The following is a 68,715-nucleotide window of genomic DNA, read 5'->3' on the forward strand; positions in this document are numbered from 1 at the left end:
AATCCCCCTGCTTCTCAGTCTTCTGAGTGATGGAATCACAGGTATGATCCATCGTAGATATGCTTCTGACTAAATCTGCATCTGCCTGTGTTTCAGACCCTATATGTATCATTTATAACTGTTTCCTCACAACTCTATGTTGAAGGACCAAGAGGAAATGCAGAGGTCTCCAAAAGGAACTGCCTACCTAATTAAAGGGGAAATGTTTCCTGTTGGTCCCTGGATGATGTTGGTGCTTTGATTCCATGATGTGGGGACTGAATGTGCAACCTGAGACCTTTGCACAGACAGTGGCTGGGACTCAGAGCTTTAGAAGATTAACTTGGCGAATGGGTCCATAAGGTAGAACAATAAACGGTGTAGACCAACCAAGAAGAAAGCAGATGTTCACTGAGCTCTCCAATCGAGTCCCTGAGCCAGGAACTGTGTGCGCTAAATCCCCACAATCCTGCGAGGCAGGTGAAATTGTCTCCATTTTATAGATGATGACATTGAGGTTCAGTTGGTTAAACAGCATGCCAAAGTCACTCAACCAATGGACTGTGGAGCTGAGATGTGACCTCCAGAAGGAAAATTTGGAGCTTAGGGTGTTAGCCAAATTTTAGGAAAAGGTTAAGAACGGATATTCAAAAACAATATGTACACCTTAGTGCCATCTTGGACGTCAGGTGGTTAGAATCAATTCCCAGTTCCCTCCTGTCCGCACTTGGGGGTCTAGGAACAGGTGTTGGCCACTGTGGGGTGAGTTGCCCACAATGGAACAACTGCTTCAAAGGTTTGAGACCAGCCTTCACGGGATTTTAGTGGAAGCCACGGAAAGGAGGTGTCACAATGGGGTGATGGATGGGAACAGGGAAAAGACGAACCACTGGCTAAGACTGGAACTTGGGCACTTCACAGGTGGACAGAAGAAAAATGGCCGGTGCCGGAGGCAGGAGGCTCAGCCAGAGCTATCCAGAGAACCAGCGGGTGGGCATCCTGAAAGCCCAAGTCTCCTTTCCAGCCAGTGCTACTCTTTCTAATCATGGGAGGGGCCTGCAGAGGCAGGGGAGAGAGGGAGGCTGGTACCCACAGGGCTGAGTACTCCACCGCTCATCCTCACCCTTTTTGCCCTTTAGGACAAAACCAGATGAGAGTCAGTAAAGGAGTGTGCGTTCCAGCTGTGGCCACGCCTGCCAGGGCTGAGACCCACAGCTGCAAACCTAGAGCAGGGGCGGGAGAGGGGGTGAGACTTGGCGCTGAGCCAAGAAGGTCTGGCTTCTGGGGAGCAACGGTGACTACATTAGGCTTCCATGAGCCCCACCCCTCAGTCCTTCTTCGCCCTCCCCCTCAGCAACGGAAAGCAGCGAGAAACGTGTTTTTATAAATAGCTCCAGCCCCAGCTGATTTGTAAATTCAGTGGGTTTTTTTGTGTCAATGACATCACCCTCCTCCCCATGGCAACCCCCGACGATATCAAAATTGCCAGGCAACGTTGGAGCTGCTCGCGCCCTAAAGGAGCAGGTCGCTGCCTGAGGATCTAATGGAGAAATCCCAAAGTGAGCTGGGGTGCACGGTGGAGGAGGGGCGCTCCGCGGCCGGGGCTACGGGGCCCTGATCAATCGGCCAGAGGAAGGCGGGAGAGGCTGCTGCTTGCTCCATAGCCAGGACACGCTGGAGGCTCCACGCCAGCTCCTCCTGAAAGCAGCGGCGGACCACAGCAGGTGGGGGGAGGGCACTGCTCTGTTCCTGACGTACCGGGAGCAGCAAGCAGCCATCCAGGTGACTAAGCCGGCCCACCGTCACTGAGTCACCCACCCGCCTTGGCTTTTCTTCCTTCCCCCTTTGCATCTGATTATTTGGGGAGCTGAAAACTTGGAGGTGTACCTGAGGCCCGCCCCTTCTCTAACTCTCCCCTCCCTGCCTCGGCTTGGAGGAAGATGGAACTCGCTGGGAAGCTGCCACTACCCCCTAAGGACATGGAAGGCACGGAGGGAGCCAGAGGTGCCCAAGGAGAGACCGCAGCTGGCAGAGTACAATAGCAGACATGGTGATCAGGCTGCCCCTGTGTCCTCTGAAGGTGCTAGAAGAGAAGGGGAGTCTGGTCCACACCGACTGGAGTCCTCCTGTGCTAGCTTTGAGCTCACCTCTCAAGGGGATCTTCCTGTAAGTGTGTGGCTTCCAGGACCATTGGTATTTGGAAAGCAAGGCTGGATTGGCATAGGCAGGCCTGTGCAGGTAGGTGGCTCTGTACTGGGTGTGGACCCACGTGTGTGAGATGGTGAGGGTGTGTCAGAGTGTATGTGCCCAGCCAGATCTGAGAACAGCGGCTGGTCAGCTGAGAGCTGGGGATGGGGGGCTTGATGGCATTGATCCTGCCTGATGCTGGGCGGGTCTAGTCTTGAATGCTTGCTGGGGAGAAGGGATTGCTCAGCAAACACATGGCCTGAGCCCACTAAAGGACAACTGCCTGCTCAGGCCAATCCTTCCTGGGTCCACAAGACAGAGACATGGCCAGATGCAAGGTAGGAAGTGGTCCGGAGGCCTGGCCAAGCGTGGGAACTAAACTCAGAAGGCTTGGGGGTTGCAGGCCCATCGCTCCATCTTCCTGACATCCCTGGCACTCGGGGAATACCTTCCTAGCAAGCTCTTGTCACTCTCCTGTGCAGAGCTGGTCGTATGTCCCCTGCTAAGCTCATAAACACATTTAGCAAGCAGGCTACTCTCCAGGTCTCAGTTGGAGGTCACTCTGAAGTCCTGGGGTCCTCTTACAGGCATGCCCCAGTGTGTGTCAGGCAGAGGGGTGTGGGCCCCCTGCCTCCCCCACACAACTGGCAGGCTTTCAGGCACACCGGTGAGTAAGCTGCCACAGGGAGGGAGGTTGTGCCCACAGAGACAAGATGACACCAACCAGGAACCTTCCGGAGAAAAGAGGCTGACAGAGACAATCGCTGAGGTTTTTCTTTTTCTTTCTTTTTTTTTTTTTCTTTTTTGCCTAAAGGTAGAGCAGCTTTCGGGCTTCAGACAATCACCAGTCTGCGGTGGGAGAGGCTGAGGCCCAGTTGCCCGGAAGGAGTGCCAAGGTAAGGTTCCCACTGTGGCAGCAGGCTCTGGATTCTTGAGTTGGGGACAGGGGGTCCATATATTGAGGTTGCTCCTCACCTAGAATAGAGATGCTAACTCCGTGTTCACAAAAGAAGCTGTGAGGTCCTGGACTAAAGATTCCCAAGGCGGCTTCCGGCTTGCCTCCACTCTTCAGGTAGATTTTGAAACAGCTCTGTGGGAACTGACTTCAGCCTCTGGGCTTGTTTCTGCAGTCCCTGAATTTGCTTCCTGTTTTCTCTGGACTGAGCTGGGGGCTACCAGGACTCCTTCCAAGGAGCCCTTCTCACTTGCCCCTCGTGGAGTCACTCCACAAATATTTATGGTGCGCGCGTCCTCTGCCTACTGGATTCCTGCTCCCTATTGGTGCCCTTTCCCTGAACTTAACCTGGCAGATTGACTCTGAAAGTCAGCAGAAGGCCAGGGCTAGGGGCCTGCCTGTGTGTGTGTGTGTGTGTGTGTGTGTGTGTGTGTGTGCTAGTGCTCCCCTTAGTCTTGTCTGGGCTCCCAGCCTCTGCTCAGGGTTCTTGGCTGGTAGGCTCCACCAGGCCCCAGGACCTCTCAGGCTCCTAAGACCCAGGCAGCACAGCCTCTGGTGTGGAATACCAAGGTCAGAGAATCCTGCATTTCTGCTGGGGTTCTGGTGGGGGTCTTGCCCTAAATTCGTTCTGATGGAAACTGAGTTCCCAGGGTGGGCTTGGGAGCTCATCTAGTTAAGACTGACGATTAGCCTTTGGGCCAAGAAGAGTCTCCCTCTGTGGGCAGCTGTACACACATTTTTTTTTTTTCTGGCGGTTAAGTCCAGGAACTCTAATGACAAGGACACCAGCGCAGTTGGCACAAAGAGCAAGCCCTTCTCGAAGTATTAGATATGGGTGGAAACTCTGAGCCCATGCAGGGCATAGAGGAACTACATAATCTTTCCGGTGACCCCTCCCCCCACATTACATATTGAGTACGTTTGGGATTTGGCAAGCATAGGGAAGGCACAGGCCAGTGGGATTCCAGGGTGCTCTGTGTATCATTCTGCAGGATGACCAACACTGTCCCCTGTCCTGGGAGACCGTAGTGTGTTCTACACCTGGCTCCAGGACGAGGAAAATGAGCTGGTTCTGGAAGTGCTTCTCGCTTCCTCCCAAAAGGTGACTCTTAACTGTGGGGTCCTTCTGGTCTGCAGAGCTGAGCAGAAGCCAGTGCCCAGCTGCGGGCAGAGTGGCAGATGCTGGCAAGAGTACCCAAGTGAGCAGTGGGCCCTCAGGGAGGCTTGGCCAGAGGTAAACCTGGGGCAGAAGCCAGGCCATGGGCAGATGGGAAGGCTGCTGGGGGTTTCAGAGGTTTAGTAAAGGCTCTGGACTGGATTCTGGTCATACTTGTCTCTATGGGAGTTTTTCTGCACAGAGGACTGGCAAAGCCAGCCAAGAGATAGGCCAAGATCCTAGAAAATGGTCCTCCTTACCCACGTGACCCAGAGAGTCCTCCAATGAACTGAGTCTCCCTTGCAGAGGCAGAAAGGGTTCCTGGGAAACCTGTGGCTGGAAGCAGAGGGCTCTTCCTAGCTGCTGCCATCCAGACTCTCAGGGGAAAGAACCAGCAGTACAGTCGGTGGTCAGATCTGGGCAGTACTAGGGTCCTGCAAACCTTATTATCAAGCATTTTGTAGACAGCCTTGAAAAAGAGCTCATTTCTGTGAGTCTTCTGGCATAAAGGAGCTAGCTTGTAGCTTGGGGCAGAGCATAGGAAATGGAAAACACCTTAGCTAAGGTTGACCTTCCTGTGTGTGTAAGCTATGTACATGACCTGGGAGGGACCCCTCCCCTGCCCCCTCCCCACTCCACTTCCATCATGAGTTAGACCCTGGGTACAGGAAGGGATAAGCAGAGAATTAGTACCAAGGAGATGAAGGAGACCTTGTCTTTTCTGCCGTTCTGTCTGTTATCACAACACAATACATACAGCTAAGTAATTGGCACATGATGGAACTTTATTGGAACTACAGTTCTGGAAACTGGGAAGTAAGTCCACAGTCAAAGGGCTGACATTTAGCAAAAGCCTTGTGCTGAATGTGTCATCGCGTGGCAGAAGGCAGAAGGGCTACACACACGTCTACAGTACACCGTGACGAAGGTATTAATCCACTCACGAGGCTGGCACCCTGGTGACCCAAACACCTCTCAACCCTGTTGCATCAGGGGTGGCCAGAGGACTGTGGCCTCTGGCAGGCTGTGGGGTGCAGTCAGTTCTTGTTCCTGCTCACTGGCTTGCATCTAGTGATTGCCTGGCTACTAAGTACCAAATCCAGATGGCTGGAAGAGGGAGTGGAAAAGAGAGAAACAGGGCCTGGGGGAGTTTGCAGGCAGTAGAAGGATAAAGAGGGAAGTTTGGGGTCAAGGCCACGAGGAACCAGCTGAGCCACAGAACCAGGTTGCAGCTGGGTGGTTTTGTCCTCTGCTGGGCCCTGGTCTCATCCCTGAAGTTGTCACCCATGAGTCACCCATTCCAAATACTTTATGAACTCGAGCCACTCCTGAACTAGAACTTCATAAAGTACCTCCTACTAAAACAAACAAACAAACAATAAAACAACCCTATGTTATGAGTGAACACTATCAGAGGAGGCAACCCTTACCTCCAGGTCCAGGCAAAGAGTGCTCAGGAATAAGTCAGTCAGACCTCGGATGGTGTCACTCTGCAGTGAGGAGCGCGTACCAGGCCTGCATTGCTGCTTCTGGTAACTTGGGTGAATTATTTCACATCTCTTCTCCATTTCAGCTTCCTCTCCTGACCACAGAGATAATTAGCACCTGTGGGCTAGGGCTGTTGAGTGGGTAACCATGATGGTTCTGCCGAGACCATCAGAGGGGCAAGGTGCTGGCAGGAAGAGACCCACCTTATTTAGGGGACCCGAGAGAGGGTTGCTGGGTGGCTGTGGAAAACGCTCCCCTGAGAGAAGCCGAGGCATCACAACGCTGATGGACCCAGGGCCAAGAGAGCTGGGGAGAATAGCAATACCAGATCCATTCGCCCCTGGAGCTGATTGTGTGCTCAGGCCCTTTAAGGATCCCCAGGTGACTGGTAACAGTCCCTTCTGAGGTACAGGGTTGAGTGTCCTGAGGATTTGGAGTGGGTTGTGCCCATGGAAGGGATGGAGAGGCGAAGTGGCCAAGTTCCACTCCTCTCTGGGCCTGACATCTTTTCTCATAGTGGCGGCTGCTGTTTTTTTAAGAGCTGTGTACTCACCAGCCCTGCCTGAAGCGCAAAGCTTGAAGCATGCAGAGAGGACCACTCTGACAAGTGATGAGATGCTCAATCCCAAAGACTTTTTAAACCTTTCTTACCAAATGGTAATTCGTCATAGTAATTTAGAAAATGTAGCACCCTGTTCTGATTTCACCCAGACCACGATAGGTTTTTGTAGGCTGGGAGAAGTCATGTTAAGTGCCCTCTCTGGACAAGAGGCCGAAGGACCTCAATCACAGCAAAGGAACTCTCATATGGGTCAGTAATATCTACCAAAGCTCGTTATGGCATTGTTGCAGTGCAGAGACCCAAGAATTTACAGAGGGATGCTGATGACCATTTTTGGACAATTGGGACTTTCCTGGGGCATGGATTTCTGCTAAAGTCCTATTTGATCAGCAAATCAGACATTGCTGTCCCGGGATGTAGCTCTGGCTAAGGAGGAAGCATTGTGGCTGGGTCTTACCTCCTGACTTCAGGCTGCCCAGAGCTTGGAAAGGCTTCCCTGAGCACTCAGGAAGAGGAAGAGCAGAAACCTCAAGTCAGCTATGATTGCTCTGGCCTCTGATCCTCCAGTGCAGCAGGAGCCCAGCCCACACTCCCCTAGGGCAAATAGCAGCAAACCGGTCACCTTGCTCAAGGCTGCCTGCTTGGCACAGGGACTCCCAAAAATCAAGGCAACAGCAGAGTTAAAACCGGGAGGACTGGTTCTGGAGTTTGGTTTCCTGGCCTGGAGCATCTCCAGCTCCATTTGTTTTCTTTCAGCTTCAAATGAGGCATCCTTTGAAACTGTGCAAGAAAGAACTGAGGTAGAAGGAGCTAGGGGACCAGTTATACCACAGCCATGCGGCCAGGCCAGAGTACGCATTGCCCAGGAGAGGAAGGGACCACCCATAAATGAGTCGGCCCTCTTCGATGCTGCCACACCTTCAAGAAAAAGGAGGTTCTCTCACAGGGCTTAGTTCTATTCTCATTGATTTATAGGTGAAAGCAAGCTCAGAGAGAAAAAGTGGGTCCTGAGGTCACCCAGCTAACTAGAAACCCCACCTCCCTTGACCAGCAGCAGGCAAGAATGGCCCGTAGCTTGATGATTTCGGGAGAGGTGGCTCAGCTGGACAGTGTGAGGCTGCGCAGGTCCCTATGCCTCCTCTGGGCATGAGGGTCTCACAGGGGCCTGTGCTCTGCCATCTGCATTCTGCTCAGTGTGGAGCTTCAGTCTGACCTGTGCTTATGAACCAAGTCTTCCCCAAGGACAGACATCATTCCTGGCACTAGGCCACTGACCAACAAACAGATCTAACTAATCTGTAAATGGATTGATTCAAGTTCTGTGTGTCCCAGGTAGTATCACAGGCTGAGAATACCTTAGGCCACGAAGGGGGCAGTGATGGGTGGATCTGGAAGTGAGAGAGTTTGGGCAGAGGGAAGAGAAGGCGTATGGAGAGATGTATCTCAGATCGCCTTTTCACCAGTATGTATTCTCCTTTCCAGCAAGGAGAGTGTGTGTGTGTGTGTGTGTGTGTGTGTGTGTGTGTACCCATGAGGAGGCCAGAGGTTGACAGTAGTGTCTTCCTCAATTACTTCTCTACTTGATTTTTATAGAGATTTAATTTTATATGTATGTGTCTGTGTATGGGGATGCCATGTGTGCGTACATGCCAATGGAGGCAAGAAGAGAGGGGTGGATCCTCTGGAGCTGGACTTACAGGCAGTGCTGAGCCACATGATGCGGGTTCTGGAAACTGAACTTGGGTCTTCTGGACCCTGGAGCTCACTATTTCACCTGGCCAGAGAGCCCTGGCGGTCTGTCTCCTGTTCACCCCAAGAGCTGGAGATGTACTCTGTGCTTGCCTTAGCTAGCTGGCTTTTTGATGTGGTTTCTGGTGGGGGAGAAAGTATGGATTCAGGTTCTCATACTTACACGGCATGGACTTTGCCTACTGAGCCATTTCTTTAGACCTGAGGAAGGAATGCAAGTGTGTAGCTGTCACCCTTAGAGGTCAGTTCCCAGGAGGAGGAGGAGGGTGGTCCCATGTCAGCAGATCCGAGACAGGCAAGAAGACTTTAGGGTAGAACTTCTTGGAAGGACATGTCCAATGTCCATAAAGGAGGGGTGGGGCAGAAGTGTTAGCCCATGTGAGAGGTGGAGCCAGACTCACAGAAGTGGAGCAGGAAAAGCAGATATTCAGGACTCTATGGAAGCATGTAAGAGAAATGTGGTGGGCACCGCCTGGCTATCCACCAGCTAAACAGGGGCCCAGGAATGGGTGTGGTGATGGTGTGATCAGGACCCACCCTGTCATTGTTCACAGGAATATCCCAGTAAGCAAGCAGGAGCTTTGCCCACTGGAAAAGGAAATACCCAGAGAACAGGTAAGGACAGACCTGCCAAGTGGCAGTTAAGCAAACCATGTCTTCAAATATCAACCCAGTGGCCAGAGTGCCCTAGAACCCACACCGCGCAGACCCTGTGGTGTGCATGCAATTACACCTACGTATGGTCTTCTCTTCCAATAGTTGGGGTGGTACTTGATTGGGGGGGGGCAACATCATACTCCCTCAGAAGCTTTGGTCCTCATCTGGCCAGGCACAGGTCTCCCCCACCCCCATACCATTGCCATCTGTCCCTCCCTGAAAGTCAGACCCAAGGATGCCACAGTCGTAACCCTGCCCCAACCTCAGACCTGGGGCAACAGAGGGAAAGAGGATAATGGAGGGGGTCTATTCAAGGGGGCTTCCAGCTGTTAGTTCAGCCAGTAGCAGTGGTAGTCAGAGAGCTGAAGTGACAGCCAAAGGCATTGGATGGAACTTTGGGGGCCATTACAAGTAGAGCCCGCAAAGCAATTGTGGCAAGAAGATATTAAATGAATCTATCATGCCTCTACGGCGAGAGTCCTTGCTGTAGAGACAGCTTTGCTCCCAAGCCTTCCCAGGCTGGCTCAGCTCATCATCCATGTACCCGGGAAGAGTGCCATGGTCTACAGAGAGGCCTGTGTTCCTGCACGGCTCATCTTGGGATATCAGACCCCCTTGGGAATGTCTGGCTAGCTGAACCCCCTCCCCATGCCAGTTTTTATTTGGGAGACACTCTAGAAAGGGTCAGAATTTGAGAAAAAGCAGCCAGAAAGAGACTGTTGTGGATGAGGCTGTCTCCTTCTGCTGAGGCCAGCATACACCTGAGCTCTTATTCCATCATCAGATGGATGAGTGGTCCCATCAGGTGGGCACCCATGGACTCTCCCAACCCCAACTAGACCACAGGTAGGGCCAGGGTTCTTTTTCTGGGCAATGACATAGATAGATCTGTTGAATCATTTGAGTATCAGCAGGCAGTAACTTTATCTTCTGGAAGAATCCTGGGATTCTGCTCTGCAGCAAACCACAATGGACTTGACTGCTCTTTATGGAAGGTGTGTGGATACACTGTGTGTGTGTGTGGTGTGTTTAGCCTCCTTGCCTCTTTATCAACTGTGTTCCCTCAGTTTGGAGGTACCACTCCTAAGGACCCCTTTACCCTAATGCTCATCACTTTACCTTCCCAAGGGAAGAGAGCAAAGTTTCCCCATCAAGAAACCAAAACTGAGTTTGTGATAAACATCTATAAAGTCCAAGGGGCTCTAGTCCTGCAGGAATCCATGGTTTCTACAGCTAGACCCTGTCTGCCTCCTCCTGCAGGCGGGCCCAAGGTTCTCCTCCAACTCATGCTGCCAGGCCCTTGGAGATATGCCCTGGGCTCTTGCCCCATCAGCAAATGAGTATTGTCTGCCACAGAGAGGCTTTTTCCAGGACCAACCCCAGAGCAGAAAGAGACAGGTGTGGAACATCCTAGAAGCGAGGAATGAAAGCAGAAATCCTCCAAAGAGTGCCCGCTCCTGGGGCAGGGAATTGCAGGAGCTCCTCCTTCCCCTGCCTGGAGTGTTGGCTGCCTGCCTCCCCAGCAGCCTCTGAATGTGAGACTCAGGTTGTCAGGCCCCTTTTGGTCTGTGATGGACAGACAGCTTGAGGAGGCTCTGCAGGCAGGGTGCTGACTCATGACCATTGAAACCTAGTACTTGGTTCCTCACAGGGGATTCCGTGACCACCTTAGCCTTGCATATACAGTAGTCCTCACGCCCTAACTCAGATCTGGAGTGGAAATATTCCAGGTACCAGACTCACCCTTCCTGCAGAGTGGTGTAAGCTGGCCTCTTCCCACTGCCAACTGTTCAGACTGCCCTTGGCCTCAGGGACTTCTGAACTTGAGGTTAAGAGAACTCACCGGGAGTCATATGAGTGTGACTCCTCCACTCAGTAACCGGCTTAGGCCACAGGCTGCTGTGCAGGACACCACAGCTATGCGCCTAATATGCAATGCTGGTTCTCATGGTTCTGGAAGCTCAGAAGTCCAAGGTTAGGATGCCGGGAAATCTGGTGTTTAGTGAAGGCCCATGTCCTGGTTTATGAGTGGTTGTCTTTTCACAATACCATCTAGATACTGGGGCTAACTCTGGTGCTGCTTGTGTAGAACACTAATCCCATTCATGAGGTTTATGGTTTTTTTGTTTGTTTTGTTTTGTTTGTTTGTTTGTTTTTAGAGTACAAAGCCCATGCTCTGGCAGCTCCAACAAGCTAAGCTCAGTCACCTCGCTGGTAATGCCAATTAAAGAAAGAAGTAGTGGGGATTGGGAGTGGGGCAAAAAAATATCTATTCAATATGGTCACATAGGGAAGAGGAACAAAAGAAGGGATTCAGTGACACCCCCTACCCCCGCCCCCCCCTCCGGCAAGTCCATCTTCAGGAGCGCAAACAGGTTTAGCTTTAAATAGAGGACAGGAAGTCTGTATAACTCCCTAGTCCTAGGCAAGGTGTGGTTCTACCATTAGGTGCCCATCTTTGTCTCACCATATCCTGCGAGGTGGGTGGATAGGCTGTCAGAAGTCTGTGAAGTCCCTTCCTGGGAGGCAAGTTCTGGCTGGCACCGGAGCTTCAGCTTATCCCTTCCCTTAGAAAGGAATTCAAGCAGAAAATCATGATTCTTTGCGGTTCGCTATCTCATAGATTGCATACCTTGAAGGGAGGGGCGCAAGTGTTTCTCATTTTAGAATATTTCCCTGCTAACCTGGAGAGATATTTTGTCCTTGGTGGGTGCTTGTTTGTTTCTGGAGACAGTTTCTCTGTGTAGCCCTGGCTGTCCTGGAACTCTCTCTGTAGACCAGGCTGGCCTGGAACTCACAGAGATTCGCCTGCCTCTCCTGGGGGGGGGGGCGGGCTGGAGTTAACTACCACGGTAGTTACAACGGGCCTTAAGGTGCTAACCACCTCTGACACCTTGTCTCCTAATAACCTTCTTATATTGGTGATTAGATAGATCTCAACATGGGATGGGTAAGCGTGTGCGTGGGTGTGGGGGACCCATGCATTTGCGTTACAGCAGGAATTAGTCCTTTCTTAGCCACCCTGTACCTCAGTTTCAATCACCTGTAAAGTAATAATAATGCTATGTTAATAACTTCCACCAGGGTTGTTTTGCAGACAGAGTGAGGCAGGCAGCATAAGCTCTTAGCTTACACCTCAGGGCTCCACCCACAGGAAGCGTTCAGAAACTGGAGGTGTGATTACTCCTGATAGGGGAGAAGGGGCGTCCACAGATAGGAAACTACACTGAGTAAGGGAGCTTGTTAGCAAGCTCCTGGTTCCCAGGAAGCTTTTCAAGTCCTGAAGAGAAAGGTGCAGAGACGGATAATGTGTTTGTATTTCTAAACCACAAGTTGATCTATATCTTTTCTCTTTGGCCCTAACCTGGGCGCCCAGCCCTGGCGGTACCAGTCAGATGTTACAACAGGCCCGACAGCCACTGGCTGAGATTGAATTGGGAAGTACTCACCCCACCCTCTGTGCCACCCTGAGGCCCTTGAAGACTGCGCTGGCTGGCTGGCTGGCCAGTACTCCAAGAGTCTGTGTTTTTCTCCAAGGCCTGATGTGTGGATGGCAGTACATGAACTCCCTTGGCAACAGACCTATGCCAGAGACCAAGTCTCCTCAAGGGAGCGCAGCGCCTGGCGTCCCATATCCTTGGCTCCACAGTGGAGGAAACAGGCCTAGAGCAAGGTGTGTGCACACTGGAGGCAACGCTGTCCTTCCGACTGTTGCTAGGACTTTCCTGCTCTCTCCTCCGAGGCAGGGTTGAGCTGGACACGGATCAGTGTAGCCCAGAGAAGAGGGAAAGGCACAAGCCAGAGTCAGCCACTCAGTCTGTCCTGCATATCCCAGTCATCTCGACCGACAGGGCATCATCCAACCCAGTGAGCTGAACCTTGGGTAGAAGCAGCGGAAAAAGGAAAATATAGAAACAGGACTTGATGTGATGAGCAGTCCCCTAGTGTAGCCGTGTACTGAGATGGAAAGTTTTTCTCTAGGAAAGCTTACTGATAATCTGGTTTGGTTAGCTTCATCGATGGAGGAGTCATTACCTGCTTGGTCCATCTTGTTTGGGAGGCCCTGCCTTTCTTGAGGCCTCAGGCCCCAATTCAGCTTCCACGGGTGGAGGAGAGACCCGGTGTTTTCTAAATCTATTCCCTGTAAGAAAAGGATGAAACTTGGTTAATATCTACTCTGGGATGTGTCGACCTTGGTTCAAACCAAATTAGGTACTAGTTGATTCCTGGTAATATGCTAATGTTTATATTTTATTGTAGTTTAACAATTCAAATTAATGCTTAGAGCTATGGTTTGGGCATAAAAACATATTTTACTAAAAGATGGTAATTCACATGTACACTTGTGGATCAGTAAAAAGTAATTTAGGGTGTTGATTCTAGATTCAATGCTACATTTCCTTCCAACTTTGGTTTGCAGTTCATTTCAAATCCACAGCAACCAATCTTCCCCCTCTCTCTACACAGCACAACCTCCTTCTCATAGCCAATGTCAGGCAAGTACCTAGGCCCCGGGGTGACTGATCTATGGGGAAGCCATATTGTGTCACTTCAAGGAACTCAGGAAGCTTCCTGGCTGGCCAAGAGGGAAGGGCTTTGCTCATAATGTCCAGAGAAAAGAGAATCACTTAGGAAAGACTGAGAGAGGAGGAAGGGAAGACAGAGCAAGGAGCGAACAGACATGGAATGTACAGATGTGTGGGTCTGGGAGAACCCGTGATCAGCTGCTGAAGCTTCCGCGCCCCCTTCCACAGCACACAAGGCTGGCACCATTGCCTTCTCCAGTACAATGAGGGTATGGAGATCTGAGGTGCAACCACGATAGGTTTAGAGTTTTGTGGGGCTGTCGAGTTCCCATAGATCATCTTTATTCAGGTTGGTGGGAGCCCTAGAGTAAACTCCAGGGGAGCAACCAAGCCCACAGTGCGGTGACTTATGCAGAGACAGCACCAATACGGCTAAAGGAGCCCTAAAATAAACTCCAGGGAAGCAACCGAGCCCACACTGCAGGCGACTTATCCAGAAACAGCACCCACATGGCTAAAGAATCAGTGAACAAAAATGTGTGGCGAACATGATGTCAATGAAAAATCAAATTTGAGATACCCAGCAATGGTGGCAAAAGAAACAGTCCTGTACTGCTCGGTGTCTTGTGTCCCCTGTCTGTGACTGACACCAGCAGTCACCTAGCCCGTATATGAAGCAGCCATTTGGGTTCCAGATGTCAGCATTTCTAAGCTAGAATCCCCTCAGCCCTCAGAGAGTAAAGTTCTCTCCAAGGGTCCAAGTGAAAGACAGCAAAGGTCTTTCTTTTCCTTGTTTGGGGAGGAGACAGACAGGTGGCTACTGCCCCTCCCTCAAACCAGGTAAAGGGCTCTGTCCCGCTGGGACTTCATCGTCCAGTTTCTGGGTGCCACGCTGCTGGAAGCGATCTCTACCCCCTCAAAATCCCTTTTCTGTGATCTTAAAACCACAGAAAGTTCTCAGGAGTAAGTCAGGGTGACAAGGAAATATCGGAATTCCTTTATATCCTGCTCTCTTGCCTGCACAAGGAAAGGACCCGGGAAATCGCGGGGCGGGGGAACTTGTCCAGACTTGGCAAGCCAGTCAAGGTGCCCGGTTTCAGGACTCCGGATCGGGCCCTGAGAGATGTGCGAATGGACACAGGTTTTACAGAGTGGGCTCAGGATCCCAAAGTAGGCGTCTGCGAGCAAAGGCGCGAGCTGATTGCTCAACAGCCGCTCAGAAGATAATTCAGACCCTGGCTTTGGGGCCGCGGGGAGGTCGCGGCAGGCAGGCCGTGGTCGGCGGGGCTGGAGGAAGGCGGTGGGCACGCTGTCGGTCGTCGGTCCTTAGGCCGATCCTGGAGTCCTTGCGCCTCCAGCGATCTCTCCGGAGCTCCCGCGCTCTGGGCGTCCCACCTGAAGCCACACCCTGCAGTCCAACTCCGCGCCAGGTGAAGCGGGCGCCGCACCGACGTGCCGCGGCCCCTCCTTGCCGTGCCCGCGCCGAGGTCCCTCCCGCGGAGGGCGGGCCCGGCTCCCGCGGCCTCTCGGGGCTCTCCGCGGCTTCCCGCTTGGCAGGTGAGTGTCCCGGGCGCCGCGATGGGTCAGGGATCCCGGGACCGGAGCGGGGATCAGGACTCCCCAGGGGACTGGCTGGACTGCCCGTGCCCCGAGTTCTCAGTCCCCGAAGTTTGGGGTTGACCCGCCGCGGGACCTAGGGGCCCTTGGGTGCCGGCTCGCGGACTCGGCGACCCACCTCCGCGTGAGCGCCGCGCGGGACGGAGCATGCGGGGACACTGGCGACCTCGGAAGCGGCGCTGCGCCTCCCCTCCCCCACCCTCGCCAGCCCCACGGTCTGCAGTTCAGCAGGCACCCAAGTTCGTTCGGGGAGAGGTGCGGTTCCCAACGTCCTGGACTCCAGCCAGTCGCAGAATCTGCAGGGACACTTAATTACATTGATCACCGTGTGCTTCTCTCTTAGGCCGGCAGAGGAAGGTCCTGGGATCTTCCCTCCCCTTCGTGCTCTAGAGAGCTGACTGAAGAATAGTGAAAGGCGAGGAGAGAAGGCCACAGGAGGTGAGTGAGGGGCCTTATGCTCCAGACCTTCCTGGGAGGTGGGGAGGTAGGTTGGGAGGGACAGCGGGAGGGCAAGGAGTCCCCTTCCATGTACTGTTAGACAGTGGCAGTGACCCAGGGAGGTGCCATTTCTCAATCATAGAGCGTGCCTGATAAGTCATTTGCAGCCTCTTGCAGCACATGGTAGGCCAACACGGCTTCAAATGGACCGCCCAGTCTGGCCCAACCTGGCCCAGCCTCTGATGTCATTAGGTTTGATAACTGGCTGAACAAGGCAGTGTCCCATAGCCCAGGTTCACAGAATGCATGCTTAGAAAGAGGCCCCAGGCAAGGAGGACAGCAAACCTAAGTTTGTGCTGCCCAGTGCAGGAAACCCTGCTAAATATTCCAGCTCTTCCCACACTCAGGGAGTAGCGTTCGGTTTGGGGTCCGCTACTGGGATCACTAGGAACTAAGGCACAGAGTTCCTGGGATGTATGCTATATCCTCTGTATTTTGCCATATTCTAGTGCTTTTTAGGTTCTTCTGGCTTGTTTTTCTATGCGAAGCTGGGGAGGGCTCCCCAGTCCATTTCTGCCTATTTTACACTTGCTGTGTATAGGACAGAGGGCTGAGAACACATCGGTTGAGACCCAAATGGAGGTGGGTTCAGACCTCCACTTGACTGTTGACTGTAAATGTCTGTAAAGTGGGGCTCAGTGTAAAGTGGGGGTGATAATGCTCCCCTCCTAGGATAGCTGAAATGTGAAACTGGAATGGTTTACGACCAACAGCTTAGGAGGCCACCTCACCAGCCTCTGCCTACAAGAGTTTAAGCTACTTTGAGCTGGGGACTTTTGAGAAAAGAGTGGTCCACTTGGCAAGATTATTATTGTTTTTTTCTGAGGGTAGACAGACATAAAACCAAGGCAGAGGGTCTAAGGCAGGTAAGCCACAGGATATTCTAACCCGCCACCTCTAGCATGGGGGAAGGGACCATTTCTGGAAGGAAACCCAACTTGACAGATGAACAGGAGGAACATCTGTACACGCTACATGCATTCTCGCGTGTTCGTGGCCTGACCTGAGATATTGTTTCCTTGGGTACTTCTGGGACACTAGGAGACTTTGACTTTGACCCAAGGTAGCTGTGGGATAGGACAGGCTGTTTGCTGTCCCTGGGTGCTCCTCATGGTGGGAGAGCTTGGAGTTGGAGAGACTTTGTATCCCATCTTACCATGTACAATTGAGGAGAGATTTTTTCCAAGCCTCAATTTCTCTACCTGTAAAACGGAGCCCAGAATAACTGTACCAACCATTAGATTCAAGAATCAAAAGCACCTAGGACAACACCTGACACATGGCAGGCATTACACGTGTGCCCTCTCTTTCTTCCTTTTCCCTGATGCTCGCCATAGGACCAATAGTGGGGCATGGTGGCATATGACTTTAATCTCAATGATTGGGGGTGGGCAGAGCAGGAGGATCTCTGTGAGTTTAAGGCCAGCCTGGTCTACATAGTGAAAACAGGACAGGAAAAGAAAAAATAAATAAATAGAAAGGTCCAGCAAAGCTGGCTCTGCCTATCTCACAGTGTTTTTGAGCATAAAGCAAGGAGGTGAAAACCGATCTGGAAAGTTAAGGACTACAGGAATGTAAAGTCGTCTTGTGGCCGAGAACTGCTGAGGTTCTTCTGGAAAGGTTCTGAGGATCAGGGCTTCTACACGAAGTCAGTTGAAATAGGACAGCAAGAAGGGCCCTGGCCTGTAGCGCTCTTAGGGAATGTCGCTCTTCAGCCACCTTAGCGCCCCGTGCCCAGGCCAGCCCATTGCTGTTCTCCAGAAGCAGCATGGGAAAGGACTGGGTTTCTAGGTACAGCCACAGAGGTCAGAAGGCTGGGCTGCTGTGAGCAGCTGCTGGACCACAGCACTGTTAGAACGGGCTGGAACTGGGCCCAGACAAGACCCAGGTCAATATTGACTATCCTCAGCTGGCTAGCCTGCTCCTCGGCCTCTCCCTCAGTGGGAGTGTTGACATAAGCTACTGAATGAGCTTCATCGTCGTATTCTTTGAATCAACACCCCAGTATTCTTCCCCTGGCATTCTCTGGGGCCTGTGGTGTGGGAATGGTATCAGGGTTTGGACCCACTTCGTCTCTCTGGGTCACACAAATGGGGTAACAGAACCTCTCTGTCCTGCTTAGTTCTCTGAGGCCTTCGACACCTCAACACTGTGGCCCTAGGCAGCTCCACAGAGCCAGAAGGCCACAGAGTCAAGGGCTCTGGCTGCAGGTAGCAATAGCATAAAGCAGGTGAAACTTCCTCCTGTGTGGTTTGGGAAGTCAGAATAGGGTGCTGGGGTGGGGGGGCGCGACCTCGTGTGTCTCTTGGGGCATGTGAAGAGAAACACATGGGGGCCTGGACCCTTGTGGGGACTGAACAGTGAGGGGACCAGACAGGCCTTGGGGAGGGACAGCAGCTCCCTGTTGCTGACCATGTTTAAACAGAGTTCAGCCAGACCCCTCTTGGGGATGTCACGGGGATGGAAATCTGGACAGAGGTAGAGGAGCAGGTCAGAGGTTCCATGGAGCAGACAGCTCTTCCCCTTGGGCAGGCTAACTCATACATACCAGCATCTCCTTGGAAGGAACAAGTTTAGCATTCCCAAAAGTGAAGTCTTGTTTCCCAGGGTGTGCAGAGTCGGGAGTGGCTGGGGCATAATAAATGATATCATTTGACATTTATTTAGCAAACTCCAGAGAGTCAAGGCTGAGAAAATCTTCCTGGCCAACGAGACATCTTCTGTTCACAGAAATTTCTAATCAGGGGTGGGAGGCTGATGAGTCCCACAATTCCTCCTAGAGGAGAGGGGTGACGGGCCCACCGTGAATTACAAGGAAGCCATTACATAGGCCTACTGTCGATGTCGGTGTTGGGGCCCAGCTCTGCGGGGAGGCAGGGTCCTCTACAGGCCACACCAGGCCCAATAGTGGCAATGAGAGGAACATTTCTAAGCTCTGTAGCGTCCAGGAAAGTCGCCTCTGTCTTGTAGTACCATTTTAAAGTAGGTCCTTCCTCAGAAAATCTTGGGAAACACCACTTGGGTGGGACGGGGTCCTGGTGACTGAGTAAAGCCACGTTCACCTCAGGGTCTAGAACAGACTCCAAGCTGCTATACTTAGGCAAGTAATCTGGTCTTTGTGGCCAAATAATTCCTCGCCCCCATGACAGAGTAAGAGTAAACATTTCTCCTCACAGACCTCTGCATAAGCGTCATGTATGTGACATGCTCGGCCTGGAGCCAGAACGTCAACGAGACTCTCCTTGAGGGATTCTTACTAAATCACCCTAAAGCTCCCTGAGGAAGGACGGTTACTCTTCCTGACAGGCTGAGGGGAATGAATTCCTTCTCTTGTCAACAACAGACACAAGGGCTGAGACCTAAATATTAGGTCAAGGCCGCAGGCCCCAAGGTCCCTGCTGAGCCGCAGGACCCTAGACGTGAGCTGATAAGCTCACCCTGAGCCTTCTTGTGAGGAAGCTGGGACCTTACTCCTCTCTACATCGGGGGCACCTGAGCTGGGGGGTCCTCCACTGTTCTGTGAACCAGACTCCCAGAAATGGCAGGGATCCCACCAGCCTCATCCCCGCATCCCAGAGTTTGCTTGTATAAGTAACCTAGCAGAACTGAATCCAGTCTCCTCCCCAGGAGTTGCACACCGGTCCCTCGCCATACGCTTTTTCTCAGCCTGTGGTCCATTCTCGGAATCCCTTTAGCGAGCTAAGCATGTTTTCCTTGAAAGGCATTCAAGGTGTGGAAGCCACAAATCATCCAAAGCTGGGTGTGGCAGGGTAAGGTGGGTGAGCACATTGGACACTCGCTCCTGGTGAAAAGCAGGGCTGACAGGAGAAGAACTAACATTCAAGATAGGCCCCGAAGGGGATTCTCAAATCGCAGAGCACAGGAGACAGATGTACACCCCAAGGGCTCTGCTGTAAGGTCTGTGTCCGTCTCTGGCCTCTATTGTTTTGTCCTGGGTCTGTGAGGAGCCAGCATGCAGGCTGGCTATCTTCCCTTCTCCAGGAGCAGCAGGAGAGGGTGACCCTCTCACCCTCTAAGTGGACACCTGACCTGTTTTCCTTTGTCCCTGTGGAATGGTGACATCAAACATGGAACCCTGTCCACTGACTTGTGAGCCAAATCTCCTGTTGCCTCCCCCTTCCCCAGGGCCTTTGTTTGTCATACACGCTAGACCCTGGTCATCAAAGCCCCCAATGCAACCTTTTTTAAACATTTTGCCCTTCCCTTACAGAATACAAGACATACTGGTTCCATATAAGGTAAGGGTCAGCCTACACGTTAGAAGAGCCGTGCTTACCGGGGCTGACTCAGACAAGCACCAGGTCAGGTAGAGGGAAGAGAAGGCCTGTCCCTCTCACTTTAGACTTCCGTGAATTCTCATTAGGCTGTTAGCTGGGCCCGGTTTCCTGCTGGTGAAGACCTCCAAGAAGGAGCTCATTAGCGGAGCATGCCCACAGTGTAGAGGGGACACAGGGACAGGACTGCTCACAGTGCAGAGGGGACACAGGGACAGCCCTGCCCACAGTGCAGAGGGGACACAGGGACAGCCCTGCTCATAGTGCAGAGGGGACACAGGGACAGCACTGCTCACAGTGCAGAGGGGACACAGGGACAGCACTGCTCACAGTGCATAGAATAGACACAGGGACAGCACTGCCCACAGTGCATAGAATAGACACAGGGACAGCACTGCCCACAGTGCAGAGGGGACACAGAGACAGCACTGCCCATAGTGCATAAGGGACACAGGGACAGCACTGCCCATAGTGCAGAGGGGACACAGGGACAGCACTGCCCACAGTGATTGGGGGCACAAGGATAGAGCAAGGTACATGGAATCCGATCAGGGTTTAGTCCCCACCCCATATACATACAGTCATTTCCTGTTTCTGTGATCTGGGACAGACTCTGCCCGCCTTGGAGCCTCATCTAGATGGTGAATAAGCATTCCTTCTTCACAGAGCTGCTAGCTCTCAGAAGGGGCCTAACAGGTCCTCAAAAACAGCTTTTGTCTTTTCGGATTCTGAGACTCCAAACCCCTTGGACACTACAGTCCCTCTTTCAGTGACCCCAGGCCTGCGACTCCCGGAAATGTCATACCAGCTCTCCTCCCGCATTTACTGGGCAGGGCAACACTTCATCTGTAAAGCCTCTGCCAGGGACTGCTGCATTCCTGTCTGCCAGGCTCCCTGCCAGGGGAGCTTCCTTCTCTAACTGGTTTTGGCTGGAGTTATCCTTTCCAGCACTGGGCACCCCGCTCTGATCAGTCATGGGTCAGAGAGCAGGAAGGTAATACTAAAAGCACTCCTTAAACTCCATAGTGCATTCCTGGCCTGGTCTGGTCCTTAGCCAGCTTCCTGGCCTGCGTTAAAAAAGTGGAGAGGCCATCTCATGTCTGCCTGTTTCTACATCTGGTCTGAGGCCACAGGCTCTTCCTCGGGTGAGGTCTGTGAGGATTCTCTTTCTGCCTCGCTCGTCTTTACGCTAGCTCCTCTTACGAACAGAGGTGGACACAGAGGCGAAGTGACAGGTAAGATACGTGTGGCCCGATTTTATTGAACACCACAGCCTGGTGATAAATGCAGCAACTGCCCTCTCAAGGCTCTCGGAAATATGTGGAAAGAAAGCCCTAGAAATGGCAAGCCTTGACGGCCATTCTTAGCAGGGCACGTTGGTGTCCCAAGTGTTTCACTCATGGAGACTGGGCAACACTGGCTAACATGGACCACTCTTATGTTTAAAAATATTTCAGGGCCCAGAGAGATGGCTCAGTGGTTAAGAGTACGTATTGCTCTTGCAGTTTGGTTGCTGCCACCCAGGTCGGAGGGCACACAACTACGCAAAACTCCACTTTCAGGAGATCCAAGTCCTTCTCCTGATCTCTGAGGGCACTGCATTCACATGCGCAGACTGACACACAGGCACACATGCAAGCACACATGTAAAAATAAAACGTTATAAAATAGGTAAAAATATTTTGATCCCCACCTATAATTCCAGCACTTGGAAGTCTGAAGCAGGAGGAGTCACAGGAGGCCAGCCTGGGCTATGTCATAAAACCTCTGTCTAAAAACAAGGCTGTTTTCCTTAGAAGAATGGAAAGGCAGCATAGGAGGAAGCCCCCAGAGTCCCCCAGGCAAACTCAGCAGTTACTTTGGTGTATTTTTTTCCTACACGTGGCAGAGGTGAAATTTTAAGTTGATCCTTTATTCTTCCTGTTTCAACAAAGAAAACCTCGATGGTTTAATTTTCCTCTGGGATCCACGAATGCAGACAGGTTTGGACCCCAGCATGTCAGCAATTCCAGAAGCCATCGGACCTGGACCTGATATAGTCATCACATGAGACCAGGGAGGGGACAGCCAGACTGTGCCCTCCACCCCTGCACCTACCACCAGCGTGATGACGTTACCTTTCTCATGGAGGCTATGATCTGTATCTAATTAACGTGAGGGTGTGCTCTGAGCTCATTTCTTCAAGTTCATTTTTTTCCCCACATGGATATTTAATTGCTTTGGCTCTATTTATTGAAAAGATCATCCATTCCCACCACATTGCAATGTCACCTTTGCCATAAATCAAGCGACCTCATCCGAGTTGGTCTATTTCTGGATTCCTGCTTCTGTCCCATTGCTCTATTTGTCAATCCTTGTGCTGTTTCTACAGCATATTAATTTCGGCAGCTTTATGATAAATCCCAATGTATATTTAGTATAGTCCTCCGACTGTTCCCTCCGACTGCCGGGGCTATTCCTGGTTCTGTTTCCTGCACATCTTAGAACCAGTGTGTCAGTTTCTGCCACCAGAAATATGCTGAGCCTGAAATAAGACTGTAGGTTGATTTGGGAGTAACTGACATCTTCACAGTGTGAAATCTTCAACATATGAACATTCTTTAATATCTCTAATAATGTTCTACGGCTTCCAAGGCAAAGAGGTTTATTCCCGGGTGTTTGCTGTTTTTAATGTAAGATGATAATGTCATTTCCTTTCTCTCTTAAAATTCTATCTTTATTCTATTTTGCATGTGTATGTGTGTGCTGCATATATGTAGTGTACCTCATGCATGCAGGAGGCTACAGAGGTCAAAGGGGGGTGTCAAGATCCCCCGAAACTGGAGTACCGGGTGGTTGTGAGCTGCCATGTGGGTGCTGAGAACTAAACCCAGGTCCAGTTTCTCTGCAAGAGCAGCAATTTTTGTTTTGTTTTTCAAGACAGTTTCTTTGTGTAGCCGCAGCTGTCTTGGAGTTCACTCTATAAGCCAGGTTGGCCTTGAACTCATGGAGAGCCACCTGCCTCTGCCTCTCCAGTGCTGGAATTAAAGGCGTGAGCCACCGCTGCCTGGCCCAGTAATCACTCTTACCCACTGAGTCATCTCTCCAGAACCACTACCTCCTCCTCAAGACAGGCTATCTAGCCCTGGCTAGTCTCAAACTCACTGTGCAGTGCACTCTGGCCTTGAGTTCCTGATCCTCCGATCTCGTCTGGGATTGCAGGTGTGAGCTACTATGCCTGGCTCTGTTTCATTTTATATTGAAATTCAATGAACTTTTATTTATGTTGGCCTTGAAGACTTTCCAAACAAATTTGGTTGCTGCAGATTCTTCTGGGTTTTCTACTGTCACAAACACACTGTCTCAAGCACGGCTGGCCTGACCACACTTCTGATGAGTCCTAGTGGCCTTCCTTTAGGTCTCAGGTTTACCAATGTTTAAATGATTAGCTGACTGCTAAATTTCTGTCTCCTACCCAAAGCTCCACTGACTGCTGCCAACCTCCGTAATCCCTTGGGTGCTGGTCTTTCTCCTCAGGTTTCTCTGCTGCCTCTGGAGAGCTTGTCAAGGAATAGCTGTTAGGGTGAACTCCAGAAGGTATCAGAGTCATGGATGCTACTTGATACTGATGCCTTTCCTCCCCATGAATTCTGATGCAAGATCCAAGAGCTGATCTGGAAAATCAGGGCTCTTGAAGGAAGGTCTCAGCCAGTTCCTTTGTGACTCCGGATGATATGAGTACCTCTAGAAAATCTCACAGCTATGGAGGAAGCAAGAGAGTCTGTGTCTTAGTTAGGGGTTCTATTGCTGCGACAAAACACCATGACCAAAAGCAAGTTGGGGAGGAAAGGGTTTATTTGGCTTACACTTCCAGGTAACAGTCCGTCACTGAAGGGAGTCAGGACAGAAACTCAAACGTCAGGAACCTAGAGGCAGGAGCTGATGCAGAGGCCATGGCAGGGTGGAGGTACTCCTCCTGGCTTGCTCAGTCTGCTTTCTCATAGAACCCAGGACCACCAGTCCAGGGATGGCATCACCCACAGTGGGCTGGGCCCACGACGCCCTACAGCCCGAGCTTATGGAGGCATTTTCTCAATTGAGGTCCCCTCCTCTCAGATGACTCCACCTTGTGTCACACTGACATAAAACTAGCCAGCAGGGTCTGTTCACTAATCCAGGAACAGAGGGTCTGCCTGAGAGGCTGCGAGGATTGGTCTGCTGGCTGAAGCAAGAGGCAGAGGCTGAAGCAGTCCAAAGAGGCTGCACGGTGGGGACGTGAGGTACAGTGTCTGGGTCCCGGAACCTAGAGTTTTAGTCACGACCCCTTGAGATGGAAATGATGAGCGAGGAAAGGAATTTGACATCACTCTCCACGCAAATCTACCCAAGTGCCAGTGTCTGAAGACCCCAAGCTTAGGGACAAGGAGAGAGAGAAGACAACTAGAGAGACGGTCAGCATCTGTAGGGCATCTATTACTCTGCGCTCCCTAACCTTGTGAGCTGTCTTCCACAAACACCGCTATATAGATGGGAGAGGAACCCAGAGGCTTAAGTTGCTAACTTGCTCCAACTCACTCCTGTTTAGGGAAGAGGCTCTCTACAAGTGAGACTCAATCAACCATCTCAGTGTAAAGTCTTCTGCCGCAAAGGGTCCCCGATGCTGACTCTGTCCTTAAGGCGTGTCTGAGAGACTGTTGCTCTTCTAAGGGCCACGCCATAGGTGACGCTGCCTTGCACATGGCACGTTCCCGGGGAGGAAGCAGTGGGCCTGACACCTTTTTCAGTGGCACCTATTGCCTACACATGCTCTCCAGAAGTTGCCAAAGTGATGGGGAAAATACTGTCCTGGGAGCAAGAGCAGTCAGAGATTGCAATGGCCTTGCGTGCCAGCTCTTCAACTGGATGAATAATCCAAGCATTCACATGGTGAAACCGCATAAGTTGTGTGAGGCGGTGTAGTGTGGTCCCAGCTACTCCAGAGATTGAGTCAGAGGGATACCCCTCTGGGAAACACAGCAAGACCCTATTCACAGACAGAGACACATTGATTCATTTCATTTCTGAAATGTTTTGAGCTACTTCATATTCAAAAACTCAAGTGTTTTTTGTCAATATACTGATTCCAGCCTGGGACTCCCTAGGAGTGACCACGACAGACCTTGGAGAAACCCGTCAACCCTCCGGATTCCCAGTTATCCCCTCTCAGGTCTACTCATAGTATCTTTTCCAAGCCCACGCCATTCCCATCGACAGAGTTCAGTAATGCAAGATCAACAAGGTGTGGGGTACAGGCTAGGCCACAAGAGATATTTTGTGTAGTGTCCTGGAATACGATTAAAATCCACAGGAAGTGGGTAAGTGGGACTGTCTGCCTTTTCTAGAGAACTTGACCTGTGAGGTAACTATCCTGGCCCTACACACGGCTGACCTTTCGGCTCAGCCCTTTGCAGAACAAAATGCATGTTCACGAGGAGGGCCCTCTGGGAATAATACAATCAACACTACCAGGCTGGGCAACGGTCCTGCAGATTGGCTGGTTGGTTCCTGTTCGTGTCATGTGTTGCTTTAATAGGTTTCCTGTCGGTCAGTTAGCAACACACGTGTTGAATGTGACAAAATTTTCAGCTCATCATTTAATTCAGTTTGCTAGTTTTTCACATTTACAGAGCGGTGTTGGGGGCAGTTGGGGGCAGTTTAGCCAAGGTCTAGTTAGACAGTCCAAGCTGGCCTGAACTCACAGCAATCCCCCTGCCACAGCTTCCCAAGTGCTGGGATTGCAACCATGGAACACCTTGCCCAGCTCATATTTATGTTCTTAAGAGAGACTGGTTCTGGTTTTCCTTTTCTTGTGTTCTCCTTTGGCTGAGAGTCAAGGTCGTACCTGCTTCGCAGAGTGAGTCTGCCAGCCTTCTACCCTCCTGGCCTCTTTTGTAATTCTGTGACATGAATTGATGTTTGTAATGGGCTTTGGGTTTTATAAAAAAAAAAAAAGCACTTCTTGGCAGGCGACTCGGCACAAACAAGGTGGATACTTCTTTTCCTTGCTTGTAGTCTGTAGTGGCTTATTTATTTTTTTATTTATGTATGGCACTTTTGACGTTTCTAAAACTGTCCTGCTGGGAGCCAGCCACTTCCCTGAGGAAGTCCTGAAGACAGCGAGGGAATCTCCAGGGACAGAGTAGTGACGCTGAGGGAGAAACAGAGGCCTGAGCCTGTACGCAGCACCCACTGAGCCACCCCAGGGTCCCTGGGACAAACTCCACTGACCCTCCTCTTACAGGCACCATGTTCCGGAAGAAAAAGAAGAAACGCCCCGAGATATCAGCCCCACAAAACTTCCAGCACCGCGTCCACACCTCCTTTGACCCCAAGGAAGGCAAGTTCGTGGGCCTCCCCCCACAATGGCAGAATATCTTGGACACCTTGAGGCGGCCCAAGCCTGTGGTGGATCCTTCTCGAATTACACGGGTGCAGCTGCAGCCCATGAAGGTAAGGGGGCGGGTTTCTAGCCATGTTTGACCTCTCCCACGCCACAGGAAACTATCTGTGAAACCCCAGCGGCACCCAGAGGGGCCACTTGGGTATCAGAACCAAGCCCGTCTCAGTCTTTTGCCACCTCAGTCCCCTACTGATCAGCCTTTCTGCATGGGAAGAATTTTGAGCCAGGCATGGCAGCTTTTGACTATAAGCCCAGGGCTTGACAGACTGAGGCAGTCATATTGCAGTGTGTTGGAGGCCAGCCTGAGCTGTCTTGAAAAAAACAAAACAAAAACCTCAAACCCACCAAAATTAACTAGTTAATTTGAATTTCGGTTAACACCAATCTTTAAGAATGTCTCACCCACCGTTTAGACCCGTGGCCCCAGAGGACTGGCAGCTGTCACAGATCAGACATCACATGGAAGATTTAGGGGCTGGGTAGGAGTTGGGGGTCAGGAGCCATGTCATAGGGTGGAATATGGGGGACAGGGAGGCCCCAGAGCTGGTTTTCTCAGGCATCTCCCTGAAAACCATGGGAAGAGCTAGAAGCCTGAAGTGCCTGTCCTGAGTTCTCCAGCTTTCTAGGCGCGCCCGGTCACCCGCTTTATATCCTGGACCGACCGGTGTCTGCCTATCTGCCCGGAAGACAAGGGCTTTCTCCCTGCATCCGTGTAGGCTGCCCAGCTTGGGCCTCAGCCACTGCGGACACAGGCAAATATCTGGACACCTAACGATGGGTGGGCGATAAAGGAGGTGTGTGGGTTGGCGTCCCCTCCTCCCCCCAGGGCCCTCAGGGAGGCTCTGAGCTACCCTCTGCCATGAAGAGACTGTTTCTCCACACTCTTTTGTCTTCCTTTCGTAGACGGTGGTGCGGGGCAGCTCAGTGCCCACGGAGGGCTACATCTCAGGGCTGCTCAACGACATCCAGAAGTTGTCGGCTATCAGCTCCAATACCCTGCGCGGACGCAGCCCCACTAGCCGGCGGCGGGCACAGTCGCTAGGACTGCTGGGGGATGAGCAATGGGCCGCTGACCCGGATATGTACCTTCAGAGTCCTCAGTCTGAGCGCACTGATCCCCATGGCCTCTACCTCAGCTGCAATGGGGGCACACCAGCAGGTCACAGGCAGATGCCGTGGCCGGAGCCACAGAGCCCACAGGCGTTGCCCAATGGGCTGGCTGCCAAGGCACAGTCCTTGGGCCCTGCTGAGTTCCAGGGTGCCTCGCAGCGCTGCCTGCAGCTGGGTGCCTGCCTACCGAGTTCCCCACCTGGCACCTCACCCCCTATGGCCACAGGGAGGCGTGGGGTGAAGGCTGCCAAGCACAGCTCAGAGGAGGTGCGGCCACAGTCCTGCCTGGTGGGCTCAGCCACTGGCAGGCCAGGTGGAGAAGGGAGCCCTAGCTCTAAGAACCAGGAAAGCAGTCTCAAGCACCGGCTCTTCCGAAGCATGTTCCTGTCCACTCCCGCCACAGGCTCTGCAAGCAGCAGCAAGCCGGTCCCTCTGCCACAGAACAAGGTATATCACCTGGGTCTTCCTCCCGGGGTCATTCGAAGGAGGACAAGTAAGCACACCTAGGTGACATCTGCAGGGCAGTAAGTACTACAGATGCCAAGCCTGCCTGGCCCTCCCTACTTACTGGGTCAGGACAAGAACGTGGGAAATCAAACTGACCAGCTAACCAGTGTGGTCTCGGCTAATGGCCTGAATTCACCATCCGAGTCTATGTCTTCCAAAGGCTTGGCACATGTGAGCCGCAGGCTGTAAGCCGAGTTGTTTCAGGTGAAGGGCAAACCTCTGTGGCTGACAGACCTGTTCTCTAAGGCCTGGCAGTCCACCGGGTGGCCCCTCCTTTGAAAGCACCTTTAACAAGAAGCTCAGGGCAGAACCTCAAGAGCCAGGCAGGGATGTGCACCCTGGCCTGGAGAGGGAAGGGTCTCTCCACCTTCCCCTTTTGGGGGTAGTACTTCTGGAGAACGCTACTTTTTTGAGGACTGCAGGGGGTTCTGGATATAGCTGCCTAGAGTGACCACCCCTTCCTCCTTTCCCCGTTCTCCCATCGTTACTTCTTCTTCAGTGTGTTACTAGAAGAGAAGCATCAGGTTCTCAGAGAAGCATCAGTTTCCAGTTTCACGTCTGCCCCTCCTTAGCTTCTCAATGTCCCTGGAGGGGCACAACTTGCCAGAGAGTGTGTATTATGAGAATCCAGGAGACTGACTTTGCCCTAGAACTTGGAGAACCCCGGACAGGGCACTTCTTTCCTGAGACAAAGGAAAAGAGGGGAGGGCGTCTCGGTGATGGCGTGCCTAGGCAGGCAGACTAGTGCGTTTCTGCTTCATGCCTGCCTCTCTGCAGTGACCGTAGCACTCTTTCCCATCCGGCAGGTGATGACCCTCTCAGAGTGAGCTCCCACTAGGATCTCCAGTGAGGCAGAGAAGCAAGCAGGGCAGGTACTCGCTCAGAGTTGGCATTCTGTCTCGGGCCTTCCAGGCTCCCCAATCTTGTGTACAGAGCTTTGTCATCATGGTGAACAATTATCATCTAACTCTTGAAAGACAGGTCGAGCAGGAGGGTTTTAAGCCATCCCTAAGAAACAGCCGCTGATAGCAAACAGAGAGGGCTTTGAGAACAAGCTGGACCCTCTGCTGTGGTGATGCTGATAGTGGTCTAGCCCGAACTAGAGGGTAGCCTGAACTGACAAGTGCTTCAGGCCACTGCCAGCTGAGGCACCGGGGAAGCTTCATGGCTTCGTGCACTCCTGCCCTCCGCGTGTCTGTGAGCTTAGGAGTCTCTGGAAGGCTGTGAACTTGGGAGACATCCTCCACTAAACTAAGGTGCGGCAGGGCAAGGCATAGCACTAGGGAAGTGAGGGTCAGCTGACCCTCCGTGCCTCCTTGGGTAGGCTGCAAGGGTCTGGTGGAAAGGGGTGCTAACACTGAGCTTGGCACAGCCTTCATCTGTTTGAACTGCCAGTCACCACACTGTCCGTCCCCACTCACTACCGAGAACCCCCGTGGACCACTATGTGTGCCAGGCCACACCCACAGTGGAAGCAGCTCATGGTTGGCCTAGGCTCAGAGACTTTGGCATGCTGCCAAATTCAGAGTAGTTTCCGTTGAGGCATCTCGGCACTCTCCAGATAAGTGTTCTCTCGCTGGGGCTCCTAAAGGCACGACCATCTTCCTTCAACCCATCACTGGGTGGCTGCCAGACCCCCTGCAGGGCCTATGCTGGGGAGTCAGTCCCCAAAGCCTGGAAGTGGAAACCTAGATTTGGGGTGCCCGAGCAAGCAGCCCAAAGTAACGATTCCAGGAGATTCTCTTCAGTGAGTCAGAGCTGTGGCCACGTGCAAAACTAGTGACTGTTGAGGCATCTGTCTCTGTGACACCCTAAGCAGCCCTCTGTGGAGCCCCTAGAGGGTCCCTCTCCACATGTTTAAAAACCAAGATCCTGGAAGGGGTGGTGAGGGGTGGGCTCCTTTTCCTCTGGTCTGGCAGGAAGGCTTGAGCTCAGAGACTGTCCTTCCTTTGCCTCACCCCCCACTGAGGCTGAAACTAGCTCCCCACTTCCTTCTCCAAGGGTTCCTTAGTCAAGGGCCTCTTGGTGGGTTTAACCTCCTTGATATAGCCCAGCCATGGCTTCTTCCCTGTCTTGGTTCTGTGATCCAGTCACAGCTACCCACTGCCCCCTTTCAAGGCATTTTCCACTTACATCAGGGGCCTCAGACCCAACTTCTCAGAGAAATCTGTCTCACAACGACCTCCCTGAGGCCTGTCTAGGAAGAAATACCCGGCTTGAGGCCACCCCAGGACTGACTGTCTCTGTCTTCCCTGGAGCAGTAGAGAGTGTACGAAGAGATGCTCTTGTGCCTGTCACCTGGGAGCATGGGGGTCGGGGGATGTATCTGTTAGTTTGGTTAGACTTGGCTTAATATTCTTCCTCAATTTAATTAATTTAGAAGCCCCTGCTAGTGTCCAGGCCACAGTAGCCAACCCCGCCTCCAGGAAGCTTGTGTCTAACGTTCCCTGACCTTCCTTGTCTTTGCAGCTCAACTCCGCTTTCCGACCACCGCAGAAAGATTCCTCCTCAAACTTGGTGGCCAAGGCCCAGTCCTTGCCCTCGGACCAGCCTATGGGGACCTTCAGCCCCCTGACCACCTCGGATACCAGCAGCCCCCAGAAGTCCCTCCGCACAGTCCCAGCCGCTGGCCCACTTCCAGGCCGGTCTTCTCCAGCAGGCTCCCCCCGCACGCGGCATGCTCAGATCAGCACCAGCAACCTATACCTGCCCCAGGACCCCACCGTGGCCAAGGGGGCCCTGGCCGGCGAGGACACGGGCATTGTGACACATGAGCAGTTCAAGGCTGCACTCAGGATGGTGGTGGACCAGGGTGACCCCCGGCTGCTGCTGGACAGCTATGTGAAGATTGGGGAGGGCTCCACGGGCATTGTGTGTCTGGCCCGGGAGAAGCATTCGGGTCGCCAGGTGGCCGTTAAGATGATGGACCTCAGAAAGCAGCAACGCAGGGAGCTGCTCTTTAACGAGGTGGGGACCAGGTGGAGTGGCCGCAGGGCACCTGGGAGCCGCGGGCGGGGTGGCGGGGTGGCCTGACCATGGGGCGCTGTGCTAGGCACTCAGGCCTTTCTGTACCCTCAGGTGGTGATCATGCGTGACTACCAGCACCTCAACGTGGTGGAGATGTACAAGAGTTACTTGGTAGGCGAGGAGCTGTGGGTGCTGATGGAGTTCCTGCAGGGCGGGGCCCTCACAGACATCATCTCCCAAGTCAGGTAGGCAGTTGAAAGGGCTGGACTGGGGGATGACCACCCCACTGCTGCCTTGGCATGGCAACCAGCTGCTTCTGGCCCATAAGGCTAGCCATCTTGGACTCTTGCCTATTTGGGGGGTATCCGAGACTCGGTGATCTTAGGAAAAAAATGGTTACAGCCTGCTGAAGTCCGCTGCCTGGGAGTTGTTGGCCCCTTTGCCTGGGACTCCTTTCTTCTCAGCCCAGCCACCCTGATAATCCACATCTCCCATGGGGGGCCTGTCTCCTGTCCAGGCTGAATGAAGAGCAGATTGCAACCGTGTGTGAGGCTGTGCTTCAGGCCTTGGCTTACCTGCACGCCCAGGGTGTCATCCACCGAGACATCAAGAGTGATTCCATCCTGCTGACCCTCGACGGCAGGGTAGGTCCTCCCTCTCCATGGTTCAGCTGACCTCCATCCTCTCTAGCACCCCCTCTTCCTGATCTCTACCCACTTCCTTTTCAACTCCCAGGTAAAGCTCTCAGACTTTGGATTCTGTGCTCAGATCAGCAAAGATGTCCCCAAGAGAAAGTCCCTGGTAGGAACCCCATACTGGATGGCTCCTGAAGTGATCTCCAGATCTCTGTATGCTACCGAGGTAACTGTTCCCCCCCGACACATACACACACCTCCAGGCCTCCCTGGAGAAGATTAGGAACATGTAACTCCTCCATCTTGTCCCTGTTAAGTGGTCCCAGCACCAACAACCCTAGTTCTGAGGTTCCTCATTTAATCAGTATCCTTTTTGAGATAGGGTCTCTCCACATAGCCTTGGATTTCCTGGGACTCACTTTGTAGACCAGACTGGCCTTGAACTCATAGAGTTCATACACCTCCCCCTGCCTTCCAAATGCTGGGCTTAAAGGCTCTCACCACCACAGCCAGTCTTTCCTGGACTTCACTGTCAAGAGCAGGCCCTGCCACACACTGTTCTCTTCAGCTCAAGGGCACAGTGGCATATAGCCAGCGTTCTCCATGAGGGATGGCTTCTATGGTCACTGGGCACTCATATAGAAAGGAACTGACCACAGGGCAGCTGACCAGGGGTTGAAGGAAGCAGACTCACTAGGGAGACAAGGTGCTCCTTCAACACACCGACACCAAGAGCCAGACCCCAGCAGCAGAGTCGGGGCTCTTCTTCTGCAGGTGGATATCTGGTCTCTGGGCATCATGGTGATTGAGATGGTGGACGGAGAGCCTCCCTACTTCAGCGACTCCCCAGTACAAGCCATGAAGAGGCTCCGGGACAGCCCCCCACCCAAGTTAAAGAACTCTTACAAGGTCAGTTATCATATAAGGTGTGAGCCCCCTACCCCAACCTCATCCCCTCAAGCCCTTTGCTCCTGAGATAAAGGGATGGGCACACAGGCTCCAGGAAAACAGAAGGATACAAGCTTTCGGTCCTTTTCCACATCAAAAACTGGCTACAAAACTGGCTACAAAGTCACGTTGACTACAAACTCCCATGTTCACTCCAACCAGTTCCCACCTGTAGCCATGGCAGGAGAATCACTTCTCGGCAGGCTCTGGACAGGAGCCTGGCCCATTCCTATGAGGAGAAAGAGTGAGGACCCCAGGATTCCCTGCTGTTTGTCTCCCACAATACAAATCCTTCCACCTTTCTCTCAGGGGTTCCAAACCAACACAGTGCCGTCACATAAATGAGCCTGTCCTGTTGTATGACACATCCTGACCATAGCTGAGCTACAGCTTCCCCCCTAGAACCAGTATATATACTTGTAATTAACTCTCTCCTGCCAAATCCATCCCCTGCTAACAGACTGGCACAGGTCGGCTGAGTGGTACTGCCACCTGGTGGCCAAAGCAAAAAAACTGTGCCAGAGGCTTGAAGTACAGTCTCTAAATGGCTCCAAGACAGCTTGGTCCATGAAGATGGCATACCCTGCTAAGCCCTAGAGGAGCAGGGCCAGAAGAGCGCCCACCAGCGAATTACCCCAAGGAGGCAGCCTTCCGTAGCATCCTGAGGCAGCCTCATCGATCTGGAACTGGATCGCTGATGCCAGTTCCATGCCCCTTTCACAGAGCCACAGAACCTGAGTGCCAAGAGCCCCCAGAAGCAGGCAGGGGTAATGGGCTGTGTATGGAACCCAGCTCCCCAGAGTTCCAGACATCCTCATTCCATTGCTCCGCAGCCCTCATGTCAGGTGAATTGGCCTCCTTTCCCTACCTCATAATCCAACAGTGAGCCCCCACCCAGGAACCAGGAAGTAAGAAACCAGAGAAAATGAGGTATCAGAGTGGGAGCCCCCCTCCCCCGGCAGTCAGGCTGCAGGGACACAACTATGAGCCATGACTCCCTCTCACCGCTCTGCTTCACAGGTCTCCCCAGTGCTGCGAGACTTCCTGGAGCGGATGCTGGTACGGGAACCCCAAGAGAGAGCCACGGCCCAGGAGCTCCTGGATCACCCCTTTCTGCTGCAGACAGGGCTGCCCGAGTGCCTGGTGCCTCTGATACAGCTCTATCGCAAGCAGACCTCCACCTGCTGAGTTCACACCCAGGGTGCACCTGCCGCCTGTGCCCACAGGCCAAGGACGCTGGGCAGCCAGTCCGCTGGCAGGGCCTTCCTGCCTTGTTCTCTCAGTATTCTCTCCAAAGATTGAATGTGAAGCCCCACCCCTTCCCTCTTTCCCTTCTGCCCACTGGGCCAGGCCGGACCTGCCCCCCTCAATCTCACTCCCCAGAGTCCCAGTTGCCTTTGGGATGACAGTGACCCCCTTTTGCAGGTTTGGCCCTTTGCTATTTGCACAGGGATGTTTCTAAGAAACACGGAGAGTGGTGCTCCTGGCCACCGGTCAGCAAAGCTGACAGGCCGCTGCAGATTTTAAAAAGCAGTGTCCACTAGTGTCCCGGGCCACCGCATGGGTGTGTGCCCCATCTTCACACGGACACTTGCTATTCTCAGTTACAGCTTCAAACCCTGGAGTCCCAGAGGGCCACAGGGAAGAATTTTATTACCTGAGTCCTTCTTCCAACCTGGGCCTGACTTCTGGAAGCCCTACTTGCCCCTGTTTCCGTCTGTCCCCTGGCACAGCCTCTCCTCAGAAGGCCTCCACAGAACTGTGAATTGCCTGTGTGTAGGCCATGGGAGTAGCAAGGGGATCTTCTGAGAGAGAGTGTGCTGCTGATGGTAAAAGTGGCTCCATTTTTTCAGGATGGAGAGAACATATTCTCATTCTCTCTCTCTTTCCCGTGTGTGTGTGTGTGTGTGTGTGTGTGTGTGTGTGTGTGTGTGTGTATAAAGTCCCCCAAAGGCCCAGGCCTTTCCAGTTACCACAGAGAGCTTCAGAAGAGCGGCACCCCCACCCCAGTCTTCTTTTCTACCAAGCTCTACTTTGAAGGAACCTGCTTTGGGGCCTGGCTTTCTGCCTCTCAAGTCTCATGTTATTACCTGAACAGTGAAGGGGTGTGTATGTCAAGTCTAAACACATGCTGGGGTGCCCTGAAGTTTCTGAGTTTCTCCCATACTGAGATAGGAATTACTTCACCTGCCAGCAACTTCTCAGTAGCCAGATCATCAGGGACCCTCTTTGGAACCCTGGGCTGGGACAGAAAGGTGAACCACCTCCTGCGGAGGAGGGGAAGAGGCTCATGTCAAGGAATGGGTACCTCCATGTGTGAACCAGCTGCCCCTGCAGATGCTTACCTGCCCCCTTGTCCTCCCTCCCTTCCCACCTTCCTGGCTGTTGTGAGACAGGGAATGCCAAGGAAGAACTCCACTGTCTGGACCACATCCAGATAATATTTTTAGATCCCTCTGCTCCCTGGTGACCTGCATTAGGGCAAAGAAATCGCAAGGTCTTTTTTTAAGGGTCAGAGTTTTAAAAACAAAAGCATCTTCCCTAGAAATTTTTGTGAATTGTTTGCAACTTGTGCCTGTTTTAAATTAAACTGAATGTTCGAACCTCTGGGTTTGCCATTCTCTGGGACTGGAGCCAGGCTTTCTCGGAGCTGGATGCCCTTGGAATGGGTGCCTGGTGGGCTCCTTCGTGGTCACTTGAGTCCACAGAACACCCAGCGTCTCTGGTGACTTGTACACCTAGAATGTGGGCAGAGGAGGGAGGAAACAGGAAGTGAAAGGCCCTAGGAACAAAAGTGAAGGTGTAAGGAGGCTCTGGCCAGGGCTGAACCTTTCAACTTTGGCTTCTCCCCTTAACTGGTTCTCAGGCTGCCCATGCAAAGTTCCCTGAAACTTCTATCTGGGAGAAAGCAGACCTGTTCATCTCTTAAAACTGAAGGAATAATTTCAAAATTTCAAAAGAGCAGGCAAGTAGCCAGAAAAAAAGAAACTTTGGTTTCAGACCTGGGCTTGGGAGGTAGGTAAAATAACCTTTTGTTTTGTTTTGTTTTGTTTGGGTTTTTTTTTTTTTGAAACAAGGTTTCTCTGTAGCTTTGGAGCTTGTCCTGGAACTAGCCCTTTAGCCCAGGCTGGCCTCGAACTCACACAGATCCGCCTGCCTCTGCTTCCCGAGTGCTGGGAGTAAAATTACCTTTTAACTTCTAGCTCTGGCAGTAATTCCAACTTTCCCTTTCTGAGCTCTACACCCAATGCCACTGCTCACGGAAGCCACTTAACTGGAACGAGGAGCCATACTCGGGCCCCAGCCCGAGCCCCAGCCCGAGTCCCAGCCCCACCAGTTCAGCAAGAAGCAGTTCCTGCAGCTCTCAATCTCCAGGCTCTAGCTGTAGAATGGCCAGGGTCGGGGCTGATGACGAAGGTAGGAACCACCTCCAAATCAAACGTGTGCTTCCATCTTTTCAAAGGAAGCCAAGAGGCAGGAGTGAGCAGGAAGGCAAAGAGAGGCTGGTTCTCCAAATGGAATACCACTGGGTTTATTAGCTGCTCTTCCTCCCACTAGTCCTTTCCATAGTCATGTGCCAATGCCCTTCAGCCTTCCCCACCAACCAGTACTGAGTGCCAGTGGCCAGGGAGTCTCTTCGTAACAAGGACAATAACACGAAAAGCAGAATACACAGCAAAGTCTTTTCTACAGCAGGAGGGGACAAGGGGGGGGGTGACTTGAGCCTCAGTGTGCTGAGACCTGACAGAGGAAGTCTGGGGGGAGTGAAGTGTGCCAGAGTTCTCCATGGAGCCTGTACAGGCGGCAAGTCCCACAACTCAGTTCAGACGGGCAAGTCAGCTGCAGTGTTCCAAAAACATTTTCAACCACCGGGCTTCCAGGCACTCCAGAGACCACAGAGGGGAGCGGTTATTTACCCAACAGGGATGTGCTAAGGTGACATTCCCCGAGAATACCACATCAGCGGTACCGAAAAGATGACACCCCGGCACACAACGTGCGAGCCAAACTTCATGGTGCTTGAAGCCAAAATATTTGTATTCTTACGCCATTAAAAATGTCCTTAAAATTAAACACAGCTGAAAGTGGAATGTGAGCAAGGAAGGCTCAGAGAGAAAGCAGTGTTCGCTTGGAGTGTCCCTGCCCTGACCTCTGGCTTTTCAGACACGGTGGAAGTGTTCATCAGCCACTCGGGAGACTGAGGAGAGGCAGGTGTGTGTGCTTGGGGGGCGGTGAGGGGCTGTCGTGTGTGTGTGTGTGTGTGTGTGTGTGTGTGTGTTGGAGTGGCAGATCCATCCCCACAGAAGGGAAAGCAGATGTCATAAGAAAACAACGCACACGGTCAGGTCAAGGCTCAGGAGCCATAGGGGATGGTAGCTCCAGCTATTCTAAAGATAGCAGGAGCTCTCTCAACAGTAGCCTTAGCTTGGAAAATGGCTTGGGGTTCTTGGTGAGGTTCTGGGCACTCCTTACACCCAATGCTGACTTTCCTTGTACACTGTTCCTCACTTCATTGAAGTGACTTCAAGTATCCGGATTTACTATTTTACAAGAGGAACACGCTTCGTGGGTAACATGCACACGGAGGGAAAAGCTACACATCGTTGATCTCCCTCAAAAGCCAAGTCTGAGTTCCCTGGTGGCAGCGAGGAGAGCGCAGAGGTACCACCAGGGGGCAGCAAGGATCACCGTCCGAAGTGTGGGTTGGCGCGCGGCCTCGGATGCTAGCGAGGCAAGGAACTGGGGAGGTGTCTGGCTCTGTAAAAGCTGACTTCCTACCCCTAAACCGCCGGCCCGGCTTCTCAGCACCAGCGGTCTCTCCCTGAGCAGCTCCCTCGGAGTTACTGGTGCGAAACCCTCCCACAAAGACAACAGATCAACGCCTTAAAAAGCCTTTATCGCAGGCAGGTGAGGGGCTGCATGCTCACTCTTCCGGGTTCACAAACAGAAACCCGAGGTACAGTCATGGCCAGAAAACTTTCACTGCCTTGAAGCAGGAGTTTTCGCCACACCCTGCTGGTACAGATCTCCCACAAGGAGCTAACACTGACATTGGGTCGTAGAGCAGGCGACCTGTCAAACCCCTCTCTTTGCCGCCTGTCGAGGAGGCGGCACAGAGTTGGCGGGCAGGGGTAGAGAGGGAGAGGACAAAAGACTTGGTGGGGAGGGGGCCTAACTACCTCTCCACAGTTGCTTCTGACTCACTAATCTGCCCAGTAATAAAAGCTGGAAGCTGGGCTGGGCCTGCATCCCACGCGGTGGGGCACAGGCAGGGGTCCTTGGTCTCCGTCTAGCATCCATCATCTGCCCTGCCTTCCATTAACAGCCCAGCAAGAAGCAGGAGACGTTTAGCAGCCCCCTCCTAGGCTCTCTTCGAGTTTGATGTAATTTAGATCCGGACCTGCGGTTCGTGTGGGCTCCCGACTCCCGCGCGCCGCCGCTTAACGTTGCAAACACTCCAGTCAATTATCCCCCTCGCGGAGGTGCTATTTAAAGAGACATTGTCAGGTTCTTAAGCCTCGGATCAGACCTGCTGCTTTCCGCCTCATACACAAAGGCTCAAAACACGAGTTCTTTTGAGGGTTGGAAGAAATACAATTAAGCAAAGCCTTCCTAACTGTTCCACCCTCCTGGAGCACCCACGTGCAGAATGGGGGAGCTGGGAGGAGGAGGTGGGATGCTAAGTCCTTTCCATTTCAGGCCTCTGGGACTAAGTGGAAATGTAAGGAAAGCTGGACCGCCATGAGTGAAGCACTGAACCTCAAAAATGAAATTCGAATGCAGTCATGCAGAGGGGTCAGGCTGGCCCAGGAGCCAAGAGTCATCAGGGGCTTGGAGGAGCAATGACCCTGTAATATAAATGAACCCTGGGTCTGACTGAGACAGTCAGAGAAAGCTTAGTCCCCAGAAGAGACAACCGGTGAACAAAATGGTACCAAGCCCCCAAAACATCCTCGTTGCCTTGGAGGAGGAGTTTCTACCTCAGAAAACCTTAGCCCCTGGATTCCTTCACAATCAGCCGTCTGATCCAAAAAGTGGGACCACTTCAAGCCTTGCTTCCTCTGACACTTACAGCGAAGGGAAACTTTGGTAGTTTATCCAACTATTCCGGTCAGCATCAGTAGACACCGCCTCCTGGGCCTTTGTTCTCCAAAGCCACCTCTATTGCTGCCGGGCTACCAAGGTGACGGGGAAAGTTAGAAATAAGCAGGGGATTTTACAGGACCAGAAGCAGTACCTAGGCGGCTGAGCCTCGGGGTCCACGTTTCTGGCTAGAAAGCTGAAGCCTGCAGAATAAGCCTTTCGCGCCTCTTTTTTCCCCAGGACAAGAGTCAGGCTGTAGGAAGGTTGAGAGTTCTACACAAGAAATACACAGAGCACAAAAGGGTGAGATCTCTGTCTTAAATCTGGTGGAGGACTGGGGGAGGTCTCCCTTTAGCAGTGAGGGGACAAGGCTGAGGGAGGGCAAATCGCAGGGAAAGGGACAGACTTGGAGGAATGGGACATCTCAGTGACCAGAGACAAGAGGGTGGACTTTGCAGGGCTCGACCTTCATGCCCCTTACCGCTGAGCCTGCAATACCACAGCCTCTGTGCCCTCCTGCCAAGGCTTTGGCCCGGGCACTGAGAAAGGCTGAGCATTGGTCTCTAATTCCGGGCCACTCTCGGGCCCTGAAGCCTCCCCGACCAGGCTGGGGATGTCTGGGGCTGTGGAACGTCGCCTCAAACCCAGGCGGCCAGAGCCTGGGCCACCCTCGGGATGAGGACTGAGGCCAATAGGGGCTTGCACTAAGGTTGGGGGCGCTCCCTTCAGCACCTCCTGTGAGCGCCACCGCCCACTCCCCGAAGACTGGGGTGAGTTTGGTCGGGCCATCAGAGCTCCTGCCCGAAGGCGTGCTGTCTCCTCCTCCGTCATGGTACCCAGCGCTAGGCTCATGCTCCGGCCCAGCTCTGGCCTCTCGCTGCCTTGTGCCCTGTGTCGGCCGGAGCCCTTGCCTGCAGAGGCAAGCTCACCTCCGTGGCCGTGGCCGTGGCCATGACCGTGGCCGTGGCCGCCGGCAGCTCGCGCAAACCGCGCCAAGAGGGGTCGCGGTAGACGACGGGGGCTGGGCCGTCGACGCTCTGGGCTGGGCGCCGGGGCAGTACGACCTGGGGGACTGTCGGAGTTGGAGCCCCGGGCCGCTGCCGCTGCGGCTGCCCGACCCCAAGGCCCGGTGAGGGCTTGCACACAGGTCCCGTGACCGCGGGAGGCGGCCAGCTGCAGCGCTGTGAGGCCAGCACGGTTGGTGCGGTCAAGGCGCAAGCCCAGGCGGCGGAAAGAGCGCACCAGGAACTCCAGCACCGCCCCGTGGCCGCACGCCGCCGCCCACATCACCGGGCTGTTGCCCGCCGAGTCCGCTGCCTCCGGATCGCCGCTGAACTGCACCAGCAGCTGCACAGCGTCCAGGTGGCCTCGCTCGCAGGCCAGGCTGAGTGCAGTGCGGCCGCGCTCGTCCCGCAGGTTCACGGCCGCACCCTGCTCCAGCAGCAGGCGCACGAAGCGCGAGCGCATGGCGGGGTCCGGCAGCCCCACCGCCACCATGAGCGGCGTACGGCCCTGCTCGGCGCGGCAGTCGATGATGCTGCGGTCCAGCGCGTCCAGCACGAAACGGGCCAAGTGGACTTTGCCCGCCTGCATTGCCTCAAGGAAGGTGCGCGTACCCGCCCGGGGGCATAGGTCCTTGGGCTTGAGCATGGCTCCGGCGACCGTGCCCGGGAAGTTCGACAGCTCCGCACGGGGGCGCCCCTGTTCCCTCACCCCCACGGGGCCGGAGCCCCGGCCCGGACACCCGTACCGCTCTTTCCGCGCGTAGGTGGAAGCAGCCGGGGGTCCTGAGATTCCCTTTCCGGTATCCCTGATGCTCCCGCTGCCTCGCAGCTCCCGGTTCGTCTTGCGCTCCTCCCTGGGCCTCCCGCCTGGAGGTGTGGGCTGCTTGCTACTCCCAGCTCCTGTTCAAGCTCGACCTCCTCAACTCTCGGTCCGTTTTCCCCGTGTCCGACGCCCCTCGGTCCCTCGTGGCGACTTGGAGCAGCGCCACTCACCCGCACCCCGGGCAGCCCCGGCTCCCCTGCTGAGCGCGTAGCTCCCGCCTAGCGCGCCTGCCTCCAGCCTCGGCGGGGAGCGCCGCTCCTCAAGCTCTCGGAGCCTCTTCCCGCCTCCTCCCCTCTTGCGGGGGCCGGGACGCTTGCTTTCTTACTTGGGGGTCTCAGAGGCTCGTGAGGTGCCCGACGCCTAGATACCTGGCTTTATAGCTTCGGGGGTCTCCATGGCAATGGCTGCCCAGGAAGCGGGATCCGCTGTCAGGACAGGGACGGACAGGGCGAAGGAGACCGCCCCTGACCCCCACCCCTTTGTGGGCTACGAAGTTGGGGAGCGGCTCCTCCTCCGCGCTCCCCTGGGAATGCGGCGGCGGTTGCGGGGCGGGGGCGGAGGCTGCTCGCCGGGGGCCACATGCACCCGGCGGGGCCAATCCTAAAATCGCAGTCTTCTTTCCCCGCCCCCCGCCTCCGCCTGAGTCGGTACCCTCCGCTGCTTAGAAACTGGCGGGAGCTCCTGCCATCGGTTCTAGGTTAAAGGGATTGGGACCCCCATGAGGATAGAACTGGACAATACAAGAGCTTGACTGGGGGTGTGGGAGGCAGCAAGAGACAGAGGAGTAAGTTGGGACACGAAGCATTTGTGCTTCGGACTGAGGGCGCTCAGTCTGGCTGTTAACTGCCATCCAAAGTGCAGCGAATCAGTCACACACAATTGTGCCTCCCGCACACGCTCACTCAGAGCAGGGCGGGGGTGCGTTCTCCAATCTCAGACGTCTCCAAACCTGACAGCGCTCCCGCATGCCAGTTCCACGGTCTCTGTGGAGCAGGCTGACTAGACGCTGGCCGCTGTGACCCAGGGCAGGTGCCTTAGGAAGGACCTGAGAGTGTGCAGGCATCAGGACTATCCGGGCACTACCTCCCAGTCCCCTCCAGGACAAGCTATGGTCCAGGAAAGGGCAAAAGACAAAAGCAAGAATTCCCCCACAGGGCTGGTTCTCTTGAATGTAAAATCATCTCTAGGCCACAGAACTCTAGGCCTGACCCCTAAAGAAAGGGGGTAAGCCTGAGTTCCATTTTCAACCAACAGTATAAAGCCACTGGATAGCCTCTTCCTTTGGTGAACCAGCTGTTTGGCTTTGGGCCGGACAGAGGGGAGTACTTAGATGAGATGTCTTACAATGAGTGCCTCATAACTTCCTAGGTCCAGAGGGCGTGAGGATAGCTGGAATGGAATTTAATTGCAGAGTAAGCGAAGGGCTAGGGATTTTTGCAGCTGGTAGAGTATTTGTCCAATATACACAAACTTATTGGCACTGCACCTGTAACCCCAGCACTTGAGAGGGAGAGGCAGGAGGAGCAGAAGTCCCAGATCATCCTCCGCTACATGAGACCCCGTCTTAAAAAAAAAAAAGAAAGAAAGAAAGAAAGAAAAGTGAACTACTGAATTAACTACTAAATTTATAGACGTCATAAACCCATTGTTGTGTTTCCAGCAACAGGATATACAGATGCACAAACTGGATTCTGAATGAATGAGATTCACATTCTCAGTCAGGAAGACAAACCCCAGGATATGACAAGGGGAGGGTGTTACCAAGGACTGACTACACCTGCCAAATACAAAACTCAGGCAGCCAGTGGAAGGAAGAGTGGGATGATGGGAGAGAGGGATCTGGGGTCTTCTGAAGACAGCAGCTAAGGTGGTTGGGCCTGCAAGGATGAGCGATGTTGGGCTACTAAGCAATAGGAAGATAGTCCAAACAGAGGGGTTACAGAGACAAGGGCACCAGACAGGAACAACTGCAGATAACAGTGTTGAGGGTTGTGTTCAGGGGTCCTATGCTGTAAGGGACAAGAGACTCAGTGAAGCACTGAGGGGTCCCCAGCTTGGGCAGGGCGGGAATATGCTTTGTAGGAGACTCCTGAGGCACAGGATTCTAAGGAGGACTCTTGCTTCTGGAGAAAGGATAGAAGCCCCCCACCCCGGGGAGCCCCTGTGCTTTCCAGAGCTCCCAACTCCAGGGATGCCCACCCTGGGCTAGATTGTAGAGCAGGGACTCACACTCTCCTTTGCCCTTTGTGGAGCATGTGCGAACTGCAAACCCTGTGAAATGAGCCCCCACGCACTTCTCGCACTTCTCGGCAGGAGAGCTAGGTCTCAGCCTGTGGCGTTTACTAGCAGTGTGTCGCACCGGGCCTGCAGATCCTCATCTGTAAGAGGGAGTGAAGACTGAGAGCTCAGCCCGCTCCACTCAAGGCCCAGGAGCCAGTGTTCCAGACAGCATCGGTAGAGGGTAGTCCGCCACACCTACGACCAGGTGGAGCCAGAAAGGGAACAGGGACCTCCTCCCTCTTTACCCAGCAGAAGGAAGGCTTTTTAATCCCTTTTGGACTCAGTTTCCTCTGTCTGTGTCATGGAAGAAAACACTTTCTTCCCTTCTGTCTGCCTCCGGGATCAGGAGAAAGATTAGACTATGAACCACTAGGAGGAGAAAAGCAGCAAAAACCCAGATGAGGGCATTGGCCAAGTCTTTCCTCCCAGTGGACTTCTGTCGCCTGTGGCGGGGAGGTGGGGGGTAGGGGGAGATAGTTGATCTAGTCCCCTCAGAGCCTCGCTCTGACTGTGCTGACTTCCCAGTGAGCAGCCATCCCCGGCCTCAGGCCCCACAGCCCCTGCTCTGACTTTCTTCCCTAGGCTCACTGTGTTCTGAACAGAACAGCCACCGCAAAGCTGAGACTTCATTGGAGCACAGAGGCACCGACAGCCGGAATTAGAAGCTGTCGCTTAGGGAGCTGAAGGCTGACAGGAGAAGGAGCGGCGCTGGCAGGGGGCAGGCAGGCACTTCACATTCCTCCCCTCCCACCTGCCCAGCTTCTCCCCCTGCAGGCCCCAGGCTGGCAAAAGGGCTTCCTCCCAGAGGTGCCTCAGACTGCAAGTCTGTCTGTCTGTAACTGCCCCTCCCCGCCCCCTCCTTTCCCCCTCAAGTGTCAGCAGCCCCCTCACCCTGTCACATTGCACTAGCTAGCTCCTCGGGGTTGAGCCTAGTGGCACGTGCCTGGGAGCTGCAGAGAGCTGGGGGGTGGTAGGGGGTGTGAGTCAGCAGAGGATCTGGTACTGAGTCAGCCATGGGACTGCTAAGGGGTGAGGACCCTTCTCCATGCAAAAGGCAAAAGGAAATCATGATGAAGAGGGAACCTGGCCCTGGCCCTGTGACACAACAGGCATGCAACCCAGGTGGCTTTCACCTGCCCATCACCCAGTGCCCAAGGTAGAGCATCAACTCTTCCTCTGCACATTCCCCCGTGGCCAGAGAATAACTTCTCCCCAGGTCCTAGAGACAACCCGGGGGGAAAGCAGCCCTTTTGGCATCAGACTGAAAACAGGCAAGTGTGCATCCAGACTGCTTAAGAAGTCATTCAGAGGACGCTTCAGAAGGCAGGAATGTACCCCCTTCCCATTCCTGGGCTGCTCAGTTCAACCCTGGCCTGGCAAGAGGAACCTGTGGTTTCATGGGTATTGACTGTGGCTGTTGCCCAGTGGGCTATGCTGGCTGTGATGGATACCCATGGACCTGGCACGCTGAGGTCCCCTCAGTCTGGATCCTCACCCCCACAGAGTTCTAACCCCAGGAGGTAGACGGAAAGGGGTTAAAAATAAGACTTCTGGCAGGGGGCTAAGGTCAGGGCATGGCTCTGGGGTGTAGATGCCACCCTGGTGGTATCCAATGTGGCTACGACAGGGAGGCTGGCCGGCAAACGCCAGGCTTTAGCAGTATAAATGAACACGCTTTAACTTTGCCCTGTAGTCAGGGACTGGTAGGGACCCCTGAGGTCAGGCCCTGAGAGGGACGGGGGAGGGTGTCCCTGTTCATTTTCCAAAGGCACAGGTGCCCACAGTTAATGACATCTGTTGTAACTCGGATAAGAAAACAACCTCTTCCCAGAATCACCCCACCCTACCAGTCCCATCTGGGATTTGGGATGGAGCTGTAGGTGTCGTGAATGGTGGCCACAAGCCCTGCCTTCAGCAAGAGCTGGAGTCAAGCACAGTAACAGCAGATCCCCCCACTGTGAGCATGTGTTCACTCTTCTTAAAGAGGCCCAGACAGCCTAATGGTTTGGGGTTACGAAGAGGGTGGGGTGCACTTTTGCACTGGTGTCTTCTGCTCTGGCCCTGAGAGACAAGGAAGGGCCGCATCTGTGTGAGAGCAGAGAAGGGGAAATGACATCATCCCCCAATGGTTCTGGCAGCAGGGCCAGCAGATAGGGAAGCAACTCCTGTTTAAAGCCAGAGGCAAGGCCATTTTACAGGGCCCTAGAAGGCTCCCGAGGGACCCACCCCCACCCCCTTTCAGGCAGCTTCATTTCAAAGGCCCTGCCGACTTTTCCTAAAGGAGAACAGAGGCCAGCCTAAGGCAGGAAATTCAGGTCAGGGGCCTTTGGTAGGCAGAGGAAGGAGAAAAATAAATAAACCACATCAATCCAGGAAAGGAAATGATGATGAACCCCTCAAACAACCCACCTGATAGGGACGGGGTGCTGGATTGGAAGTGCCAGACCGAGACCCAGAAAAAAGGGTGGACCTAGGATCAGAGGTGGGGGAGAGAGCACCCGAGAAGCTAGAGTCTCCATCACTCCAGTGTTTGAGCAGCTGAGGAGCCACCTGTCATAGGCAGGAGGTGCGGGCAGGGGCTTTTGCCTTTTGCCGCCACCCTGGAAGTAGCCACCTCCAGAGAGCTTCGAGGCAGCGCCAGGCTCGGCCTTAAGGAGCTGGCAACACTCTGCTCTCAAGGCAGGCCTGAGATGTGGCCTAGAAGCCTGTGCAGGGTGTTACGTCAAGGCAGGAGGCTTGGATTGGATTCTGCTGGAGCCAAAGGTCCAAGAGTAAAGATTCCTGGGAGTAAAACCACGCCTCCAGGAAAGGAAAATGAGCTCCTGGTGGGGAAGTGATTGGCGGCACACTCGGAAAGGCAGAGGGGAGACCAGATCCAAATTTTTCTCTCTTGGCCCAGGCTTCTTGGCCTTCAATGGGTACATAGCACTATGGGTGGGATGGACAGAAGAAGCCACCTTAGGAAAAGACTTGGCTTCCAAGTGGGCTCTTTGTCCTGGTGGTCTGTTCTTCCTGCCTTCATCTGGATGAGAAGGGGGCTACAGCATCCAAGGGAGCCACAGGCTCCCATGGCCCCCAAGTATTAATTAGGGTCCTTTTCTTCAAGGGAATAGAACCATGTTTCAGAGAAGGGTGTGGATATCCTTGCTAAAATGTCTGAGTGAGGTGGTGGCATCAGAGGCGGCTCTCCTGGGTGTCTGCTTTGTTCGTGAGTGGTTCCTGTGGACACAACTCCTTGGAGGCCTCACAGGCCCTCTCAGGCTGGTCCTCTGTTTCAGAGGGGAAGCAGGCCTTGAAGCAGGCCCTCACTGATTCCTTTACTTCAGTCTCCAGGCCCTTCATCCTGGCCTCGTACTCGGCCAGCGCCTTCTCCTGGAACTGAAGAAACAGTAGGGGCCACTACTTAGTCAGGAAGGGGTCCTGCCCACCCCACCCCCAACCCTATGGAGTACTAAGATACTTAGTCTACTCAGAGCTCCTGAGAGACTGGAGCAGATGGGAGTAGGGAAGCCCATCAGAAAACCTCCCAGGAGAAAGATCAAGCAAAGAAACCCATACAGATATCTCATTTGAAAGGGCCCCGGGACACCATGAGAACCTGCCTGTGACCCACTGGTCAGATGTGACGGTCCCCTTCCCTCACCTCCTGCCCAGAGCCACTGGGGTTGGGCCCCATCCTACCCTAGAGCTCATTGGGTTCCACTGGGGCCAGGACAGGGATCCTTCTCACCTGCTTTTCCAGCTCCCGGATCTTCTCCAGGCAGGCCGTCTGCTTCCCTTCCAGCTTTTCCTGGTGCCGCTCCAGGGTCTCTGTCATCTGGGTAGGGGTTAAAGGCTAGGTTGGAAGCCAGTTCTAATCTCAGCTAGCCAGCAGTGAGACTCGGGACAAATTCCTTAACCTCTGGGCAGGGTTTTTTTTTTTTTTTTGTTTTTTTTTTTTTGCAATTTGTAAAATGAGGTAATAGTATTTGGCTCCAGGGACTGTGAAGGATCACAAGGTCAAGCCACAGGAGGTACAAGCCTGCTCCTGTGGTCAGCGATGCCCTGGGAAGGAGCATGAGGTCCTTTCTAACAGAGCTGTCCTTCCTCTTTCCATTCCACAGCACCTCAGGAAGCCTTCCTCACCCACCCCATCCAATCTCATGCTTCCATGACTGGCTAACTCATGTTTTCCAGACAGTTCACTTCAGACTGGCACCCCAGCCTGTATATACAGGCCAGGACCTCAAAGGACTTCCTCCCATTCCTAGCTGTATGGACGCTTCTGGACAACAAGCCATAGGGCTCCAAGGAAGGACACCCACATAGCCACACACACCTATGCGGAGAGTATCTGGGAAGGATACAGCCCTACATACCTGCTTGATAGTCTGTACCACTTCCTGGATGTGGGAGCTGTTAATCTCTCTCTTGAGCCTGTTGATATAATTGGAGTTTTATATAGTGACCCTCCTGGGGGGAGGGGCAGAGTCCTAAGGGTTCGACAAATAAGAACTCGATTCTTGAAGGAGCAACAAGCAGAGAGACTAGCATGGAAGATGGAGGGGGTGGTACTGGGACCCCTGGGGCCTACCTACTTCCTCCCTAAAACACACTGACTTAAAGGCCTCCAGAGTGCACACAGGTCAGGAGCACAGACGCCTAAGTGGACAGGCTGCTGTCCCCAGGTGTCATCTCCCCTCTTTGCCCACGGTTTCCCTTCCATTGCTCTCTCAGCTTAAGTAGCGTTGGCATCTGTGTTTTGCTCAAGGGAGACTCAGAGATACAGCAGGGGGACCCACCAACTTGTTAAGGGCCAAGAGAGAGGCAGATCTGTGGGAAGCAAGTTAGGATCCCTTGTAGGGAGACCCCCTTCCAGCTGGAGGAGGATCTGCTCAGCTGGGCCTCTCCTTCAGGGTTTACCTCTCTTGCGCCACCTTGTCTGTGGTGACTTTGGTCATGGCCTGGATCCGTTCCAGCCTCTTGGCCTCCAGTCTTTTCTTCATCTCTTTGGTGTCACTGCAGGGAGACAGAGAGAAGGAGATATTCTGTGAGCTGCAGCCTTTGCCAGGAGGGAGGAACAGGCGGACATTGGAGGCAGTCTCACAGTTCTGAGGTCTCCTTGAAGGTCTTGAGTTCAGCAGCCTGTTTCTCTCTGGCCAGCTCCATCATCTTGGCGATTTGCTGCGAAGGAGGAAGAACGGGTTTAGTGAGAAGCCTTTGACAGTGCAGAAGGGGTGGGGTCGGTTGCTTCTGCCGCCACCACGGCCCACACCTCGGTCACGTGCTGCTCCTTGCGCTTGAGGACAGAGCGGTACTGCTCCTCGCCCTGCTGCTGCAGCTCCTGCTCCAGCCTGTCCTTCAGTTCCTGCACGCGCGGGTCCGCAGCCTCGGGAAGCTCGCTAGGCGCCACCACGACAGTCTCCTCACAAGGCTGGTTCCTGTGAAAAACACGTGGGAACAGGCCCTGAGCTAGGAGCCAATACTCGGGGGGGGGGGGGGGGCGGGGCGGGGTTAGAACACTGTTGAATCCTTTACCTCTTCTTGCGGGAACCCTTCCCCGGGCGGATCTTGCAGGCAGCTCCTGGAGCACCGAGTTCTGTCAGCTGTGCGGTGCCACGCTGCAGCAGCTCCTCCCAGCGCCGGGCTCCACGCCGCTCCAACTCTCGAAGCTCCTTTTCATGTCTCCGCTGCAACTTCACCACGCCCTTTAGTTCCTGCAGCTCCTCCAAGCTGGCTGTCTGTGGCTCTGAAAAGTACATAGCTATGGTGTCAAGCTGCCCAGAGCTTCCTCCCTGCCCTGCTGCCCCACCTGCAAGGTTCCAGGCCCACCTCCCAGATCCTATCCCAAGATCACAGAGCTCAGCAGGCCTTACCTGCCACTTCTTTGGTAACTTCCTCCTTGGCCTTGGCCCCAGGTGCTGAAAGAGTGCAGGACCGGACTGTCAGGTGCCTTGGATAAGGCACCTCCGTTTGGTTCCTGCAGGGTTGCAGTTTGCGCCCTCTGCAACTACCCCTTTCTAGTGCTGAGGCTCCAGACCTGGATCTTACCTCCCCAGATGAAAACGTTAGTCCCTGGGGGACTATGAGTGCGGTGGGAGAGGTGGAGAGCGATCCACCAGGCAGGTGGACCTGGAACTACCTACCTGTCGACCCGTTGCCTGCCGGGACTGAAGCCCCATTGGACTGTCTGGCAACAGGAATCACGGATGAGAAGGGCTTCTGGGTGAAGACAGCCTGTCAGAAAGGCGACTCTAACACCCCTCTCTCTGAGCAGGGGACGCTGCCCCTCCCCACGCATCCCTCAGCTCTGTGGAGGGCTTTCGTGGGAGGACAGCCTGTTAGAAAGGCGGCTCTAACACCCCTCTTCCTGAGCAGGGGAAGCTGCCCCTCCCCACTCACCCCTCCCCACTCATTCCACAGCTCCGTGGAGGCTTTTGGCAGTAGTCTAGGTAACACAGACCTCAGGCAGACTTCCTGTCACCTCCTTGAGCTTCATAGACTTCTTATCATGGGCATTGAAGTACTTGATGGGGTTGGCGAGAGCCACAGTCAGATCTGGGAAGCACAGGACATGACCAGCCTGGTACATATGAAGCTGGACCTGGAAAGATCCGCCTACCACGCTTTTTTTTTTTTTGAAAATGTACACTTTTTTATTTATTTATTTATTTATTTATTTATTAAAGATTTCTGCCTCCTCCCCGCCACCGCCTCCCATTTCCCTCCCCCTCCCCCATCAAGTCCCCCTCCCTCATCAGCTCAAAGAGCAATCAGGGTTCCCTGACTAGGTCTAGTAAGGTGAGCATCCAAACTGCCTAGGCTCCCCCAAAGCCAGTACGTGCAGTAGGATCAAAAACCCATTGCCATTGTTCTTGAGTTCTCAGTAGTCCTCATTGTCCACTATGTTCAGCAAGTCCGGTTTTATCCCATGCTTTTTCAGACCCAGGCCAGCTGGCCTTGGTGAGTTCCCGATAGAACATCCCCATTGTCTCAGTGTGCCTACCACGCTTTCTTGTTCCCCGTGAGATACTGGCTTAATAAAGGGAGAGCGAATGGACTGTGTGGGGCCCCTGGAATGCCACAGGTCTCCTACCTGCCCACGTGTCGGGCACATAGTCCTTCATCTCCAGGAAGACAAAGAGGGCAGGCATGGTAAGAGGCATGTTGCTCTCACTGCGCAGGCACAAGTGGTGGTATCCTATTGAACAGGACGAGGGGGATGGCAGCCATAAGTCTGCCCAGGACTGTACACAAACAGCACTTAGGATGTCTGGCTTTAGAGTCAAACGCCAGGGTTCTAAGCCTAAGGCGATGCTTCCCTACGGTGTGACTTTGGGCAGGTTAAGCTAACTCTCTGGGTTCTCATCCATCTGCCTCGTGTGTTTATTATGAGAATGTGTTGTAAGCTCCTCACACGTTTTTATTAATGTATTTACTGTGTGTGTGCGCATGCAAGCACAGGCGCGTGCAGAGGTCAGAGGACAGCTTGTGGGAACTGGCTCTCTCCTTTCACCGTGTGGGGCCCAGGGTCAAACTCAGATCATCAGGCTTAGCAGCAAGTGCCTCTACCCGCTGAGCCACCTCCTCAGCTCCTCTCACACTTTCTAAGTGCCCGTGGATGCCAGCTGCTCAGGAATCTGTAACAGTGGCTCCAAAAAAGCTTGGGCATTCTGTTAGGTGGGCAGAGTTCCCATGGGTCAGGTTCCTGGAGAAAGCATTCCTGTCCCACTCCTTAGACAAGATGGTGAGGCCACAGAGACCTTGCCTGAAGCCCCCCGGCCCCAACCTCTAAACAGGATACTGGTCTCGTCTCAGAGTCTCGGCAGGTCGTTAAGAGGTCCATTCCTTACCAGAACGCAAGGCATTGATAGGGATGATTCGGTGTCCAAGAAATCTGTTCCCTTCTTCCATCACAGCTATCCTAAGGGAGGCCAGTTCAGGCAGCAAGATCTAGAGGTAATTTATGACAGGAGAGGCTGAGGAGTGGACACAGGGGAGCCTAGCTTCCCTTCGCTGCTGTCTCCAGAAGTCTCTGTGCCAGGATGAGAACCTGGCAGCTTTACCAGAACGGTGAGGATAGGCAGAAGCCATGCCCTATGGCACATACAGGCATCTTACAGTTTGTGCCAGGCTCACACAGGGAAAAGGGCTCGATATGCAGCTCAGGACAGTGAGCCCCATGCAAATAGCCCTTGGCAGCTTTGCCAACCAGTGTCCAAGCAGACAAAAGAACCTCACCATCCCCTTACACTGGGTAGGGAGTTCATGTTTCCATCCCTAATCCTAATGAGTACACACTCTCCCCCCAGCAGACATGAGGCCTCGTGCACACACACACACACACACACACACACACACACACACACACACCCCTAATGAACTTGAGTTTGGGACATCTGAAAGTCAGAAAGCCATAGAGGGACAGAGAGAGGAAATGCTGAGTCAGGAGCCCCTCTCCCGTTGTTTCCTCTTATCTGTAAGCAAAGGACGAGAACTAGGGACAAGCTCCAGTGCCAACCCCCTCCCCAGCACCTTCTCAAAGACAAAGGGCTCCTCTTTCCAGACAGGATTGATGGAGTTAGTAGTAGGTGACAGCTTGGTGCGATAGCGCCTCTTGGGGTCCCCTGGGAGGCCAAATATTTCCACTTCCACATAGGTGCGAACACTGCGCTCTGAAAGGAACTGCCCAGAGATCACCTAAGGGTGAGGACCCAGGGGAGGCCAGCATTAGGTACCCCGCTTAGATTGGTTCCTAATACAAAGACAGGCCTTTGTCTCCGTAGGACTAAGTACCTATTGTGGGTATTAAGAAAGTCCCCTTTCCTCCAAAGCTACAGAGAAACCCTGTCTCGAAAAAAACTAAAAAAAAAAAAAAAAAGAAAGTCCCCTTTCAGCCCTGGCCATCAAATAGAAGCTGTGTGACTCAAGACTGACAGCCAAGCTTTAAGGACCTGGGTGCTTCTGGCACTCAGGGGAGAGGTGGGCCACCTCAGACAAGAAGGGAGCAACGGAACATTTTCCCCCTGGTTTGGAGCCTGGGCTCCTGCTGCCCAGCATGGACCAGTCCCTCTCCCCTCCCCCACTGGAGCCTCAGCCCTTCCCTTGGTTTCCATGGGGACCAAGAGGCAGACTCCAGTGTTGAGGAGGAGGCAGTTTCCAAGGCAACTTGCTACTGCACGAACTGGCTGGGGCTGAAGTCTTCAGGATATCAGGGAAGGGGGTTGGGGCAGAGGGGTGGGCTTCTAGGCTTTCCTTCTCCAGAGCCCAGCCCTCCCAGCCGCTGGTCAGCCCTGGGCCTTGCCGTAATGGAAAGGGTGGTGGCTACCACCACATCAATGCGGTCCACCGAGAAGGGGTTGAACTGCTTGTCCAGCCTGCGCATGAACTCATGCTTCAGGAGGTATCCACTCTGCCCGTTGAACTCAAACAGTGCCATGTTCTGCTGCATTGGCAGGTCTGGGGGTATGAGAGGGCACAGTGAGGAGGGTGGAGCCTGGATCCACTCTCAGGCTCTTTCCAATGCTTTCAAGCCTTGCTTGCCTTGGGAATGGGGACATTTGGGTAGATCACGAGGGTGAGACTTTCTCATGTCCCATCCCAGGTCCTTGGGGGTATCTAGCCTCTCAGGAAGGGAGTCCTCAGCCTAGAGTCAGCAAGGAGCAATGCCATCACTGGGCTACAAACTTGCAGTGGACCTGGGATAGCTGGCACAGGTGTTTCCAGAAACACAGCCAAACAGAGCAGCTAGGACCCATGCCAGCCTTGGTGGCTTGTGTATGTTCTGATAGATGAACAGCTGGCCAGGCATGAGGAAATGCTCCACTCCCCAAAATGCTCTCATACTGCAGCGAGCTCCCAGAGCCTACCCAGACACCATACCCAGTATGCGGCAAAGATTCCCCAGGGAAGGGATAAAGATGGGCTAGGCAGGGCCTGGGGAGGGTTCTCTGAGTCTAGGAGGGCTCTTACCCATTGTTTGGAAATTGAGGGCAACCATCTGGCACCCAGCATTCCAGAACATCTGGGGCATGTAGTTGGAAGAGTCCATGCGTGTGCCCTTGGGGTACACTCGGCTCATCTGGCGTTTATTGTAGCTGTTGCTGAGTATAGGATCTGGCCAAGGCCACTTGCACCAGCAGGACCCCAGGCCCGCCCCGCAAGCCCCATCCCACCAGGGACCTCCGCTGGTGAAGCCTCAAGGATACTCCACAAACTGCATCGAGGCCTTGGAGAGCAGCTCATAGGCCTTGAGCTCCGTGAAGGAAGAGATGACATAACTTCTGTTTTTCTCTATTCCACGGAGGAGGGGAGGTCCACATTAGGCTGTTCTCTCTCTCTCTCTCTCTCTCTCTCTCTCTCTCTCTCTCTCTCTCCTCCCCCACCCTCTCTGGACAGGGTTTCTCTATGTAGAGTCAGTCCCACCTGTTCTGAAACTCAGTATGTAGTTTCTGATTCAGAGATCCACCTGCCTCTGTCTCCCCAGTGCTAGGATTAAAGGTGTGCTCTCCCAGGAACTCTTACCTCCAGTACTGGGGCTCCTAGACTTGGGGCAGCATTTGGTATAAGTTAGGCCTGGGAACTGCAAAACTTTAGAAAACTCCAGAAGCTCCAGATAGGCCTGGCTAAGGTGGCCTGTCATAACGACCTGCCTGTCACTGACACACTCCAGAACATTCTATCTGCTGCCAAGTTCTTCAGTCCGATGCTGGGAGCCATTGCCACTTAAACAAGCCCTTTGTCTGACTCCTCCACTGAGTATTTATAGACAAGGACCTTAGTGCAAGGAGGGGGCAGGTCCCCCTTCCTTTCCTCCCACTCACCAAGCCACTCTTGAATGAGGGAAGCCCTTGCCTGATCCCAGCCTGCTCTCTCTCCCCCATTTCCCTGCACTAACATACGTACGTGAAGAGAACTCAAAGGAGATGAACTTGGTGGGCTGGATGTAATTGACCAGGCTGGACATTTCCTCATAAGCTGTCACCTCCAAGCCTGCTGTGCCCTAGAGATCAAGCAGGGGCGTGACTCTGAGTGGTGGCACCCAGACTGCAGTCCATGCCCACTGGAGAGCATCACAGTGCAGATTGCGGCAGAGTGACTGTCCCCACACACCTCATCCGACTGCATCTTCTTTATCTCTTCTTCGTCCAGGCTTCCTGACTCTTCCTCTTCCTCCTCATCCACCTCCTCCTCTGCCTCAGTCCGGTCCTCACCGGTCCACACTGCCACACACAGTTCTGTTAGCGCTGACTCTCCCCAAACCCCACCCCACCCTTGTAGCTCACGCACCTGTGTCGTCCTCTATGGGGACACTAGACGGGCTGTTGCCCTCAGCCTCCCCACTAGGCTTCTGCTCATCAGGGGAGCTGGGGGATGCTGGACCAGAAAACTGGTTCTTCTTATTCTTAATGAGAATCTTGCCCCGGAGGTCCTCAGGGCTGGGCAGAGGGATGCCAGGTTTCAGCTGTGGAAAGGGGAAAGGGTGGGCACCATTGCCTCTTTTGTGGTGTGTGCTCGCTACTCCAAACTGTGTCCCTCTGGTGTGAACCTGTCTGCTGGCTCACTTCCTACCATTCTCGGGTCATGATTTCCCACTTGACCAAAATGACCCGTTCCTTGGCAGTCATGTCTCTTTTACCCGTTCCTTCTGACTAGAATGTGCTTTCCCCATGCTCACTGAGCCTTTGTCAGCTTCCAGATTTCGCCTTAACCATCACATCCCTCCAGGAAGTCTTCCCTGATGCCCTAACTCTGGAGCACAGTTTCCCATAGTAACCGCTGGCTGTAATTGGCCTGGATGCTGTCCATCTCCTCGTGAAAGAGGGTCAGAAACCTGGGCAGCGACGGAAGAGTTCGGCTTTGTTTTATTTTGTCTTGTTTGGTTTTTGTTTGTTTGTTTGTTTGTTTTAGGTAGGGTCTCACTATGCAGCTCCAAATGGCATGAAACTTGAGATTTTCCTGCCTCGGGCACTTCTTCTTGATAAATGCCAGCACTAGGAGACACTTAATTCTAGCATACTCTCTGACACATGGTAGGTGACAGAAGCCCAGACTCACAATCCAACCAAAGAAATTCAAGTGTCTCTCCCCTCCTGACCCGGTTCCACCTTTCCCCAGGTTCAGATGCCCCCCTCTCAAGACTGCACTCACAGGAAATTTTTCCAGGGGTTCCGTGAGTAGGGTGTCTCCAAACATGGTCCTGCAGTACTCTGCCATCTTAGCCTGTTGGCGGGGTCTGGTAGCAGTGAGCAAAAGTAAAGGCAGGGGTTAGTTGCTTAGCGCCAATTCTCTTGCCCATCATTTGTGCCCTGATGGCTCAGATCAGGGGCCCAGGAAGCAGGGGAGGGAGGGACACAGGAAGGAGAAGCTGAAGTCCTAAAGGAGGCTGTATTGAGACTTGTGCAAGAGGCTGCGGTGCAGATGGAGAATGAGGCTGACGTGGCCTGGGTACTCACGAGTCCACGTGGTTTTCAAATGACAAGATGACAGGATAGGGGGAGGTCTTAAAGGCACTCTCTGCGATGGCTTCGATTGCTTCCTGGGGGGAAAAGAAACTCTGTAAAAAGGGTCTCCCCTCCCTGTGCTGCCCCTCCCCATAGTGCCTCCCTCAGTTTCAGCAAAGGCATGAAACTAGGAAGCCACTGTAGCCTCAAAGCAGCTTGAGGCCTTCCAGAGAGAGTCCCTGCCCTCGGCTTCACTCCCCTAACTTCAGAAGGCTTCTCCTCGGCCCCTTCCACTGCAATCACTCTCCATATCCCAAGACTCACCTTGAACAAGATATCTGTGGTCATGGTAAAGCCATGGGTGATGATAGGCTCCTCGTCAGGGGGCTTTCCCTTCCAACAGTCTAATTCTACACAGCGGCAGCCAGACAGCAGCACCTGGCGGTACATCTCAGCCGAGGAGAGGCCTGAAAACTGGCCAGCTGAGCGGGTGGAGAGAAGGCGCGAGGATGTCACTCCCAGCCAGGCTAGTCCCCTCACAACCTCACAGTCTGTCCCGCGAGCAAGCATCTGTGGAGAATCCAGAGGCTAGGACCCACCTGTCAGGTAGGTGTTGTGGGAGGAGTTGATAAAGTAGTGATTCAGGGGCTGTGTCATGTCCTGGTGGAGCAGCAGTGCATTGTGGTCCAGCATACTGTTCTCTGGGCCACAGAGAAACCAGACCATGCCCTCTGGCGACAGCTGGCCTGTGAGACAGTGGACAGCAAGCAGTCACGGCTGCAGCTCGACTCCCAGGGCGGGATGAGACTACAGGAAGTAGGGGTTCCTCAGTCCTCACCCCTCTGCACATTGATGCCGCTGGGCTCGTACTTGTCGATGAGGGCCTGCACCTGCTCAGGCCGGGCCGGTGGGAAGAGCAAGGAGTTGAGGCGAGAGTCTCGCTGCTTCTGGTTGATGAATTTGGTCAGGTGCTCCTTGGTCATGTAGGGTTTAGCTTTAGCGTGGCTGCAGGCCGGGAGAGGGGCACAGATGTTGTCTTTGGACCTAGAGGTTCTTCTTTTGGAAGGGAGGAACTGCCTTCCTTAACACCGCTCCATGCCCAGCCTAAGAAACTCACTAAGAAGTGAAGATCTCGTCAATTTCTGGCCGAGGACAGAGACTCATGAGGAAGCTCTTGTATACAGACTCTGGGAAGTCCTCAGGATTGATAGCGTCATTCTGGAAGAACCATCACCTTGTTATCCTTTATCTCAGCTGCTCAGAGCTAAGACTCACCACAACCTACCCCCAGCTCTGGGAAAGGTGGCCTGGTCAGAGAGAGTCCTCAAGGTACACAGGCAGCAATCGCAAGGGCACACACATCTCAAGGGGCTTCCCGTCTGGCGCCAGTACCAGCTAGCTGGCTTGCTTTGGCGATGACTTTGGATAGTGGCTAGCTAGTTCTGTAGCTGGAACAGGATTGGAAGGAAGCGTGAACTAAAGAGGATAAAATGTCCTAAGCAAAGGATGCGCTGCCTTCCTGTCCAAGTACCAGGCTTTCTTTTCTTTTTCCCTTCCTAAGTGAAGGACAAATTATCTGAAGAAACTGTTTGGACATAAACAAATATGTACCTGATAGCAGAGCCCTGAAATATGAGAAGAAAAACCTGACAGAGCTGGAGGGAGAAATAAAACAATTCAACAGTAGCAGAGTATTTGCCTAATATGCATGAGACCCAGCACACACACACACACACACACCACATACATACACATATAAATATATACATAAGCACACACACCACACACATACACATATACATACACACCACACATATATACACACACCACCCACATACACACATATGCATACACACAAATGCACACACACCACACATACACACACACCACACATACATAAACCACGCACACACAAACAAACAAAACACAAGTAATTGGGAAAACCAAGAGACACACACAGAGTGATAAAAATTGACTTCTTCAAAATTTAAAATATGTACACTTATAAGGATTTCATCAAGAAACTGAAGGCTAGCCTGAGGTAAGAAAGGAAAGAGGGGAGGGAGATTGGGAGGAAAAGAGAGAAGGACAGATAATCCACAGAATGAGATAAAATATTTACAAACCGATTGTCTGTTAAGTGACAATTCAACAACCAGAGGACAACCCAAAGGGTGAGGGGATGGCTTGACTGTTCAAGTACCTGCTGAGCTAGCATGGGGACCTGACTCAGATGCCCAGCGGCACGTAAACACTGGTCTCGGAACTGTGTGGTCTGTAGCCCCAGGGCTGAGAATGGGCAGATCCCTGAAGCTGATGGCCAGCCAGTCAAACATAAGTTCCAGGGCCAATGAATGCCTTTCAAAGAATAAGATGGAAATTGGAGAGGCAGCTAAGTGGTTAAGAGCCAATAGCGACCTTCCCGAGGACCTGAGTTCGATTCTAGGTACCCACATCAGATGGCTCACAGCTGCCTGAAATTGCAACTCTACAGGGCTCTCGTGCCTCTGACCTCTGAGGGCAGCTGCACTCCCGGGCACATATCCTCACACAGACATATACACACAATTTGAAAAATGAATAAAACTTTAAAAAGTAAGATGGCCGGGCGGTGGTGGCGCACGCCTTTAATCCCAGCACTTGGGAGGCAGAGGCAGGCAGATCTCTGTGAGTTCGAGGCCAGCCTGGTCTACAAGAGCTAGTTCTAGGACAGGAACCAAAAAGCTACGGAGAAACCCTGTCTCAAAAATTAAAAAAAAATAAATAAAATAAATAAATAAATAAAAATAAAAAGTAAGATGGAGAGTGATCGAGGACACCTGACATCGACCTCAACCTCCACACATGTACAAACTCACGCACATACACACATGCATACACCATAAACACACTTGCATACAAAAATTTAAATTACAGGTAGACAACAAATTTAAAATGATGTGTCTGCAAAGGAGATGTAGAAACAATCAAAACGGCCTGGCGGTGGTGGCGCACGCCTTTAATCCCAGCATTTGGGAGGCAGAGGCAGGCGGATCTCTGTGAGTTCGAGGCCAGCCTGGTCTACAAAGGGAGTTCCAGGACAGGCTCCAAAGCTACAGAGAAACCCTGTCTCGAACTGTCTCGAAAAAAAAAAAAAAACAATCAAAACGTACACAAAAAGATGTTCACACATCGCTGGTTATTAAGTAAATACAAATTAAAATCACAATGAGATACCATGTCTTTCCCATTAGGATAGCATAAACAAGAGGCGGACAGTAGCGGTGTTGGTGGGCTGCGGGGAGATTGAAACCCTTATTCAATGCTGGTAAGAAAGTAAAATGGTGCAGCCACTCTAGATAAGTTTTTCAGTTCCTTAAAATGGTAAAGATATTCACCCTATAACAGAGCAATTTCACCTGAATGTGTGTATCCAAGAAGGCTGAAAGCAAAATCATGTCAAATTGCATAGAGAGGCATTATTTATAATAGCCCCAAAGTGGAGAGAAACCAAGTCTCTGTCAACATGGAATATAATACTACAATATAAAAAAAAAAAAAAGAAGCGCTGATGCTACCATGCGGACAGATCTTAAAAACACGGTGCGGAGTGGATAGAGGCCAATCAAAGATCAAAGATTGTATGAGTCCCCTGACATAAGATATCCAGAGACGGAAAATCTGCAGAAATAAAAAAAGGGAAGCAGGCGGATAGTGCACACAGACCCTGTGCTTTCCATTGTGTTTCTCCAGAAAACAAAATAAACCGCACTGGAAAATCAACATGAGCCTTGCCCAGGAGGTGAGGGTCTCCCGCAGCCCAGCTCCGCCTCCAAAGCTGTCAGTGGCCTCTATAAGGACACACAGGAAGCAGACCAAGAACACAGCTAGGATTGGGGGCTCAGGAAAGAAGATGGGTGGGTGTTACTAGATTCAGGCAAGCGGTTAAAAACTGTAAGAACCACCTCAGGAGTCCAGCCCACCTTCTCCTCTGCCTTAGCCTGGCCTCCGGGGTGACTGGCCACGTGTGGGGTCATCAGTGCTGTAGAAGCTGGACCTCTAAGGGAGTATTCCTCGTGTGGCTCATAAGGATAGATGGTTAGAGTCTCAGTTTCACTCATTTCTACTGCCCTAAATTCTTGCAGGGAGAAATGTTTCACGGGGTGAGGGTTGTAATTACACAAGGGCACTGGCCAAGGTGGACAAGGGCTTGAGGACTAACACCACTCCCAGAGCCAGGTTTGAACCTTGGCCATGGGCCGCATCTACCCAGAGAGCTCTGTTTTTGGTAAATCACATAAGACATCTCATGGGGTGACCCTGCTTCTGACTTGTAATTAAAAATTAATTGCTTAATTAAAAAGAAGTGGGAAATGTGTTTCTGAATTGAGCTGAAGTCTGTGCCCTGGCAGCTTCCTCCCTTGGCCCTGCTCCTCTCCCCCTGCAAAGCTGGTCCCTTCCTGGAACTGTCAGATCCCAAGGTCTGTCTCCTGTCCTTCTTGACCCCATCTCGCTCCCGGACGATGAGAGCATCCGACTCCCATTCCAAGGCTAGAAGACTTGCAGTGTCTGCTGCTGTCCCCAGCCCTGCCTCTAGCACTCCTGGAGGCGGGCCTTCCGTCTCTGAACCCAGCACCGCACCCACCTGCCCTGCTCCCACCTTTATGCCTAGTGTCAGCAGCCAGAGGTTCTGGGTTACTTGGCTTTGGGAGCTATTGTCGGACGGGATAGTGATGCCATGGGAGCTATCGACAGGATAGTGGTGCTCTCTCTATCCATCACTATCCCTGCCCATGTTGTTGTTGTTGTTGTTTTCTGGTGGGAGCGAGAATTAGGAGATTGACTGGGGGTGGAGAACTACTCACCTTGCCCTTTGCAAGGTGACAAGCACTGAGGGCAGCTTCAACGCGTTTGCGGTCAGCAGGAAACATCTGGAAAAAACTGAGGAGGCAAAGAAAAGTCCCAGGCAGCAGAGAAGTCTTGCCTAGGAAGGGAAGGCCTGGGGAGCTGGGCGGCAGCCAGCGGGGAAACGCAAGAGACTCACTTCTTCACGGGAATCTTTCCTTCCGGATTGAGCTGCATTTTAAGCTTCACCAGGCTGGAGGGAGAGACAGCAGTCCCTCAGGCGGGGGGGGGGGGGGGGGGGGGGGGGGGGGGGGGGGGGGGGGGCAAGCCAACCCCTTGAGCTCAGGCAGGTACTTACATTTTGTCCAGGAAAGTGCTGCGGGGAGCGTTGGCTGTCATCGGGTGTTTGGTGAGAGTCAGTATATCCTCGGCCCAGTCCTGCAGAACACACAGCCCAGAAGTCACACTCCTGAGCACAGGTGCCCCTGAGTCCCTCGGCCCAGGCCGGTGACTCTCACAGGAGAGCCAGGCTGTCCCGAGTGCCAACACTCTACCCATGTGTTGCCAGTGCACCTTGCCCACGTTCTCCTTGTAAGAGACAAAGTTGTGGAAGGTGAGGTCCACCATGTCAGGGCCCGACACCACCGTGAGGGCTTTCAGCAGGAAGTGGTTATCTGGGAAGTCCATGTTGAAGACCTCCCTGAGTTTCTGGCTCTGAGGAAAGCAAGGACACAGCAAGGGTCAGAGGTGAGCTCTCAGTCTTGCCCAACAGGTCTTTTCCTTTATCTCCTCATCTGCCACTTGAACTGCAGGCCACTGGGACAGAATGGCCGTGGAACCTAGGAACTGGGAACTATAGGCCTCAGTATCCCCCTGACCCTGACTCCAGCTACTGCCATGGGAAGGGGAGGCCCATAGGAAGAGATTGGCTAAGACAGTGGGACCTGGGAATTCTGGGAATTTTGTTTGAGGAAAGATTCTTAGCTCCCCAACTCAGGAAATCCTGCTTCCTACTGTTAATCGCTTCAATCTTCTTACCAGCTTTAGGAAAATGTAGGCAAAGCAGTTACCAAGCAGTGAGGAGCAATGAGTAGAAGAAACACTTCCCAGATAGCGTGGCATAGTTAGGGACAGGGATTGGCTCCTCCTCCATCCCTGCCATCTCCACTGTGCCCGCTTCTCATGCTCAGTCCCCAGGCAAGCTGAGCAGCAGCCACCGCACCGTTCTTCCTTGGCCTGAGCTAGAATCCTTGCTGCCCAGCAGCCCAGGACCCAGTCACCTGGTCCCACAGATGGGCACCCCACCCCCAGGAGAGACATATTCTTTGCTCTGTGCGACTGGTAGCAGCTTCTGGGCCTACTTACCTTCGGTATCTTGGCAAACTTGCCAAAGCGAGTGTCCCGGATGCTCGTGATATCTAGAAACTCCATCTCCTGGCAGCAGTTCCCAGCAAAGCAGGGTGGGGACACAGAAATCAAGTTGAGAATGAAGACCGGAGTGGCGAGAGCTTCTACACCCCTTCCGGGTCCTGGCTGCTGCCTTCTCTATATGCCAAGGCACCTCCAGAATATCTGGACCCTCCCCTCCCTTCCTGCTCTCTGCTTCTCTTCCTTTATGGGGATCTTCTACTCCTTGACCTAGTCCTTCTCTGGAATAAGAGCTGCAGCCTGCACCATCTTCCACCCTAGAATCCCCCAGGCCTTCTTCTGTTGTTCTGTGTGGCCGCTGAGCCTGTCCTCTGAGTGCTGGGCTCTGATATGACCTGGAACTACCCATACATCATTGTCTTTCAGCTCAGCAACCAGTCTTTCCCCACTCTCTCCAGGGCTAGTATACTAACTCAGAGCTGAGTAGGTCCCAGGCAGCCACGGACCCAGGTGGCTGCAGCTTCCCTCCCCTGCCCATGAGAGCCCCAGGAGCTTCTCTCCCAGGCCACTCTCTTCTCCCCTACATCCATGCCCTCCCCAATGCCACGAGGGGTCTAGCAGAGTTCCCTGGTTCAGTTAGAGCTGAGGGCCATGTTGGGTAGAATCTTACCTTACTCTGATATGTCCAGTATAAGTAATAGCCCTTGGGATCCACACGGAGGATAACTGGGGAGGCAATTGAAGTTTCCTATAGAGAGAAAGGTCAGCTCTTTGCTTGGAGATCTCAGGCCCAATTCCCTGGCCTAGGCCAAGGATGCAGACAGAGACCGTGTCCTTCCTAGGAACTTGAAGACATTTCCTGTCATTCTCTGAGCTAACAGTGTGTAGTGGGGAGGCCTTGAGGATGGGAGATAGAATAGGTGGAGGAGAGGTGGCACACTTTCTGGACCCCAGCAACACCTCTATCTCTCCGTGTTCTGGACTCCAGCAATGCGTCTGTCTCTCCGTGTTCTCAAGGGTCATGACTCCACCAAAGCTCTCCCTAAGATTCCTTGCTACTGTCCCAGAAAGCTTGGCCCAGTGGGAGCCAAGAACTTGAACTCCAGTATGCACAGCCAAGGCCCTGTACAATCCAGCAGCAGATCTGCTCCTCAGAAGCGCTTCCATCCAACTGTGTGCATGGCCTACCCCTCCCATCCAAAGAACCCAGAGAGACTCCAAGTCCCTTCCCACCTCCAAAGTGAAGTACTCAAAGTCTGAACTGTCTCCAAAGGCCAGCCCACACCTCGCTCCTTCAGAAAAGGCTTTTCCTGAAGTGTGTTGTTGTTCATATATGGAGTGTGTGGTCAGGAACTGGTTCCCAGGTGTAAAGTCACACCTGGGAAATCCCTATGAGCTCAAGGACCCTGGAGCAGTGAGCCTTGAACTTGGAGTTTGCAGAACAGGTACACGAATGAATGAGTGAGCTGGCCTTCTGAATTCCTACTCCCCTCAGAGTACATAGGCCACCTTCTATTTTATAGTCTTTGCCGACACAAACAAGGCATTACATCTGAAGATTCCAAGAATCCATGATTATTGCTGCTGATGCACCAGACCAAATATGGGGTCTGCCAAGAAAATGATACAAGAAAGGTCCCCACATTAGAGGTCGTTAGCGCATGGGGGAATTATTTTGTCAAATGGCTGATTTGGAAAAGCTGTACAGTGAGTTCTGGGTTCTTTCCTTCCCGTGGGAAGGTGAGCAGCACTCTCTGACCTGAAGACTCTTTCGTGTGGAATGGAGGAGACTGGGAAACCCAGCAGGTGCCAGATGGGTTGCCTCTGAGTGCCAGTTGTGGTCCTCTGGGGTGAGTGTTCATCCTCAGAACTTGCTGGGCAGCAAGCGGTGTATTTGCTAGACCCAAAGTGGACTCATGGGTGAGGGATGGGTGACGGGCCCAGTGCTTCACGGAGAAGAAACTGGTAATGGAACTGTGGGTGGTCCCCTGAACAGAGGCATTGTGAGATTTCAAACAAGTGAGCCCCAAGACAGATTTTCCAAAAATCATGGAAAAGATTACCAGAGGAAGAATAAGTCATTTTGTTTTTTAGATTGAACTTCTGGATGTTTATTGGAGGGACTTTGCATTTCATAATTTTTCTTTTTTTAAAATTGTTTTTATTGAGCTGTATATATTTCTCCACTCCCCTCGCTTCCTCTCCCCTCCTCTTCTACCCTCTCCCATGGTCCCCACACTCCCAATTGACTCAGGAGATCTTGTCTTTTGAAGAATAAGTTTTAAGGTCTGTCAGGCTTAGAGATTCCAGTCAGTTGTTGACAATGTGTATTCAAGAATGAACCCCCACATCTCCCTGTGTCCCACTTAGAAGGACCTATAAAAGAAAGAGCTGAGAACCCAACCATTGGCCTTCCTAGGGAGCTGAGAACCCCACCATTGGACTTCCTAGGGAGCTGAGAACCCAACCATTGGCCTTCCTAGGGAGCTGAGAACCCCACCATTGGCCTTCCTAGGGAGCTGAGAACCCCACCATCAGCTTTCCTGGGGAGGTGAGAACCTCACCATCAGCTTTCCTAGGGATCTGAGAACCCCACCATCAGCTCTTCCTAGGGAGCTGAGAACCCCACCATCAGCCTTGCTAGGGATCTGAGAACCCCACCATCAGCCTTCCTAGGGAGCTGAGAACCCCACCATCGGCCTTCCTAGGGAGCCTGCGGTTGTCCTCACCTAGTCCTGGAAGGAGGAGAGTAGAACACAATGCTGAACCAAGGTTGGAGTTTCACCTATCGTTTGTTTCTGGAACAGGACTGGGTTTTGTGGGGACTGTCGGACTATTGTCCAAGGCTGAAGGTCATGTCTGATAGCTTGCTGAGTTTCTTCCCATAGCTAGGAGAGGTTTTCCCTCTAAAAACCGTTTTGAAGGGGCCATGGGAGACTAAACAGAGTCAGGTGTGGTTGTATCCTTTACACTACAGTTATCAATCTAGTGGGCTATATATCCCTCTATATATCCTCTATATATCCCTCTATATATCCTCTATATATCCCTCTATATATCCGTCTATATATCCTCTATATATCCTCTATATATCCTCTATATATCCCTGTCATAAACTAACTTGGCTCAAAGTAACCCAAGAACAGAACCAGGCTCATGGGTCATGTGTCCTGAGACCAGGCTTGGGACATTCCTGCTCATGCAAGTCAGGATCCAGGGATCACACAGTGCTCTGGCTTGGGGAAAGAGAGAGAGAGAGAGAGAGAGAGAGAGAGAGAGAGAGAGAGAGAGAGCCACACAGCATTCCCTACCTCTAGCGACCCACTGGCCACACAGGTTATACACAATGCCTAGAGGAACTGAGAGTAGTCACTTCACTTTTCACTGTGAGTCACCTCTCTCCTTCCATAGGCTCCTAAGACATGCCCCATCACCTCCATGTCACCACCATGCTAGCTCCACGCCACACCAACCAAAACACTTCTAGGGAAACAGAAAGCATCTCACCCCAGGGCATCATCCCCACAGTTTGAGCAACCAGATGCCTTAACCTAGCATGGCCCCAAAGGCTCTAAACTCATATTCCCCTTATTGCAACAGAGGAACCAGATGAGCAGGGAGCTGAAGTAATACTTGTAGGTGACCTCCCAAATGCCATGTGCTGTTGGAAACCCCAAGCTTTCCTAAGGCTAGTCTAGAGCCCTCTTAAGGGGGCCTAGCCTCCCTGAAGGACAGTCTTTCTTTCTTTCTTTCTTTCTTTCTTTCTTTTTTTCTTTCTTTATTTGTAGATCATGAGAGGCTGTGGTTAGTGGCAGCGTTTTCAGGGCCCAGAAGGACCAGAGGCCATTTAGGAAGGAGCAGGCTCAGTGGACTGGGGTACAATGCCGTCTCCCCCTTCCCTGTAGACAATTTACAGGTAGTAGCAAGTAGAAGGCTGAGTTGAGCCACCAAGGGGAAGCAGAAGTCAGTAGCTTCCTTTCCATGCTCCAGAACCTTTAGCCCCAAGTTTCCAACTGGGTCCGCAGCCCTTTTGTGACTGCCCCCCATAGTAACAGCTTCCCTGGGACAAGACACATCTTATTCTGCAGACTGGGGTGGTCAAGCTGGTTATGGGCCTTCTGCCAGAGCAAACTTGGGGTGTCTGGGCTGGGAAGAGGGCCCAGCTGACCTCTTTTCTTGCCCTTGCAAGGCTCGGTGTTTGTGTGTGTGTGTGTGTGTGTGTGTGTGTGTGTGTGTGTGTGTGTGTATGTATTTCCCTGCCAACACTGAAATTACTAGAAACAAACCTTCAGGGATTTGAAAAAGGGCAGATCAAGTCCAAAGAGATTACCTTTTCTGCTCCTGTGCCCCCGCCCCCCAAACACACACAGACACAGGCGCACACACACACACATGAACACACACACAGGCACACAGTCTATCTCCTCATTCCCAGACACACAGGCTCCCCAGCAGCAGTCAAGGACACCACCCTCACCCCAGACTTGTTTATCTAGGCTGTTGTGCCAGCTGCCTGGCCAAGCCACACAGGCGCCTGGATGCTGGGAGAGAGACATAAACCAAGCTACCCGTCCTGCAAAGCACCCAAGCTACCCAGCACCCACCACCCCCAGGGCTCATCCCTACTCACGTCGTCCCATTTGATGAAGCGTTCCCCTTGGCTTAGATACGCCTTCACGGTAGGGGGTAACAGGACAGGGTTGAGCAGTGACATGATGTCCAGTGTCCCTCTTTGGAGAGGTTGGGCAAATACCAGCAGACAGGAGGGGAGGAAGGAGGGTGAACAGGAGGGGAAGCTAGACTGGGCTCACATGGCACCCGCCCGGCACTGGTCCGGAAGTCAGCATGCTCTTATAGCCTGCAGGGTGGCAGTGGCTGGATGCGGGACTCAGAGCCTCAGGCAGGGATCTGGTCGATCTGCCTTGTAAATGAGCCTCCTCCTCTGTCTGAAATAGGGGGCTGCTATAGCTTCTTCTGCCCAGGGGGCTGGGCTCCTCTCCTGGGAGTCCCTCCCCACCCTCTGCCTCCGCACTTCCTGTTCTGGGCTTCCTTAGCTGGGCTGCTGTGAACTGAGGGGCAGGTCATGCGGTCTAGAAGTTCTGGGGCCAGGGCCTCTGCTACAAGGAGAGTCTCTCAGATTTGACCCAAAACGGTTGGGAGAGAGTGATGCGAGGCGTTGGACAGTAGGAGATGCCGTTCTAGAGCCTTGGAATGAGGTGGAACACAGAGCGGTCTCTAGGAAGAGGGTCCTCCACAGAGCAGGGCGGGAGCACACTGGAGGTGGGAGTCACGGATGGGCCAAGGCCCAGCTGGCATCGAGGGTTTTGAATAAGCAAAGTTACCCGAGCACCCAGCTCCTCTTTCTCAACGCTTCCTCCCAATGAAAATGAGGGTCAGGTGAAGCAATATGCCCCTCACCCACGACGGCTCTCTGGGCCTTTGAGCCTCTCAGAGAAGGCCTAAAGCCTTCATTGCCTACACAGCCTGGAGAAGCCCTTTGCCACCAGCCTGCCTCGAGTGCTCTGTCCCACACACAGGAACTTTGGGGGCCAGAGGTTCTGGAAGGCAGGAGCAGCCCTGCTCTAGACCCTGCTCAGGGTGTCACGATCCTCATACTGTCCCTATCTACCCCAGAGGTTCAGTCCCAGCCCAGCTTGGCCCCAGCCACTTCCTCTTACCTAACCCACTCTTATCGAATGTCAGCCCAGCTGGGGAGGCTAGAAGCTCTACCCATGGTTTCCTTCCCCTCTGAGGCCCTGGCTTTCTGCAGTAGGTCCCATCAGTGGTCTTTGTGCCACCCTGCCAACTTGGAGGCCCTCCCCCTGCCCTGGAATTACCTCTGCAGGTCAGAGCCGAGGTGGGAGAGTGGGGATGGGCTCAGGATGGGCACAGGGAGGGCAGCGGAGATGGACAAGTTAGTGTCAGTGAGAATAGAAGGTAAAACCAGGGCTGTGGCACATGCCAGTTGTCCCAGCACTTGGAGGGGGATTAGGAGTTCAAGCCAGCCCGGACTACAAGAGAGCCTGTCTCAAAAAGGAAATAAAAGGGGTAGTGAACACTTCAGGGGAAGCTAGCTCAGAAATGGTCCCCAGAACAGCAATTCTAAGACCAGAGGGGCAGAGCCTAGAACAAGAGCTAAATAAGGCTCCAGGAAATAGTTTCCAAACTACTACAGGTAATAGGTGCTCCAACCTCTCCCTCAATGTCTCTCCTTGCCCTCTCCCTTTAGCCTTCCTGGGGGCCTCCTGGGAGCCCCTGCATATCTGCCTGTCTCCCTGGGGTCAGGTTCCCTGTCTGTTTGAATGAATTTTGCAAGGGAAATCCCTGTCCCTTCCCAAAGCCTTACACCTGTCACCTGCAAGGGATCTGGCCCCCACATCCAAGTTCCTCCTTCCTGTCCTGCCTGCGGCCATAGGCCTAGAAGGGAGGGATGTTTCTGTTCCTCTTTCAATGATTTCTGGGCTCTGCTCCTTCACTCCCAGGCCCCAAGCCCGCAGAATCTTTACCCATTGATGGCAATCCCTGGACAGGTCCTGGAATTCCCAAGGGTAACCTCAATGAAGGCCTGTAGTCTCCTACCAAATCCTGACGCCAGCGCTAGGAATGGCGAGTCACTTGAAAGACCTTTACTGAACAGGAGGTTTCCTCTTTTAAAACTGCATATAGGTTTCCCAGCATGGTGGCTCATGCGTGTAGTCAGAGCTCCTTGGAAAGCTGAGGCTAGGGGACCGCTAGAGTTCCGTCTGGAGTTCTAGGCCAGGCTAGAGACTCTGCCAGAAAAAAAAAGAAAGAGAAGCATTAAAGTTCTAATTCTAAGTTGACAAAGGAAGACAAAGGAAGAAAAACAATGTAAATAATAGTAGACTAGTTGTGGCAGGAGGAAGTCACGGGAATACTTTGGGGCAGTTGGCCTTGGACTGACTCCTGGGCATCGCTGATTGGAAGGCACTGCTGGCAGCAGGCCAATCTGGCCCCCAGGGTGGACAGTGGAAGGACAAGGATGCCCCCTGCTGGGTGCACTCGAAAGCCGAACCCGCAGGGGAAAAGGGGCGGACTCGGGAATTAACCGCTCCAGGAAGCTGCTAGTAGATCTGTGTCATTTGTGATGCTGAGTTTGACGTGATGGAGCTGTGGGCTGCAGACAGGAAAGGAGCTCATATCAACAGCTGTCGGGGAGGGGGCTGCGGGGGGCGGGGTCCTAGGTCCCAACTCCCGGCGTTTGCCAGTCGGTGCTGCTCAGAACTCATGGGATGCCTGAATTTCCAATCTGCTCACCAGAGAAGTCCAACAGTAAACTTCTGAACTGAGCTCATATCTCCAGACGCAGAGTTACCTGCCAAGTAGATGATCGTCCTGCCCGATGCAGCAGGAGTCAGGAACGGAAGACCCACTGTGTGCTGTGGGCCAATGACTGTCTTGCTCCTGAGATAGAGAAGGGTCAGTTGATGCACCCTCTGGAACCCGTTTTCCAAACACTCCTCTATGAACCCAGCCAATTACCAAAGTTTATCTTGTGATACTTACCTTCTTCTGCAGCTCATCTTTCTCACCTGTAGTGGGAATAATCCTACCTTCTAGGGATGCCCCCGCCTGCTGGGGAAAGGGGTGGGCCCAGCCACCGCTCCAGGAGTCTGCGGATAGATTCGCCATCTGTGA

General features: G+C 53.1%; 3 protein-coding genes across 6 annotated transcripts; 1 reads left to right on the top strand and 2 right to left on the bottom strand.

The window, feature by feature from the left end:
- The first annotated feature begins 1,454 nt into the window (after positions 1-1,454).
- Positions 1,455-34,850, top strand: LOC121465803 (serine/threonine-protein kinase PAK 6). Of its 2 annotated transcripts, XM_041679203.1 has the most exons (12): positions 1,455-2,217; positions 2,981-3,062; positions 8,631-8,691; positions 15,220-15,314; positions 25,929-26,137; positions 26,991-27,644; positions 30,174-30,671; positions 30,783-30,916; positions 31,189-31,315; positions 31,407-31,532; positions 32,081-32,215; positions 33,275-34,850. In XM_041679203.1, exons 5-12 carry the CDS (start codon positions 25,934-25,936, stop codon positions 33,440-33,442), a joined length of 2,046 nt encoding a protein of 681 aa, XP_041535137.1. In that variant the 5' UTR covers positions 1,455-2,217; positions 2,981-3,062; positions 8,631-8,691; positions 15,220-15,314; positions 25,929-25,933; the 3' UTR covers positions 33,443-34,850. The 2 variants fall into 2 exon arrangements, with proteins under 2 accessions (XP_041535137.1, XP_041535136.1); XM_041679202.1 differs by lacking the exon at positions 8,631-8,691.
- Positions 34,851-35,801: 951 nt separating this feature from the next.
- Positions 35,802-40,664, bottom strand: Ankrd63 (ankyrin repeat domain 63). Its single transcript, XM_041678732.1, has one exon. It carries the CDS (start codon positions 39,986-39,988, stop codon positions 38,816-38,818), a length of 1,173 nt encoding a protein of 390 aa, XP_041534666.1. The 5' UTR covers positions 39,989-40,664; the 3' UTR covers positions 35,802-38,815.
- Positions 40,665-45,306: 4,642 nt separating this feature from the next.
- Plcb2 (phospholipase C beta 2) lies at positions 45,307-65,773 on the bottom strand. Of its 3 annotated transcripts, XM_041678932.1 has the most exons (32): positions 65,690-65,773; positions 61,730-61,807; positions 61,057-61,125; positions 60,265-60,405; positions 60,050-60,129; positions 59,891-59,944; positions 59,712-59,787; positions 55,985-56,085; positions 55,706-55,872; positions 55,467-55,613; positions 55,192-55,349; positions 54,880-54,962; positions 54,575-54,659; positions 53,714-53,888; positions 53,537-53,646; positions 53,330-53,426; positions 52,633-52,717; positions 52,397-52,521; positions 51,729-51,883; positions 50,960-51,124; positions 50,278-50,377; positions 49,521-49,625; positions 48,888-48,982; positions 48,571-48,646; positions 48,301-48,345; positions 47,963-48,173; positions 47,700-47,865; positions 47,532-47,608; positions 47,348-47,443; positions 46,804-46,861; positions 46,176-46,262; positions 45,307-45,823 (listed from the first exon to the last, which is right to left on the bottom strand). In XM_041678932.1, exons 1-32 carry the CDS (start codon positions 65,771-65,773, stop codon positions 45,620-45,622), a joined length of 3,555 nt encoding a protein of 1,184 aa, XP_041534866.1. In that variant the 3' UTR covers positions 45,307-45,619. The 3 variants fall into 3 exon arrangements, with proteins under 3 accessions (XP_041534866.1, XP_041534867.1, XP_041534868.1); XM_041678933.1 differs by lacking the exon at positions 61,057-61,125; XM_041678934.1 differs by lacking the exon at positions 48,301-48,345.
- Between the last annotated feature and the right edge of the window lie 2,942 nt (positions 65,774-68,715).

The sequence above is a fragment of the Microtus oregoni genome, unplaced genomic scaffold (genome assembly GCF_018167655.1).
Source record: "Microtus oregoni isolate MIOR12 unplaced genomic scaffold, Mior012 000031F_ref0000149, whole genome shotgun sequence".
Taxonomy (NCBI): Eukaryota; Metazoa; Chordata; class Mammalia; order Rodentia; family Cricetidae; genus Microtus; species Microtus oregoni.

Coding starts and splice junctions, on each gene's coding strand:
- LOC121465803 (XM_041679203.1), top strand. CDS start 25,934: ATGTTCCGGAAGAAAAAGAAGAAACGCCCCGAGATATCAGCCCCACAA. Junction 30,672..30,782: donor GGGAGCTGCTCTTTAACGAG/GTGGGGACCAGG, acceptor CTGTACCCTCAG/GTGGTGATCATGCGTGACTA. Junction 31,533..32,080: donor GATCTCTGTATGCTACCGAG/GTAACTGTTCCC, acceptor CTTCTTCTGCAG/GTGGATATCTGGTCTCTGGG.
- Ankrd63 (XM_041678732.1), bottom strand. CDS start 39,988: ATGCTCAAGCCCAAGGACCTATGCCCCCGGGCGGGTACGCGCACCTTC.
- Plcb2 (XM_041678932.1), bottom strand. CDS start 65,773: ATGTCACTGCTCAACCCTGTCCTGTTACCCCCTACCGTGAAGGCGTAT. Junction 60,406..61,056: donor AGTTTGCCAAGATACCGAAG/GTAAGTAGGCCC, acceptor TGCTTTCCTCAG/AGCCAGAAACTCAGGGAGGT. Junction 51,884..52,396: donor CCTCAATTTCCAAACAATGG/GTAAGAGCCCTC, acceptor TCATACCCCCAG/ACCTGCCAATGCAGCAGAAC.